The sequence below is a fragment of the Triticum aestivum genome, chromosome 4B (assembly GCF_018294505.1).
Source record: "Triticum aestivum cultivar Chinese Spring chromosome 4B, IWGSC CS RefSeq v2.1, whole genome shotgun sequence".
In the NCBI taxonomy this organism is placed as follows: Eukaryota; Viridiplantae; Streptophyta; class Magnoliopsida; order Poales; family Poaceae; genus Triticum; species Triticum aestivum.
In genome coordinates, this window is record NC_057804.1 from 455,506,736 (window position 1) to 455,577,246 (window position 70,511).

At 43.7% G+C, this 70,511-nt stretch overlaps 4 protein-coding genes, 1 long non-coding RNA gene, 3 other non-coding genes and 1 pseudogene across 11 annotated transcripts; 3 read left to right on the forward strand and 6 right to left on the reverse strand.

Moving 5' to 3' along the window:
• The first annotated feature begins 9,720 nt into the window (after positions 1-9,720).
• LOC123092683 (eukaryotic translation initiation factor NCBP-like) lies at positions 9,721-15,044 on the forward strand. The gene is made up of 6 exons (XM_044514504.1): positions 9,721-10,027; positions 10,143-10,235; positions 10,337-10,441; positions 10,527-10,604; positions 14,489-14,608; positions 14,748-15,044. The coding sequence occupies exons 1-6, from the start codon at positions 9,857-9,859 to the stop codon at positions 14,877-14,879; spliced, it is 699 nt and encodes a 232-aa protein (XP_044370439.1). The 5' UTR covers positions 9,721-9,856; the 3' UTR covers positions 14,880-15,044.
• A 1,481-nt stretch (positions 15,045-16,525) lies between these two features.
• LOC123092684 (uncharacterized) lies at positions 16,526-20,142 on the reverse strand. Of its 3 annotated transcripts, XR_006444802.1 has the most exons (4): positions 19,533-20,142; positions 19,363-19,450; positions 17,632-18,794; positions 16,526-17,175 (listed from the first exon to the last, which is right to left on the reverse strand). It is a non-coding gene; the product is annotated as an uncharacterized lncRNA (long non-coding RNA). The 3 variants fall into 3 exon arrangements; XR_006444801.1 differs by lacking the exons at positions 19,363-19,450; positions 19,533-20,142 and having other exon boundaries at positions 16,526-16,928; positions 17,632-19,356; XR_006444800.1 differs by lacking the exons at positions 19,363-19,450; positions 19,533-20,142 and having other exon boundaries at positions 17,632-19,356.
• A 3,845-nt stretch (positions 20,143-23,987) lies between these two features.
• On the forward strand, positions 23,988-26,200 carry LOC123092685 (uncharacterized). The gene is made up of 2 exons (XM_044514505.1): positions 23,988-24,223; positions 25,470-26,200. Exon 2 carries the CDS (start codon positions 25,511-25,513, stop codon positions 26,084-26,086), a length of 576 nt encoding a protein of 191 aa, XP_044370440.1. The 5' UTR covers positions 23,988-24,223; positions 25,470-25,510; the 3' UTR covers positions 26,087-26,200.
• A 632-nt stretch (positions 26,201-26,832) lies between these two features.
• On the reverse strand, positions 26,833-26,903 carry LOC123095284 (uncharacterized; annotated as a pseudogene).
• A 40-nt stretch (positions 26,904-26,943) lies between these two features.
• LOC123095278 (small nucleolar RNA Z103) lies at positions 26,944-27,038 on the reverse strand. The gene has a single exon (XR_006446174.1). It is a non-coding gene; the product is annotated as a small nucleolar RNA Z103 (small nucleolar RNA).
• Positions 27,039-27,102: 64 nt separating this feature from the next.
• LOC123095276 (small nucleolar RNA Z103) lies at positions 27,103-27,197 on the reverse strand. Its single transcript, XR_006446172.1, has one exon. It is a non-coding gene; the product is annotated as a small nucleolar RNA Z103 (small nucleolar RNA).
• An 84-nt stretch (positions 27,198-27,281) lies between these two features.
• LOC123095277 (small nucleolar RNA Z103) lies at positions 27,282-27,380 on the reverse strand. The gene has a single exon (XR_006446173.1). It is a non-coding gene; the product is annotated as a small nucleolar RNA Z103 (small nucleolar RNA).
• Positions 27,381-42,835: 15,455 nt separating this feature from the next.
• LOC123092687 (uncharacterized) lies at positions 42,836-45,087 on the reverse strand. Its single transcript, XM_044514508.1, has 2 exons — positions 44,816-45,087; positions 42,836-43,569 (listed from the first exon to the last, which is right to left on the reverse strand). Exon 2 carries the CDS (start codon positions 43,523-43,525, stop codon positions 42,965-42,967), a length of 561 nt encoding a protein of 186 aa, XP_044370443.1. The 5' UTR covers positions 43,526-43,569; positions 44,816-45,087; the 3' UTR covers positions 42,836-42,964.
• Positions 45,088-45,229: 142 nt separating this feature from the next.
• Positions 45,230-59,485, forward strand: LOC123092686 (uncharacterized). Of its 2 annotated transcripts, none has more exons than XM_044514506.1 (18): positions 45,230-45,694; positions 47,270-47,333; positions 47,466-47,564; positions 48,085-48,281; positions 49,155-49,322; positions 49,462-49,719; positions 49,869-49,966; positions 52,059-52,119; positions 52,289-52,486; positions 53,099-53,158; positions 53,235-53,317; positions 54,602-54,915; positions 55,024-55,115; positions 55,193-55,322; positions 55,956-57,130; positions 57,222-57,508; positions 58,382-58,546; positions 59,104-59,485. In XM_044514506.1, exons 1-18 carry the CDS (start codon positions 45,425-45,427, stop codon positions 59,231-59,233), a joined length of 3,849 nt encoding a protein of 1,282 aa, XP_044370441.1. In that variant the 5' UTR covers positions 45,230-45,424; the 3' UTR covers positions 59,234-59,485. The 2 variants fall into 2 exon arrangements, with proteins under 2 accessions (XP_044370441.1, XP_044370442.1); XM_044514507.1 differs by having other exon boundaries at positions 52,062-52,119.
• Positions 59,486-70,511: the final 11,026 nt, after the last annotated feature.

Genomic DNA, 70,511 nt, shown 5'->3' on the forward strand with positions numbered 1-70,511 from the left:
AGCAGAAGATGGACACCGGAGGCCCACCAGGGGGCCCAGGAGATAGGGGCGCGCCCTATAGGGGGGGCTCCTCTCTCCTGGATAGGGTGTGGGCCCCCTGGTGTATTTCTTTCGCTAAAAAATTCTTATTAAATCCAAAAGGATGTTTCATGGAGTTTCAGGACTTTTGGAGTTGTGCAGAATAGGTTTCCAACGTTTGCTCCTTTTCCAGCCAGAATTCCAGCTACCGACATTCCCCCTCTTCATGGTAAACCTTGTAAAATAAGAGAGAATAGCCATAAGTATTGAGATATAATGTGTAATAACAGCCCATAATGTAATAAATATTGATATAAAAGCATGATACAAAATGGACGTATCAGTCACTCTCTAGTTGGTCGCTTCCCAGTCTCTTTCTAGCCCTCACTTGTACTAAGCGGGAATACTGCTTATGCATCCACTTCCATAAACCCAAAGTTGTTCCATATCAGTCCACCATACCTACCTATATGTGGTATTTACCTATCGTTCCAAGTAAATTTGCATTTGCCAAACTCTAAACCTTCAAGTGATAATCTGCTTGTATGCCCGAATCGCTCATGTAGCGACTGGGGGCTGTTAGTAAATTCCATGCTAGGTGGGTTATTCTCATGATGAGTCGACTCCCCTCATCATTCACGAGAAAATGGCTGGTAATTGGGATGCCCAGTCCCATGCCCAGGATTGTTGTTAGTTGGACGGTACTCGTGGTTTCGGACCAGTCGTGGAGTGTGCTTGTTGGTGTTGGGGGAGTATAAACTTTACCGTTCTGTTTGGGAACCGCCTATAATGTATGTAGCGTGGAAGATACTGAGATCTCTTGGTTGTTATGTTGATAATGAAAGCATACCGCTCAAAATATTATTTATCTCTGTTTCAGAAACTCGAGCTCTGGCACCTCTGCAAATCCTTGCTTCCCTCTGCGAAGGGTCTATCTATTTACTTTTATGTTGAGTCATCATCCTCTTATAAAAAGCACCCGTTAGAGAGCACCGCTGTCATTTGTATGCATTGTTATTAATTGATATTGAGTATGACTGTGATTGGATCTCTTTTGCCATGAATTACAATGTTGTGATGCCCAATATGCGATACTATCCTAAAGAGACTCGAAGGTCCCACCAAGGATAGAACCGCATATTGAAATGCTTTTGCAAGGTGGATAACATTACATCAACATTACATAATAGATGGGGATACATACAAAAGGCATACATGCCACAAGAATACAACATCATCTTACAAGAGCAACATCCGACTACGGTTGAAACACAAACAGAAACTCAAATGACATCCACCCTGCTAGCCCAAGCTGCCGAGCTGGAACCTATCCCCTGATCGAAGAAGCAGAAGAAGAACTCAACGCAAGCAAGCATCGCTCCCGCGTCATGATCATCGCATAACCTGTACCTGCAACTGTTGTTGTAGTAATCTGTGAGCCACGAGGACTCAGCAATCCCATTACCATGGGTATCAAGACTAGCAAAGCTTAATGGGAACAGGAAGGGGTAAAGTGGTGAGGTTGCAGCAGCGACTAAGCATATATGGTGGCTAACTTACACAAATAAGAGCGAGAAGAGAAGCAACGGAACAGTCGTAAGCTAGCAATGATCAAGAGGTGATCCTGAACTCCTACTTACGTCAAACATAACCCAAAGACCGTGTTCACTTCCTGGACTCCGCCGAGAAGAGACCATCACGGCTACACACGCGGTTGATGCGTTTTAATTCGGATCTGGTGTCAAGTTATCTACAACCGGACATTAACAAATTTCCATCTGCCACATAACCGCGGGCATGGCTTTCGAAAGTTTATACCCTGCAGGGGTGTCCCAACTTAGCCCATGATAAGCTCTCGCGATCAACGAAGGATGTACCTTCTCCCAGGAAGACCCGATCAGTCTCGGAATCCCGGTTTACAAGACATTTCGACAATGGTAAAACAAGACCAGCAAGACCGTCCGATGCGCCGACAATCCCGATAGGAGCTGCACATATCTCGTTCTCAGGGCAACACCGAATGAGATAGGCTACGAGTAAAACCAGACCTCGAGTTTCCTCGAGGGGGCCCCGCAGGCGGCTCGGTTCGTACCAACACTTAGACAAGCACTGGCCCGGGGGGGCTAAAATAAAGATGACCCTCGAGAGAGCGACTCCCAAGGGAAAAGTAGGTGGTGGTGAGGCAAATGGTAAAACCAAGGTTGGGCCTTGCTGGAGGAGTTTTATTCAAAGCGAACTGTCAAGGGGGTCCCATAAATCACCCAACCGCATAAGAAACGCAAAATCCGGGAACATAACACCGGTATGACGGAAACTAGGGCGGCAAGAGTGGAACAAAACACCAGGCATAAGGCCGAGTCTTCCACCCTTTACCAAGTATATAGATGCATTAATTAAATAAGAGATATTGTGATATCCCAACATAATCCTGTCCATCATGGAGCAATCTTCAACTTCACCTGCAACTAGCAACGCTATAAGAGGGGCTGAGCAAAAGCGGTAACATAGCCAAACAACGATTTGCTAGGAAGGGTGAAAAAGGTTAAATGCTGACATGGCAAATTGGGAAGGCTTGAGGACAAGTGATAGGAAGCACAGCATAGCGATAGAACAAAGCAACTAGCATAGCAATGATAGTAATGAGATCCAGGGTAGCGGTCATCTTGCCTGAAATCCCGCAAGGAAGAAGAACGAGTCCATGAAGAAGACGAACGGGAGAGTCGAACGAATCCTCACAATCACAACATTACCGGAACTAAGAAGCAACGCCGGAAAGAAACAAACAACATGGTAAATGCACAGGCATAAACATGGCATGATGCACAACCAAGTATGATGCATGTCCGGTTTAAATGAGGCATGGCATGGCAAAGTGCAACAAACAATACTACAAGTTAAGTAGAGCTCAATATGCAACGAGTTGCATATTGACAAAACACCACATGGACATATTTAGTTTAATCTCGTTTAAGCTACCAAACAACATTAAATGTTGTTAAACATGGCAAGAGGTGAAGCATAATTAAGCTACCTATCTAGGCAAGTTTAAATGAGGCCGGAACAACAAGCAACAATTCCGAAAAATCCCCATGTGCATATCTTGAATTTGGTACTGTTCTGCCCTAAACCATATTTTAGAGTTGTTAAACATGCAAGATGAGTGCACCATTTTAAACTAGGCATTTTTCCACCCCATTTACATATAAAGTTTATTTAAAACCAAGCTACGGTTATTTAGTTATGAAATAAATCATTTTAACATGTCATTTAAGAAAATTTAAACAAACAACATTTTAAACATTTTAAACATGGATGAAAATGGCATATTATTAATCTACACAAAATTCTAAGCATTTTACATGTTTAAATCATTTTAATCCGATGCACGGTTCATGAGTTATTAAATGCATGAAGATGAGGGTCTTTTCTGTAAAACTGTAAATCCTCGGATAATGGCTAAAATCGCAGATTAGGGAAAAAATACTATCAGGCCGAATCTAGAGGGGCTGGAGTTCTCACCATGGGCCATGGCCCAGATCGGTGGAGGTGAGGCCGGAAGGGGGCGTTGGGCCTGGCGCGACCCACGTGTTGGCGCTGGCTGCGGGCCACGCAGGGACATCGAGGCGAGGCAGGGCGCGGTCAACGCTCGGGACGAGCGAGCCGCTACTGCTCTCGTCTCTGAAGAACAGAAACAACAGCAGGGGAGGCCGGCGATGAGGGCTCGGGGACGAGCTCACTCCGGCGAGGGACTCGGCGCAGGGAGGCGGAGCTTGACGGTTCCGGCCGTGGGGCATCGGTTCCCGGCGACCGCGAGGCAAACTGGAGCTCGAGGAGGCATCCATGGCGTGCGTCCCTGCTCATGTGTACCTGAGAGAGAGAGGGAGGTACATGAGAGAGAGAGAAATCGAGAGAGGGAGGCGTAAAAAAGAGAGAGGAGGACAGGGAGGAGGAGCAGAGGTCCTGGAGGCCGTTGTTGCTCGTCGGCAACAACCGGATCGGTGAGGAGGAGGGAGAAGGCAGCTCAGTCTGCTCGCGGACGAGCTCCGGCTCGGGAAGCTCCTGCGAGGCAGCAACGTCGGGGAAGAGGAGGCGTTGAGCACGGGAGCAGAGACGGGGGCTCGGTCTCGCTGCTGGGCTGGTGGGTTCCGGCAGAGCTGCAGGAGAGTCGGCGGTGCGATGGATGGCGGAGTCGAGCAGGAGCACGGGCTTGAGGATGCGCGCCTCCATGGGTGCTTGCGTGGCTACGGAAACTAGGAGGCGTCGGGGTGCGCTACTCGGGAAGGAGCACGGGCGACGGGAGAGAGCCTCGATCCCGACGAGATCGAGCAGGGATGTGGCTGGAATCGAGGAGAGGTGGGGATCGATGGATTTGGAAGTTTCGGTGATGGCTGGTTGGAGCGAAGGGGGTCTGGGAGGATCCCGAGGGGGGATTTAGTGGGGAGTGCGGCGGCGGGTGAAGGGACAAAGTCCCTAGATTTTAGGCTTAGGACTATTTATATAGTAGGTGGTAGGTACGAGTGGCATTTGGACCATCGGATCGCGATCGGATGATCGAGAATAAAAAGTTAGGGGAGTCCAATGGAGAAACGCAGATATTTTACGAATGCTTGGGGGTGATCTGAATCCAACGGTCATGACCTTGCGGTTCGGGTTCGGGACAATTTTCGGACACGCACGAGAGGGGTCTATGCACTGTGGAGAAAGATTAAGTGGCCAGACAAGAGGGACTCGAAAAACCCGGTTGGTCTCGGAACGGTCAACGAAGGCAAGGGGTTTGATGAGCTCAGAAAAGAGAGAGAAGAGAGCGGTCTGGTTGATCTGAGAGAAGGTCAACCGAGACACGGAAGAAGCGGCAACTATGAGCGGATGCAAGTTTTAAGAAAACGGTGCCGATGCAATGCGCAAGATGCCATGAGATGAAATGCATGACATGAACAAAATGCAAAACAAAAGACAAAAACCCAACCACGAAGGAAATAATATATCGCATCTCTGGAGAAGGCAAGAGTTGGAGTTAGGAAGATGGAAAGTTGTATCTAGGGCGTTACAAATGTCTAGTAAGTCCTTGATCTTCAAGGATGCTCTGCATTTATGTTTTGCGGTCTCAGAAAGGGCTAGCAATATACCATCTTGTTATATCATATCATGATTATTTTGAGAAAGTGTTATCATCCGAGATTTATTATTATTGCTCGCTACCTGATTATTCCATTGATATGAGTAAACATGAGACCTAAATGTTATTGTGAATATGGTTAGTTCATAATCTTTGCTGAAAACTTGAATGTTGGCTTTGCATATTTGCAACAACAAGATCAAACAGAGTTTGTAAAAGTTTTTCTTTATCACTTTCAGTTTATCAACTGAATTGCTTGAGGACAAGCAATGGGTTAAGCTTGGGGGAGTTGATACGTCTCCAACGTATCTACTTTTCCAAACTCTTTTGCCTTTGTTTTGGACTCTAATCTGCATGATTTGAATGGAAATAACCCGAACTGACGTTGTTTTCAGCAGAATTGCCATGGTGTTATTTTTGTGCAAAAATAAAAGTTCTCGGAATGACCTGAAACTTCATGGAGATTTTTTGGGAATAAATAAAAAATATTGGCGAAAGAATCAACCAGAGGGGACCCACACCCTGTCCACAAGGGTAGAGGGCGCGCCCACCCCCCTGGGGCACGCCCTCTGGTCTTGTGGGTCCCACGAAGCTCCACTGACCTCAACTCCAACTCCATATATTCACGTTCGGGGAGAAAAAAATCAAAGAGAAGGATTCATCGCATTTTACGATACGAAGCCGCCGCCACCTCCTGTTCTTCCTCGGGAGGGCAGATCCGGAGTCCGTTCGAGGCTCTGGAGAGGGGGAATCACCGTCGTCGTCATCATTAACCATCCTCCATCACCAATTTCATGATGCTCACCGCCGTGCGTGAGTAATCCCATCGTAGGCTTGCTGGACAGTGATGGGTTGGATGAGATTTACCATGTAATCAAGTTAGTTTTGTTAGGGTTTGATTCCTAGTATTATGTTCTAAGATTGATGTTGCTATGTCTTTGTTATGCTTAATGCTTGTCACTAGGGCCCGAGTGCCATGATTTCAGATCTGAACCTATTATGTTTTCATGAATATATTTGTGTTCTTGATCCTATCTTGCAAGTTATAGTCACCTACTACGTGTTATGATCCAGCAACCCTGGAGTGACAATAGTCGAGACACTTCTTGGTGATGACCGTAGTTTGAGGAGTTCATGTATTCACTAAGTGCTAATGCTTTGGTCCGGTACTCTATTAAAAGGAGGCCTTAATATCCCTTAGTTTCCATTAGGACCCCGCTGCCATGGGAGGGTAGGACAAAAGATGTCATGCAAGTTCTTTTCTATAAGCACGTATGACTATATTTGGAATACATGCCTACATTATATTGATGAATTAGAGCTAGTTCTATGTCACCCTAGGTTATAACTGTTGCATGATGAATGCCATCCGACATAAGTATCCATCATTGATCCATTGCCTACGAGCTCGTTTCATATTGATCTTTGCTAAGCTACTTTTCCATTGCCACTGTTATGATTGGTACGAAACTGGTACTATTACTTTGCCACCGTTACCGTTACTTCCATACTACTTTGCTACTAAATACTTTGCTGCGGATATTAAGTATTTCGGGTGTGGTTGAATTGACAACTCAACTGCTAATACTTGAGAATATTCTTTGGCTCCCCTTGTGTCGAATCAATAAAATTGGGTTGAATACTCTACCCTTGAAAACTATTGCGATCCCTATACTTGTGGGTTATCATGTGGCTATGTGGAGGATGGAGTTGGGGGCCTGATGGTGGAACCGGAGCCCATAGAAAAACAATAGGCCCCAAAGAAAAGGGTGAAGGGGAAAAACCCAAACCTCGGATGAGGTGGGAAACGAACACGACCCGCTCACCCTCCTAAGGTGTTGGAATCTGGGAAGCCAAGCAGATCTCGACATTCTACCACCCCTGGGGTGGGAGGTAGTCGCTCGCGTGTAGCTCCATGATGTTGCTGGTGGTGGCGACGGAGGGCACCCATAGCCCTCTCTTCCTCGCGGCCCTCTCCTCGTCCGCCTGAGCGGTGGATCCCTTCCCCTTGCCGGCCTCTTGAGGGCGGAGGGGGTGAGGTTTGGAGATGGGAAGCAGGGTGAATCGCAGGTCTCCAGGCGTAGGGTGAATTAGATTCATTTCATCCCCTTTTATAGGCTAGTAAAAATGCCAAGAGGCGCCACACCACGTAGTAAAATCACAGGTTTCCAACGCAATGTGCGGTATATGCGTGCACGGATTAAGGGATTCTGTTGATGATGTCGTTGAAAATCAGGGCATGATCCCTTTATCGATGGGACGTGCCAATAGTAGTGGCCTCGAGTCGTGGTAAAACTCGGCGCAATGGCTATTGATGGGACTTCTCGATTCCATGATGAGTGGCGGTGGTTCAGTTTTCGGGTGAAAGTTGTCAGGACACAACTCGATCATCGCACTACTCCCACGTGGCAAGCCTTTGTTGTTAAGTTATGATGTGTCTTCGGATCTAGAAAAGGTGTTTCAAGGAGGGCCTTGTTAAAAGAATTCCCTGGTTACCTAGAAAATGTCTATCCTCGGGTCTACACATGGCAACAGTAAAAGAAGATGAACCTGAATGATTTACAAAGACCTCGGAGTCCGAGGAATCCTCGAGCATAGAACCAATTCATAAGAACTAGCCTGCAAAGCCAAGGACGTGAAGTTGAAGCTGTTCCGAGGAGTATATCAATGTCCTCTGCTGACCAGTTCAAGGGCTTTTGACGGTGTCCTGGATTAGGGGGGTACTCACCTAGGCGCCCTACCACTCTGGGTCGGGCCGAGGGCCCACCGACAACCGAAGAATGGGTCATATTTGCCATAACCCTCGACGTACTCAAGATGGAATCTTTCGAAGTCTTTGCGTACACTTCAAGGCATATTCAAATATTTAACATGATTATCTCTAGGTGCAACCGACCATTTTTAACCCTAGGTACCCCCTGACCCCTATATTAGCTGAAGGGTTTAGGCCGTAGAGGCAAGACTTTTAGACTCATTCATACAATCTCGAGGCAGATCACATGAACTTTGTACTCCATCCACAAAATATAAACAAGAATAGGAGTAGGGTATTATCTCTTCGAGAGGGCTTGAACCTGGGTAAACACCGTGTCCGTATTCTTCATGTTACTATCTAGCCGAGACCACCAGCTCGGGGCCCTTTACCTGAGATCTGCCGGACTTAGCTCCGACAGCGGGCGTGCTCAGGATACCCTGAGCGTCCATAATTGCGCCATCCTGGATCTTCTAGGCTTGCCCAGAGCCTTGGCGGCTTTCTCATGTGCAGCCTCGTCTTCCTTTTGAGCGCGCTCGGCATGGTCGTGGAAGGCTTTCCATGCCTCATCTTGGCCCCGACGGCTCTCGACCAGGGTAGTTCTCTCGGCCGACAAATCAGCTCCCAGTTGATCGATTTCCCGATGCGCCACCTGGAAGAAATCCCTAGCGAATAGATGGGTACCGTTGCTCCCGGTTGCAACATTATAGTTTTTTTGCATTATGTCGTAGTAGCGTGGACGCGGCGGAGCGGGAAGGACAAGTGGGCAATGGTTCCGCTGGCCATGATAGAGAGAACGTTGGACGCGAGCCTCGACAGTGAAGGAGCTATCCCGTCTAAGATGGAAAAAGATGCATGACGCGAGAGGTGAGAGACGAAGGCGAACGATGGGAGAGAGAAAGGAAAGGGATAAGATTGTACCGCCAGAGCACATGTCGTCTTTGGATTGGCTCATTTCCATCGCGTGACGAGGCGCCCGGCAAAAAAAGCTCGGTCAGCCGTAGTGAATCATTTACCATGGTATCATAAAAAAGGGAAAGATTTCAGACCCACACCCACGGAATAGAAGCAGCGCACTTGCTTCCTGGCTGCTAGGGAGGTTTGCGGAGGCCACGGTTGAGGAGCGAGAAGCGATGGTGCAGGCCACGTATGGGCTTTGGCTAGCGAGAAATGAAGCGAAGGATGGGAGGAAGATAGCTGAGGCACACACGATGGCTGATTCAGTTGTGTCGTACATGGCGGAATGGGCTGCACTTCACGAGCGAAAGGCTCCCATGACAAACACGAGGGAGACTCAGTGATGGATAGCTCTGGAGTCAGGCTGGGTCAAAGCGAACGCCGACGGTGCCGTCTGAAGGCATGGCGGCAAAAGTGGCGGCGGTGTCGTCCTGAGAGGCCACCATGGGGACTTCAGAGCGGCGGCTTGCACGTTCAGGGCCGGAGAGGTGGACGCCGAGACGGCGGGCTGATGGCTTGCAGGAGGGCGATCCAACTAGCAGGAGAGATCAATGTACATAAGCTACACCTCGAGACGGATAGCAAAACGGTGGCGAGCATGCTTGCAGACCCGGACAAGAACCTCTCGGCGTCGGGACCGTGTGTTGAGGAGATCAAACAGATGGTGCGTGGCTTCAGCGAGGTGAAAGTGTCGTGGGTACGACGTTCAGCAAACTTCGCTGCTCATAAATTAGCTAAGGTAGGTGTAGGAGAGGAACGCTGTAAGCTTTGGCTTATGGTACCTCTAGACTTTGTACTCGATGTGATCTCAGATGAGATCCCAGACTATTACTAGATAAATAAAGCGGCGGAAGTTACCCTAAAAAAAAAAGCACGGTTCATCCCGATCGAAGAGGACCAAAAAGGCCCAAACCCACTCCCGTCCCCTCGTCACGCGTCTCCCGGACCCTTCCTCGTCTCTCTCTCTCTGAACACCCCACCCAGCCGACCAAATCGCCGCACGAGGGCGCGCCATGGAGCCGGCGGTGGAGAGGAAGGTGCCCGAGCAGGAGGAGCAGCTGCAGCCGTCGCACGCCCGGGCCGAGGACGCGCCGCCCGCCGCCGTCGAGGAGGAGGACGAGGCGGAGGCGGAGGAGAGCGAGCGCCGCAACCGCGAGCTCAAGGCCGGCCTCCATCCCCTCAGGGTAAGACCCGCCCGCCGCCGCTAGATCTAAACCTTTTCCCCGTTTCCCGTTCCAGAAATGCCGGAACCTTTGAATCTCAGAGGAAGCCGGATGTAATAGCCTTTGTTGTCCGCAGCGCAAGCTCGTGCTCTGGTACACCCGCCGGACGCCCGGGACGAGGTCGCAGTCGTACGAGGACAACATCAAAAAGATCGTCGATTTCAGCACTGTACGTGTCTCCGGCACAGCAGATTGTTTCCAGGGTTTTTTCTTACTTCTGTCAGTGGAGCTTACTGATTGATGTTGCTATTTGGAATTGGATGGCTTTAGGTCGAGTCGTTCTGGGTTTGCTACTGCCACCTCGCACGCCCGTCCTCCCTCCCGAGCCCCACGGACCTGCATCTTTTCAAAGAGGGTGTCCGTCCACTCTGGGAGGTATTACTCGCAACAAGCTGTTGTTTTTTCACTCGTGTCTTTGTTTAGTATTGGGAGTAGTGGTTAATGCATTTTGACTGGGCAGGATCCTGCAAATCGGAATGGTGGCAAGTGGATTATACGGTTCAAGAAGGCTGTTTCTGGGCGTTTCTGGGAGGATTTGGTAAATAATCTATTTGTGCTTTCGTTAGGCTGTAAGATTTGGTCATCATACAAACTTCGGTTGTTGTTCTTTAAACCCTCAACTAGGACTTCCCTTGCCTGTGCCACCATGAAATACCACACAGTAGCCTACTTGATTTGTGGAAAATTCTAATTTTTATCATGGGATTCTTAAGTAACCTTTTTATTTTGTTCATGACTGGTCTTTAATTGCATTATAACCATATGGATGTCGTCAGGAGTTAGTGATGGATCAAATATTTCACTGCTCAAGCGAAACAAGAAAATTAGGTCTAGATTTGAAACAGGATAGTCCTTGTTCCGTTTATAGAGTGGAGTTGTTTTTTCCTTCAGAACGGCATTATTCCTCACGAGTCATGACCATAGTCTCTACTATCTTATAAATTGGAGTTAGTAGTGGTGGTGGTGAGTTCACTCCCTGTTAGAGTACGTAATGGGCCTGGGCTGACGGTATAGCCCGTTAGTCTTAGGGTTAATTAGAGATAAGGGTCGCTTGCTTAGGGGTCAAGTAAGCCTTGCTTGGGAGTCAAGTAAACCTCTCAGATGTATCAATCTAATCAAGCAAGAATTAAAAAGGAAATCCCTTCCCTCTTGCCTGGCCGTGGGCAAAAGGCCCCCGGCCGGCCCTCTTGTGCCCTCCTTCTAGCAGCGTCATAACAATTTGGTATCAGCTAGCTTCGGTTCGATCATGTCTTCACCGCCGCCAAGCCCGTCTCTTCCGCTGCCGGTCACCTCGTCGCCTCCGGCGACCACCACGACCGTCGCCCCGCTCCTGCCCGCGCCGGGATCCTCCGTCGTGCCCGCCCCCGCCGTCCTCACCCCGGAGGAGGTGTTCGGGGTGCTGCGGGGCCTAACCCAGGCGGTCCAGGAGATCCACATGTTCTTGGCCGGGTCCTACGGGCTGCCCCCGGCTGCGCCGCCCATCGCCGCCCCCGCGCTGCCGTGGCAGCCGCCGCACCAGGCGGCCTTCGCCGGGCCACTGCAGCTGCCATCCATCGCCACCACCGCCCAGCCCTGGCTGCAGTGGCAGCCGCCGCTCCTAGCGGCCTCCGCCGCGCCCGGCGCTCTGCCGCAGCAGCCGGTGCAGCTGCCCGGCGCGACACCGCAGCAGCCACTGCCGGTCAGCTCCGCCGCCCAGTATGGGATGCCCTACGACGGGACTGCGACGACCTTGTTCCCATCAGCGCCGCCGCCATCCCAGGGCGTCCACATCCATCAGATCAAGTCCCCGCCGGCGCAGTCACCGCTTCCGTCTTGGATCGCTACCCGCCACGTGTCGGCGGCGGTGAGGCTGCAGGCTGCTGCGCGCGGCCTCCTAGCGCGTCGGCGTGTGCGGGAGATGCGTGGTCTGCAGTTGCCGCTCCTCCAAGTTGCCCTTCGCTGCGACCTCGATCTCGTCCGCTGCGTCGGGGATCATGGGCATGCGGTTTCCCCCACGGGCGGCGGGCATGCTGTTTTCCCCGTGGGCAGCGACCTCAAAGTCTGCGATATCGGCGGTTGGGGGGGCGCACCCCTCCTCGACATTCTCCATCGCAAGCCCTCCACTCTTCCCTATGTAGTGCAGACCAACAGCCATACACATGCACTCCTTTTGTCCACGTGGTGTCCATGGGATCCAGGTGGCTGTACATGTGCACGTCCAAAATAAAGCGTCCCAGTCTATTTCAGTTTGAGAGTAATAACACAAGCCGAGATGTAAAAGGCTTGTTTTTAGGTGTTAGGTTTGTGTTGCGTCGAGTCATGGTTATAAGTTGGTTAGGCTGCAGCTCGAGGACAAGCTGCATGTCTAGGTGGGGTGTAGTGTTAGAGTACGTAATGGGCCTGGGCTGACGGTATAGCCCGTTAGTCTTAGGGTTAATTAGAGATAAGGGTCGCTTGCTTAGGGGTCAAGTAAGCCTTGCTTGGGAGTCAAGTAATAAACCTCTCTATATAAGGAGAGGAGATGTATCAATCTAATCAAGCAAGAATTAAGAAGGAAATCCCTTCCCTCTTGCCTGGCCGTGGGCAAAAGGCCCCCGGCCGGCCCTCTCGCGCCCTCCTTCTAGCAGCGTCATAACACTCCCCCACTCCAACCCAATCTCCCTCAGTCATCTAGAACCCATGAGACCCCTCCAATTCGAAAAGAAAAAAAAATAGCTTGCAATGGTGCTCTCGTCGCTGCCGCAGTTATGCAAGTGCAGTGTTGGCTGCTTGATTGAGTTTTGAGTTTCTTCTCTGCAGTGTTGCACGTGCATTGGTTGTTATATACTACTAATCCAATACAACTGACTCATTTTTGTGGTTCCGTAGCAATGCACCGACGTTATGCTATGCCAATAAACGATGGAGACTAGGGCCATGACATGAAAACATGGGATTACCCATGATGGGCCTAGATCTCCCTGCATAAGGCTATCCCCTAAACCAAACAGCCTTGTAGCGCATTGTGGTCTGGCTCCCTGTTACCGTACCAACATAAGCCTGAGATCTAAGGTAGTATTATTGCTATTTCATGTTTACTGTGTGCACTTATGACTTGAAGCAAATGGCTCAGCATAGAAGAAGTTGACGCTGATCCATAAATGAATTAGCAGCCTTCCAAGATGCACTGTTCTGTGGTTACAGTTGACTGCTTTCTTAAGCATGCATGCCATATGCTATAGTTTACAAATTTACACATGTCTACTGAGCCATACTTCTTGATCACCATTTCCTTTTCTTTAATTTTGTATTTTCTTTGTTTGAAGTCCCTTATCTCTAACACTTGATTTAGTGTATAAATATTTAAGTTTGGCAGTCTAGTTTCCCTATCAATATTTTTGAAATTAAGATTGCAAATAATAGCATGCATGCCTCCTATTAGTCGATTTATGCATCACTAGTACAACGGACGCAGTGGGTTTTAAAATTTGGAACAAGATTAGTACCTATGCTATTGTTCCCACAAACAAAACCTTTGGCTCTGTAACCTTGTGAATGTTTGCCTTGAGAAGTGGAGATTCTTTGTTTGTGCTGCATTAAAAACGAAGGGCTATGAGAAACATTTGGATGCATAGATGCCCTCTATGAGTTGGTTGTCACATCCCATCCCACACTCTTCATGTTAATATGCAGTGCCTGTTTAACATCATTTTTGTTTCTTCTTATTTATATGTCTGAGTAGACTTGCGGATATTGCATGAGTACAAGGATACTAATTTTAGAGAGGAAGATATGTGTTGCATTTACTCATAAATTGGTTTTACTAATGAAATGGAAATGGCATAACATGCTTCACCCTTGTGTGTTTTCCTACTGCAACTGTTTGAATTTACTCTCGTTCTGGTCTCCCGCCATGAGCCCCCACATCTAGCTGATTTTACATGCTCTGTTGTACTTGCAACAAGTAGGTTTTCTTAATCATTATTTTCTGCCACTATCTTTTTTTCTCTATCATGCCTGCTTTTCGTTGATGCCACATTCACAGCAAGCTCTTTGATTTTCTTTGCTCATTCACATTTCATTTCCTGCCTTTGTTCTGCTTTTCTCTGCTCTCCTTTCCATTGCTGTGCGGCCAAGGACATGTTTATGCCATGTGTGTTCTTGTTTAGGCAGCCCATTTAGGTTTCCATTTTCTCCTTTCAGCATGGCATGCTTTGCTTTTTATACTTTTTAATGTGGCTGTTCATTCATAGGAGCTATTTCAAACCAAGGCTTGTCTTCCCCTTTTCAATCTATGGGATCACAGTAATTCAGTTACACAGTGCCTCAATAATGATACCTGATTGTCCAAAATGTGTTCTGTAGATTAACAATTTGTATAAGGATTACTTGGATTAAATAGGTCCTGCAGTTGTCCATGGCTTAGATCTTAATTTTTTTCACCCATCCTGTTTATTTGTTCAGGTGCTGGTTCTAGCGGGTGATCAACTTGATTATAGTGATGATGTTTGTGGCATTGTGCTAAGTTGTCGTTTCAATGAAGACATCCTGAGCGTCTGGAATCGGAATGCATCAGACCACCAGGTTTGTGGCATCACCTGATGCTTCTCGACTATTTTGTTTGGATTTGGCTGTGTTATCACCAGTGAGAAGTTTTCTCTCTCTCTCTCTCTCTCTCTCTCTCTCTCTGTTATTCATTCACTCATACTCTTGTGCCTTGCAGGCTGTGATGACATTAAGAGACTCGATTAAGAGGCACTTGAAGCTGCCACACACCTATCTGATGGAGTACAAACCACATGACGCCTCTCTGCGAGACAACTCGTCCTACAGGAACACATGGCTGAGAGGTTAAGCTTTATGTCGTCAAAACTAGTCATGGCCCTCGTTCCGAACTACAGTAAATCCTTGTGGATTTCCAGTTCTGACGTTTCAACCCAGCCATGATGTATGATTACTCTTTGTCATGCTACTATGTACTCTCCAAATTTCAAATGCTGAAGTATCGACTTTTATGATATTCGCCCCTATGCCTGTATTGGTCGACTCGTTTTGGCAACTACTCCGTATTTAGGTGAAGAAACCTCATTCTTGCTCTTTGGATTCTGCTGATAAATATGGCAGAAATGACAAGTACTCCAGGATGATGATTGAATCTGGGGAATGTCTTAACACACGGTTGCGTCTTTCAGACAGCACCGGTACCCTTACCAGCAAAACGAAAATTTAAGCACATATTTTTAATCAGTAGCACAGCAAGAGCAATTCTTACTAGTAAATATGCACGTGCAACGCACGTCTATAATATAGACAATAAGTAGCAAAGTTTATCTGTTAAGTCGGCATTTGTCGATTTGATGATGGGTCATCAATGATGGTATTAGGTGTTCATGTTACAAGATGAGTTTGATCTTGCGACCCCTTCTAGGATGGCTGTCCAAAATCCTTTCCAGAAGTTTAACATGCATAAACCCCAATATAATCTGCCTACATGATTATAAAATTTTGATTAGTCATTTTAATTTGATCACAAGAAAGATAAATAAACATGAATAATTAAATAGCTTTATGTTGTTTCAGCTTAAACACACACATGGTGGGCAGCCTGACCGAAACTGAGACTCACTATACCCATGCCCAATCCCATTAACGTTCCCTTCCTGCGTGCTCTCCTCCATCCCTAGCGAGCTTGGTGCCAGTCATCACGCTGCTGCCAGCAAATTGCTGAAGATATGAGATTTAGGCCATGTTCGGAATCCATCACATCCACTCCGACTCCGCGCAGTTGTGGAGCTCAGTTTAGGCCGCTCCGTAAAAATGAGCTAGAGGCTCGTCCGCTCCGGAGCGGAGTGGAGGGAGCGAAGCCGAACGTGGCCTTAATGAAAATTTAGTGATTTCTCACTGAATGATAAATCAAGTATCACTTCCACTGCTTCTATAGATCAGAACAAAGGCAGATGTTGAATACTCATGCATCTGGACATTCTATTGACTCTCAATTGGCAACAACTAATCTTTAGAAGGAAAAATATATATGGAGAAAGAAAATCATGGGGTTTTGTGCTAGGTCCATTGATATTCTCACTGGCTGGGGCTGCCACAACTTTCTCTGGCTAGCGCAGGATATGTATTGCTTCTTTAGATATTCTGCTTTCTTATGATCAGATGGTCATGGCATATCAGTATATCACCCGTGACTACTCTGTAACTTCAGGTCAGATTGCGTTTCTGTGAACTGGTGGTTGGTAATTGCGCCGTTATTAGCTCCAGATTCTAGCCTAACAATGGAGGCAATGAAGTTAGTTATGAGTATTAGATGGTTGGGACAAATAGCGGCAGTACAAGGTTAGACCCTGCGAATTGACTGACCACCTGCTGCTCCTAGGACCACGTGTTCCCTTGCAATAGAAATAGGCCAATGGCTCCATTGTTCAAATTGGCACGGTTCCTGGCGGCCTTTACGGGAGATTGAGCATGGCAAGAGGACAGTGGTACCTTTTAAATATCAAATGCCAAGTATATTGATCTAGGGGATAAGCTGAAACTATGCTTCCTAGCACAGAGAGAATACACGATCAGCAATGGCAAAAGCTTAGTTCACACATTGCCTGATGCGACCAAAATAAACAATAAACAACTCAGCCTACAAATACACGCATATTGTCTTTGCCCATAGCAGCAAGTTTTCAATGTATTACATGCACCTCACTGCCAACAGCAACCAATGAAAATTGCAAGCAATTTTTTGTTCTAGTTTAATTAGGAGTCGTCCATAAACATTTGTTACTATCCTACCATCCTTGAACTAAGTGGCTGCCGGTGCTGTATGTACGCGCTCATCAATAGAATCAGAGATGGCGCCGGCGATTATCTCATCATGGAGTCCATTGATCAGCGATGTCCCCTATGACAACATCAAAGTACTGAGTGGTACGAAAAAAAGAACAAAATGAATAAAATCCAGTATAATAAAGATGGTACAATAGTTTTTCAGACTCAGTGATATGGAGATGTTACTCAAATTTTCAGATACACTCTGTACAAGGTCAGTGTAGCTCGGATTTTTTTCAATCCATCTCCAAATAAAACAAAACTGCATCCCACGGGGTTGGTCAATATTCTGGTGCAGACTTCACTATCCTGAATGATATCTGAAGTGCGAATAATAAGTTCGTTTATTAAGATGGATAGTTTAAAACCAAAAAAATCACAAACCACTTTATTGTATAATTTATCCATTAAATTAAGATCAGTGCCAAATACATAATTAAACCAAAAATTAATTTAACTACAACCATGCATAGTAATCAGAGCAGATGTTCCCACCCAACCTATCACCCCTGTACATACTACAGACTTCGTCCAAAATTCACACTGCCGAATCACAACCATCCAATACTCTTAGTCTTATACATACTGCATGTATTATATCTTGATTTTGTGAGAGATTGCTAACCAGATAACGATGAGAAAATCAAGTAATCTCAAATTATACATATAACTTACTAAAAGTGTCCACTCCCTAGCCCGTTCAGCATTTTCAACAGAAAGTAATGGAACCACCAACATAAAAAGGGTAAGATTGTGATCAGAAGACTGTAGCTTACCAAGATTATTCTTTTTTTCCTGTCTACAGTGGGGTCCTGAACTTCTGATCATCACGGCTGCAGTACAGACAACAGAGAAGCTTACACTTGATTAGATTTAGAACTGATTACCATTAGCCCGACTGCGTTGTAGGTACCATGTTACCTTGAAGGTACTATGAATAAAATAAATGTCTTACTCTGAAGTCTCGATGAACATAATAAAGATATATGTAGGGAATATAGAGTAACCCAAAAGGAGAACTGATCCAATTGAAAGGGGTCGTGTGAGGAATGAAACAACTCCATTAACACGTCAGACCAGGATAAAACAATCTAACAACAGTCAAATAAATAGACGAGCTGGTATACTTGAATTCCACTGCAGAAACAGGGGTGATTACTTTTCATTCTTATTCCCCAATAGGTATTTTTTTAAGGTGGATCAAATGCACTCCATTGTATTAATCATTAGTCACTGCTGTGTCAGGTTAGTTTTAGCGTTTCAGGCAAAAGATGAGCTCCAAAGAGTTTATTAAATCTGTCTAGCACCCTAGCTAGCATAGGATTACACCACCCATAATTCTTCGCATGGTTTGTGGCACAGGATGGCGCTGTCGCACTCCTGCAATTGACGTGTGGTTAAAGTATGACCAGCAGCTCATTCACTTAAGAAGACAAACAATAATTGGTAGACACCTAGAGGAAATGGAGTGAGAAATGGCTCAGATTAAGCATTTGTATTTGGTTCTGCAATAATAATAACATGGTTAGAACATAAATTACCTAATACTCTGTTGTACGGAATTGTTCTAACTCCATCGACGAATTGGATCTGGGGCAAGTGTCTTATAATGCACAAAGTCTGCCACAAGACTGAGCATCAATTTTATGCCAACAATGTATGGATAAAGTAATCCTTACTTGATACAACTATGAAAAAAAGGTAGTTATACACAGAAGGCTAGAAAAGCTACATCAATTTTGTGTGTAAACAGAGAGTCCTGCAAGTGATGCTCCAATGGGTAGCCAATGGATAAATCTACACCCATGGGGGCACCTTGTGTGGCAGACTTGACAACCTGACAACCTGATGAAAAAGCTAAGGACATAATACCTGGGTGTAGGTTTGTACAATAGTTGAGGTTCAGATCACTCAACTCTGGGGATTTCACATACAAAGCCTGCCATGTGTGAAATTAGTAGTGCATACAAGACTATAGTGAAATTGAAATGCATTTTTGTCTTATTCTCTGAGACCAACAAAAAATACTCCTTTCTTACAGTGATCTAACATTAAATAGTTTTGGAATCATCAGAGCTATTACGATGATATGTGCCTATTTTCCTAAGAACTTTAACAACATAATAAGAAAATTAAATTGTGTTATTAACCAAGTCGCAATCCTGTCTATGAATTATAAAATATCCAAATGAAGAAGCATTGATCAGAATTCAAAATATAGGTACATAATTTATATTCAAATTAAGAAGCATTGATCAGATGAAGGAGCTTTAGCATTGATAGATAAAATATAATTGTCATGTATCTGGCTCACAGCATGCACTTTATATTCCCCGAGTCATGGATAAAATAAAATCAAGGAATTTGACCAGCATTCACAAGACCAAAAATAATAATTTAGTCCATGAATTCAGTTGGTCTCCTCGGGCAAACAAGATGAGAATGGAAGAATAAATCAATGGATTTGGTCCAATCCAATCGAACAGAGGGGGTTTGGAGCAGCGTACCTTGATGGGTTGAAGCCCTCCATGGCCTGCACACCATCAATCACTTGCAGGAATTCCTCAAATCAATGAAAATGGCGGCCTGCTGCTACTGCTGAAACAACAGGACCAAGCAGTTAGCCTAGTAAATAGTAAATCCAAGAGTGGGGAGAGGATAGATGAGATGCACGCACAAGGGTTGGACCTCCGTCCATGGCGTCCGTGGCTCGGTGGATGTGGCATCCGTCCATGTCGTGTTGAAGTAGAGCAGCCATGGAGGAAGCTGGACAGGAAGGGAGAGGTCGCCGGTTGGGGCCGCTTGGGGGGGGGGGGGGGGGGGGGGGAGCTCGGTGGCCCTGGACAAGTAGCTCCAGCCGGCGGCGGTCCTCTGCTTCTCGCGGAAGCCCGGCCACGGTGGCTCCTCCGAAGAGGAGACGAGCCGTGTTATCTGGGCGCCACCGTCGCTTGGGGTGTAGAAGGCGTCGGTGGCAGCGCCTGCTGTTGCGCAGTTGTCGAGATGGAGGTGGATCCGGCGCTGGGAGCAGAGGAGCTCGACGACGGCGGCAATGGCGGATCTGGGCGTGCCATGGCAGCCGCCTGACGTGCTCTCGGGAGCGGTGGATCTCCCTCTTTACTCGGGTCTTGTCATGCCTAGTGATGAGTGGAGGGGAGGAGGAGAGGAGAGGAGAGGGGAGGGTGGGGGTGGCCATGGCCGGCGGCGAGTTCGTCTGAGCGGCGGCGATGCGGAAGGGGATGGGGATGGGGAGGTTGGGTTGGCGGCGGGGGAGGGGGGCGTGAAGGGGCCGCCGGCGAGGATGAGAGGGGGGGGGGGGGGGGCGGCGACGGCGGCCGAGAAGGGCGTGGGTGAGCAGCGGGCGGCGTGGGGCGGCGGCGGCCGAGAAGGGCGTGGGTGGCGGGGCGTGGTGGAGAGGTTAGCGAGGGAGAGAGAGAGGCGTGCGAGAGAGAGGGGCGAGTGGTGGGGTACCGCGTTTGGTTAGCGATGGGGATTTTGTTAACGATGCAGATGTTTTAGGCAATGGCATGGTGGGTAATTAAAACGTAAAACGTGTTTAGTATGCTTGAGGGATGTAGACCATCAGATTGCATCTTTCGATGGATAGAATGATCTAGTTCTCCGCCATCTCTTTTTTTTATAGTGATAGTAGATAAATAAAGATTTGTGATATAAGAGGGTCCTGCAAAGAATTACATTTTGTTAGGGCAAGACCAAACCTTCAAGCATTTTTAATCTCTATTCCTAATGGAGCAGTTGGTGAATAGTCTTCACGGTTTATTTTTGCTGTTTTTTTCCGTCTCTCCTCCCACCACCCCTCCCATCCTGGTCCATCGGTTTATTTTTCTATCCACTCTTTATTACTACCAGGACTTTCCTAACGTATAACAAATCATAGATCTAACTTTCTTAAATTATTCATATCAATCGATTCCTTTTATTGGTTCAATTTATCTTAGGAAACAAATAATAAATTTTTAAGAAATAAATAATAGATTTGAATCTAACTTTCCTAACTTATCTAAATCAATCGATTTTTCTCATTAGTGAAATTTGTTTTAGGAAACAAATAACAGACACGTCACAAATTTTCCTCCCAATAAATAGTTTCTTAACATTTGCAAACTTTTCTAATCAGACACGTCACAAACGGGCAGGTACTAATATCATGTTACCAAACAATAAGACCCCATTTGCATAGAAATCAGTTCAAAATCCTAACTTTCCTAATTTTTTACCTTTCCTTGATAACATCCAATATTTCCTATGTTTTCCATCTATTGAAGGAAATCACCCCTTCATCGATATTAGCATTTTTTTGGAATGAGATCTCCGGATTATGATTTTTTTTGCGATTCTTTCCAAATGTGACCTCTCCTTCCGCTCCGGCTCCTGCTCGCATAATCACCTCCACCACAGCCAGCTGACGCCACCCTAGACCTCTTGCCTCTCCACACCTTCTCCGCCACCTCCTCCTCGTACTTCATTGACAATCCCTCCGCCACGTTTGTCCACGGCGGTGTCGAGGGCATGGCGCAACAGCATACCAGTGGTAGAGCAGCGCATAGCAGCAGGAAGAAGCACGCATCAGGCAAGGCGAGCGGCCGACGGTGGAGGGCAGAGATGCGGCCGGCGTGGCTGAGGGGGCGGTCGGCAGAAGATGGCCGCGATAGGAGGCGGCGCGAAGCAGGGGCACGACAGTGGGGCGAGCGAAGGGATAGACGGCAGCAGACGGGGTGAGCGCAGCCAGCGAGAGTGTGACGTGCGGCCAGGGTGTGCATCGCGCGGGGCAAAGTGGTGCGGTGGCTGTGGCGAGCGTGATGGCAACGGCGGGCGCGACGGACGCGGTGTGGCATGTGCGTGGGCATGGAGAGCCAGAGAGGGAGTGGCCCCACGAGCGCGGAAGAAGAACTGAAGGCTCGGGCATGGGCGCGCATAGGAGCGGGCATGTGCCACGGGGTCAATCCGAGGAGCTCAGTGGCTACCCCTGCAATGGCCATGGCGGACGACAGTTCTCGGCCACGGCGAAATACCTAACGAGAGGGGAAACTGGGGGAAAGGCAAGAGGAGATCACGGCGGTGTCAATGGCACCCTAGGGGAAGACAGGGGAGCTCGGGGCGGCGCGGATCAAACGACAATGTCGTGGTGGCCGAAGGTTGAGGAAGACGGCAACGACGTCAATCTGGGGGTGCTGGACTTGATCTCGTTGGCGCAGACGAAGTAGCGGAGGCATTCGGAGCTCCTCGACAAGCTCCTAGCCAGCAGGGAGGGCAGTGGCCGTGTGGACGGGGTCGGTCATGATGGTCGTGGCATCTGACTTCGTCCAGATCATCGGGATCGAGCGAGCGAGGAGGAGAAGTGGATCTGGGAGGGGGCGTCAAGGAGGAGTGAGGCCATGGGGGCAGGGGAGGCAGGGCGTCACCCTTATCCATTCCCCTTCGATGCCGGGGAGGTGGTCGGGCGGGAGCCCGACTCTGTAGCGACGGGCTCGGGGAACAGGAGAAGACGACCGTGCGGGGATTGGACCACTGGGCCGGTTCGGTGGCAAGGCCCTGGGGTAGGGGGAATCCCCTTTTTCATCGTCCTTTTGGTTTTTAATGTATTCTTATATGTTTCTCCTTTTTAACATTGTTTTCTATTTATTCTTAGATCAACTAAATGGATTTTGTTAATTGTGAAACTATGCACACAATTCGAGCACAATATTTTTAGGTGGCACGAAAAGTTTGGGGCCAAGAGGAAATACATAAAATTAGGTTTATATTTAATTAGTTATTTTAACTACTGTTTGACCTCTTATTAATTTGACAATATTTAATTTTTGGGTCAAATAATGTTGGGCTCAACATGTCAAAGATTAGTGGAATTTATAGAATATGGTGCATTTTAGTTTTACTATTTGATGAAATAATTTATTTGACTTTATTTTATATTTGAATTGGGCTTTGATTTTTATCAAGTGGCAGTTTGTCTTAGCAAGCCTGATGACATGACATCATTAGGGGGAGGTCACTGTAGCTAACGACTTGAGGTGTTACATAATCTTCCCATTTCTAAAATTTCATTGTTAAATGATTGGAGAATATATCACACTATCTATTAGTTCAGTCAAGCTCACCACAAGTCCACACGTTATTGCCAATTGAGTAAGTCTTATTGACGGGGAGAATAGGCTATGTGTGTGCGTTAGAGAGAGAGAGAGGGAGGAAGAGGGGGGGGGGGGAGAGAGTGTGTGTGAGGATTTGATGATAAAAAAGTCGTCAATATCGTAATATTGAACTCTTAAAGTTAATGTGCCCCCGTTGCAACACACATGCGTTCTTCTAGTAGATCTAAGGCCCCAAACCCCACCTTCAACAGATGATGTAGATGCAAAAAAAGATATCTTCACCTCGGGTAGATGTAAAATTGGCGGTTGCGCGCCAATTGCTTGACCACCTTTAGTTTCGTTTTGCTTGCTTGACGGCTGCCCGCCTCAGCCGTCACCGCCCCCCGCCCGTCCATCTTTGACCCGCTGCGACCCCGCCTGCCTATCCCCGCTGTAGTGACGGCCGACGCCGATTCGATTTGGAGATTTGTCGGACCCGCGACCATCGACGGCGTGGTCGTGGATGCGCGAGTGCTTCTGCTAGCCGTGACCCGCCGTCGGAGCTATACAGCCGCGTGACTATTGACCAATTTTACATCTCCAATTTGCATCATCTATTGGAGTTGCATTTTTACATCATCAATATACAACATCTGTTGAAGTTGCCCCTTTACTGGAGACGTAAAATAGACTTTTTAGAGATGTAAATTTAAATTTGCATCAACTATTGGAGATACTCTATGTGTTTGACAGCCAAGTATTTTTGAGTATTTCTAGAATATCGCGTTTTTTAGAAACCATAGTTTTGTTAACTACGATGTATTTGGCACAATAGCTTATAAACCACAATATTTTTGAAAGGCCTCTTGACGTCTTTTTCTAAACCAAAGTTATAAAACTGTGGTTTTAAAAAATAGAATATTCATCACCCAAACATTGGAATGTTGAGGTTTTACATTATCACGGTTAAAAATACTGTGCTGCCAAATTAGGCAATACAGGATTAGCAGTCAAAATTTAAAATAAAAAAATTCTATCACCAGGGGGCAAACCTGGCCAAATGGCCCGGCCCGGCCCGGCACCGCACGGCCTGGGTTAAACGGGCCAGGCACGGCTCTGTGCTTTTACCCCCGAACCCCTCTTGCCCTCCCTCCCGCCTCCGTCTCCCCCCCGCACTCCATCGCCTCGCCGCCGTTCCCCGCAACCCCCTGTCGACCCAATCTCACATCACCCGACGCCTCGTCCTCTCCAGATCTTACGCCCGCCCGCCCGCCCGCCCGAGGTGAGCACTTGTACATCCCGATTGGAGTTCCGATTGGTTGGTAGGCGCTGGTTCGTAGGTCTCGGATCCAGCGTGGTCTCCCTCCGGAGTTGCTCGTTCCGATTGTGGTTGGTAGGCGCGGCGCGGCGCGGGTTCATAGGTCTCGGATCCAGCGCCGTCTTGTATCCTATTCTATTCGTATGAGGAACCTCGACTAGGATAGGATTTAATTAGGGTTTGTTTGTTTGGTAACACCACCTAGGCAGGGTTTGATTATCCGTAATAAGGAATCAATCTGACGTTTTAGTTAGGGTTTGCTTGGTTTCTCAAATGGTGTATGAATGAATTCTTCAACTGTGCCTGTCGCGATTTTGGGCGGGGCAAAATTGGAGGCATTTTGTGGATGAAAGATTGGGGGAAATGCTAGATCCACTCGAAACCGAGCAAATCCATGGATCAAAATCAACAAAACTTCATCATACCAACAAATCACAAAAAAAATTGGTTGGTGGGGAAATTTCGAATTAGGACGAAAAACAACAAAATCAAGCTAGAAAACGAATATTAATTTGGATGGAATTCATGCTATGTTGTTCGATTTCAGTGTATTAATTTTTTTATCAACTATTTGGAATTCATGTTCTAGCTCTGTTTGGATAAGTAACAATATTTTTTGGGATCCTAAAATATTTATGCACAGCACTTAACCTGCAGCTGCTGATTAATGTTGTAGTCATATGTGCTGCTTTCCAGGTATTTGGTTATCGTTTTTGTTTATTTATTATATGTGATACTAATATTTGCCAATGATGATGTATCTTTTGCCAACCAATCTCTAGTCTTCTTCTTGAGGACTGTAAATGCTGGTTTGGTTTTCTGTGCTCACTATGCCCTTGCACATGGGATGCAATTTTTTATTAGCAATTATTTCCCAGCTGTTTAGTTTATTGTTTCCTTTGATGGCGAGGCATTAATTCTGGAGATGCAATTTTCTTGCTCACAGTAATACAATGAATGATGGGATCTCTATGTATTTTGAACCAAATTGTATTCCCTCTGTTAATTATTTTTCTGTTTTGGGTGATCGAGTGTATTCATTTATTTTGTTTAGTTGCCTATCAGTATACATGGTTGAATTGCTTTCACTTCATATTAATAACTATTATGTCGCACAATGCAAATATGATGCTGTCCTAACTAATTAAGTAGAAGCTTGGTGCTGTATGGTCTCTTCCTGACTTTAAATCCTCTGTTTGTGCTGTACCAGCTGGTAGCAGCAACTGTTCTGCTGCAGTCCGCCAAAAGGAAATGGTGCTCTACACAATCAACTCCCATGCCCAAATCCAAGACCTGCAGGCCCACTCCGATGAGCTGGGCCACTCCAATAATCCCATGCTTGTGAAGCTTGTCTCTCTGGAGTCGGTGCGCATAGCGCGCGAGTCGTATGCACTCCTCCGCCCGCTGATCATGGACGTGATGTTCTGGCCATGCCCGGAGATGGAAATCCTCTTGGTCGTGGCAGGCTTGTCGCTGGAAATCCAAATGCTCGAGCGTGATGTGTTACCCAAGCTCATGGTTCAGGAGGCCAAGCTGGAACGGGGCGCCCTGCAAGCCCTCCTACTCATGAAGAACTCAGCAATTGCGCTCTCACATCTGAGGAAGTGCTTTAAGTTAGCCTTGGGCGTATTGGCCGAGGAGGATCTGGTCTCACCCCGAGTCGAAAAGCTGAGCATAATGCTAGAGGATACTGCTGTTCATGTACTTGAAGGTAATTGCAACATGCTTCAGGAGTCTGTCCCGTTGCTGGTCCAGCAGGTCACCCATGTGTTGGAGACCCCGGTTTGTTTCTCTGATCCTGATGAGTGGAAGAGTGATGATGAGTAGACTTATCAGCCAGCTCGAGGCTGTTGTGATGAGTATTTCTTAGGGGGTGGCAAACAGTTTAGAACCAACCCTTTATGTTTGGATGTGTTATTAATGGATTTTAAGTGATATGTATCTTGGGTAGTGTTTTCTCATTCATATGAATCATCATCACATCACAAAAGAAAAGAATGAAAGAAAATGCTTCAGTGCATGTAACGACATGAACCAATATCCGGTGGACGAATTGATATCACCAGAATACTCTAAGATAATCCTTCTGTTGCAAAATAATTATTCATGGAAATATAATTACATGTCACATGTATTTGATATTGTAGAGTTTAAAACTACTGTGCATAAAATTTGAGTGCAGAATCACTGTGCGTACAATTCCTGTATCCAAACCAGAATGGATGCAAACCCAAATAAACTAATTTAGCACACCCACTTTAAGTAAAATAGACCTGAATGGATGCAAACCCAAATAAACTGATTTAGCACACCCACTTAAGGAAAATAGATTCCATCAATCCATCATTTCGTACAGATTTGAGGTTCACCCCTGAGATTTTTCGATCGAGAAGAAAGCAACCCATACCAAGTATGGAAACCAAAGGAGCCTCACAACACGTTGCAGTTTCTGAATTTAGTCAATTTTAAGTAAATTTTTATTGTTGATGACTCATTATGTAGATCAAAGCATGAGATCGAGAACTCTCATCAACTGTAGCGAAGACACAAAATCAAGTGAATAGGATTACAGTTTGGAGGCTCCTTTGTTTTCCATTAAGTATAATCATAGTCGATCATTTGGGGAAAGGATCCTCAATTCCATTAAGAGAAAATTTAGTTTGGGGAAAATAATAATAAAGTGGATGGATCAGATTTCTGGCTTGGAATCCTGATGGGATTACATTTGCGCATAGTATAATCATAGTCGATCATTTGGGGAAAGGATCCTCATACCCATCTAAATCTTGAACAATAATAACAATAAACAAAATCAAAGAACAAGAATACAATATAGAAGAACCATGGATCAGATTTCTGGCTTGGAATCCTGATGGGATTACAGTTGCGCACAGTATAATCATAGTCGATCATATGGGGAAAGGATCCTCACTTCCATTCTATTAATTTTCACGATGAAACAAATCAGAAAAAAAAAATACAAGAACAGGAGACAAAAGAAGCGCGTAGATGGTACGACGAGATGGATCAGAATTCTGGCTTGGAATCCTCTGATAAAGGATTGCATTTGCGCACAGTGTAATCATGGTCGATCAGCTGGGGAAAGGATCCTCACTTACATCTACATCCAGAACGCAAACTCAACACAGAAGCAAGATCAAATCTGACGGGGGATGCATCACACAAACGAAACGAATCGAATTGCCAAGAAGATAGCACCAGTAGAGACATAGATAAAAAAGCTAAAGGATCTACGAAGAGCAGGAACGGAGGGCGAGAACCGAGCGGCCGTGGAAGACGACAGAGGACCATGGGAGGTTGGAGGACTGCGCTATATATTGGGGGCTGTGGGCACAGAATCGTAAACCCTAGCTCGCATCGCATCGAACGGGGGAGGATTCGCCGCGTCTGCGGGTTGGATTAGGTTGCGTTCCCTCCTGCGACTACCCGACGACTACTCTCGCCCCTCCCATGCCATGGAGGCCAAGGACCAGAGGGGAAACCCTTCTCCCACCTAGGGAGAAGGGCAAGGAAGAAGAAGAAGGAGGGGGGCTCTCCCCCCCTCGCTTCCGATGGCGCCGGAACGCCGCCGGGGGCCATCATCATCACCGCAATCGTCACCAACACCTATGCCATCTTCACCAACATCTCCATCACTTTCCCCCCTTTATCTACAGCGGTCCACTCTCCCGCAACCCGCTGTACCCTCTACTTGAACATGGTGCTTTATGCTTCATATTATTATCCAATGATGTATTGCCATCCTATGATGTCTGAGTAGATTTTCGTTGTCCTATCAGTGGTTGATGAATTGCTATGATTGATTTAATTTGCTTGTGGTTATGTTGTTGTCCTTTGGTGCCCATCATATGAGCGCGCGCGTGGATCACACCATAGGGTTAGTTGTATGTTGATAGGACTATGTATTGGAGGGCAAGAGTGACAGAAGCTTCAATCTAGCATAAAAATTGATGCATACGAGATTGAAGGGGGACCAATATAACTTAATGCTATGATTGGGTTTTACCTTAATGAACGTTAGTAGTTGCGGATGCTTGCTAATAGTTACAATCATAAGTGCATAGAATTCCAATTCAGGGATGACATGCTAGCAGTGGCCTCTCCCACATAAAACTTGCTATCGGTCTAGTAAAGTAGTCAATTGCTTAGGGACAATTTTGCAACTCCTACCACCACTTTTCCACACTCGCTATATTTACTTTATTGTGTCTTTATCTAAACAACCCCTAGTTTTTATTTACGCGCTCTTTATATTCTTGCAAACCTATCCAAAAACACCTACAAAGTATTTCTAGTTTCATACTTGTTCTAGGTAAAGCGAACGTTAAGCGTGCGTAGAGTTATATTGGTGGTCGATAGAACTTGAGGGAATATTTTTTCTACCTTTAGCTCTTCGTTGGGTTCGACACTCTTACTTATCGAAAGAGGCTACAATTTGATCCCCTATACTTGTGGGTTATCAAGACCTTTTTCTGGCGTCGTTGCCGGGAAGTCATAGTGTGGGGTGAATATTCTCGTGTGTGCTTGTTTGCTTTATCACTAAGTAATTTTTATTTGTTGTTCTTAGTTGTTTTCTATCTTTACTTATGGGTAGGAAACGCAAAATACCAAAAAAATTAGTTGTACCTACTGAACCAATGGTTGAAGAACCACTCAAAATCTATCACACTCCCTGAAGCTTATTACTTGGATCATCTCCGATATCTATGTGCTCGTGCTAAAACCCCAACTAGCTTAGTTGAGGGTAAATCTTTAGATGAGCATGCTTGTTATGTGCGACACCGCATATCTGAAAAAGTGAAACAGTTACTGGATCAAATTCATCGTTTGCAATGTTATGCTTGGAATTTATGCGAAATATATGATATTACTTGTTGTTCTGAAGACCCTAAGAAACATCTTCCCTACCAATGTTTGTTTAGTGATAACGGAATCGTATCTTCTTATGCTAAGGGTGTTTTATAATTACTATGATGTTCAACAAATTGAAGAATTTGTTGCTTTTAAGGGTGCTTATGAAATTGCTTCTTTGATTGAAAAGTATGATGCTACTCTTTACAAGTCTGAAAATTTTGCCATACTTGAATATTGTTATGATAATTATGCTTCTAATGCCTATGTTAAACCATATATTGAGGACTTCTCCGTTGTCCAGGAAGAGACTAATATTTTGCAGGAGTCTATGGAAGAAGAAATTGATGAAACTGTGAGCTCATTGGATGAAAAAGATGAGGAGGAGAGCGAAGAACAAAAGGAGGAAGAGCGGATTAGCTACCCGTGCCCACCTTCTAATGAGAGTAACTCTTTAACTCATACATTGTTTAATTTCCCTTCATGCTTACCGAAGGATGATTGCTATGATGACTGTTATGACCCCGTTGATTCTCCTGAAATATCCCTTTCTGATGATGCTTGCTATGCTTGTGGCCAAGATGCCAATATGAACTATGCTTATGGAGATGAACTTGCTATAGTTCTTTATATTAAACATGAAATTGTTGCTATTGCACCCATGCATGATAGTCCTATTATCTTTTTGAATTCTCCCGACTACACTATATCGGAGAAGTTTGCTTTTATTAAGGATTATATTAATGGGTTGCCTTTTACCGTTGCACATGATGATTTTGATGAATATAATATGCATGTGCTTGCTGCTCCTACTTACAATTATTATGAGAGAGGAACTATATCTCCAACTCTCTATGTTTCCAACACGATAAAATTGCAAGAAACTATTTATACTATACATTGGCCTTTACTTTGTGTGCATTGATTGTTCTTTTATGCCATCCCGATGCATAGGAAGAGAGTTAGACTTTGTTATTACATGATATATGTTACTTTGTGCTCACTACTAAATCACAAACCATTGTTAATTAAAATTGGCTTTGATATACCTTGGGATCCGGGTGGATTCACTACTTAAGCACTATATGCCTAGCTTAATGGCTTTAAAGAAAGCGCTGCCAGGGAGACAACCCGAAAGTTTTAGAGAGTCATTTATTTCTGTTGAGTGCTTTTATATAGTTTAAAAACAAAAAAAAATAAAGAGGGGAACCCAAAACTTTTCAAAAAGTAAAGTGAAAGTGAGATAGACGAGCATTGTGAAAGTGGGGGACGTCCTTAAACTTGTTCAAGCCCATGAAAACTTTGTGAATCTTAATTACAGAAACTTTTCAATAAAAATAATTATCCCCTTGTAAAATTCCATTGTATTACAAAAATAATGTGCCAAGGTTTGTCTTTAGGATGTTTACAATGCTTGTTGGTTTATGCGGTGCAGGACAGAAACTTTGGCTGTAGTGCACGATTTTACATTTTTTACTGGAACGTCAAATGGTCCTGATTCTTTTTGCACTGTCTTTCTATACAAATTGTTTATTTTTCCTAATTTTGGCAAAAAAAATTAAAGTATCAAAAGTATGGTGAATGCCCCCAGTACCATCATCTCACTAGCTCATTTGTGAGGAGGTTTGAATTTTCATCTTCACGTAATTCTCCAACTGTCATGTTTGATCTTTATGAAAAATCTTATACCATGAACTTAGAGGATTTTACTTCTGCTTGCAAACTTCCACAATGGGGTAGTGTTAGTGATCCCCGTAAATCTGAATATAGAGATTTTCTTGCTGGTATAACCGTAAGGGAATCTAGAGATATAGCACAAGCTACCATAGGGAGCATTCACTTTCCTGCTATACATTATTTTGCTCTCTTCATAGGTAGGTGCATAAATGGTAAAGATGAAGCATGTCATATGTGTGTGCCTGGCCTTAGCATTCTTAGGAGTGCCGTGTTAGGAGACCAATCTTATAATTTGGGAGCCATTGTTGCACGTAGGTTGCATCATAATAGATTTAATGGAGATTTCTTTGGAGGAATTTACGCAACCCGCTTAGCTGATTTTCTTGATGTGGATGTTCGTGAGGATGATATGGAGTTGCCTCCTACTTATTTAGACTATAATTCTATGGTCTACCACCAGTTTGTCGAGAGGAATGAATCACCTCTCTAGTATCGACTAATCTTTGACAAACGGCGTGCTGTCTGTATTACTCCCTGCTCCTGCCTTATTTGATTATCAGGCAAAAGGAAGATATGTTATTACCAGAGAGGAGGCGGATGAGTACGAGAGGAGGGCGGAGGCAGCTCGACACCACGCTGTAGCTCAGGAGGTGATAGCCTCTGCATCTCAGTACGACCCCAGCTACACCTACGGGTATCTGCCAGGTCATCCCTGGCAATGAACCAACTTAGGCCAAAAGCCTAAGCTTGGGGGAGTATGTATTTCCCATCGACATTACATTTATGTTCACACACTCATTGCTAGATGTCGGTGCTCATACTCGTTCACTGTAATATCCATGCTAGTTTGTTTTCTTTTTTGCTTTCTTCTTGTGTGTTTGATAAACTTTAAGAAAAACCAAAAAAATTATTAGTAGTTAGTTTACTTTTCTTGCCGTAGTAGTAATAATTAAAAAGAAAACCCAAAAATATTTCATGTTCTTCTTTTGCTTGTTGGGAGCTTTCCCGTGTAAATAGTTTTTATTTCTTTTCTTTTTTTGGGGGGTCGATAGGAGAAGACCATGATTAAATTATTGAAGTGGCTCTTATATGCATTATTGTTGATTTAACCAAGAGCCCATATTGCCTTGTCTTCTCCTATTTATTGAATGCTCATAGATTCCATCTTAGTCCAATGCACGTGCACTCCTATTATTATTCACTTCGTTCGGTCGTGCAAGTGAAAGGCAATTATGATGATATATGATGGACTGACTGAGATGAGAAAAGCTGGTATGAACTCGACCTCTTTTATTTTTGCAAATATGATGAGTCATCGTTCTTGATTCAGCTTATTATGAATAAACATGTTTGCAATGACAATTAGAGATCATAGTTGCTCGTGCCATGCTTGATTAACTATGAGTTATAATGGTTTACCTTGCGTGCTAACATGCTATTAAAATGGTTATGATGTGGTATGATGGGGTGGTATCCTTCTTTGAATGATTTAAGTGACTCGACTTGGCACATGTTCACACATGTAGTTGAAACAAATCAACATAGCCTTCACGATATTTATGTTCATGGTGGATTATATCCTACTCATGCTTGCATCCAATGTTTATTAATTTTAATGCATGTTCATGACTGTTGTCGCTCTCTAGTTGGTCGCTTCCCAGTCTTTTGCTAGCCTTTACTTGTACTAAGCGGGAATACTGCTTGTGCATCCAATCCCTTAAACCCCAAAGTTATTTCATATGAGTCCACTATACCTTCCTATATGCGGTATCTACCTGCCGTTCCAAGTAAATTTGTATGTGCCAAACTCTAAACCTTCAAATAAATATTCTGTTTTGTATGCTCGAATGGCTAATGTATCAACTAGGGTTGTCCGTATCCTCCATGCTAGGTGGGGTATTCTCAAGAGGAGTGGACTCCGCTCCTCACTCACGAGAAAATGACTGGTCACCGGGATGCCTAGTCCCATGCTTTATGCAAACTAAATCAAAATAATTGCAAACAAAACTCCCCCTATGACTGTTGCTAGTTGGAGACACTCGTTATTTCGAGCAAGTCATGGATTGATGCTTGTTGGTGGAGAGGGAGTATAAACTTTACCATTCTGTTTGGGAACCGCCTATAAAGCATGTAGTATGGAAGATACAGCCATCTCATAGTTGTTGCGTTGACAGTGAAAGTATGTCGCTCAAAATGTTATTCAATCTCTATTTTAAAATCGAGCTATGTCACCTCTACAAATCCCTGCTTCCCTCTGCGAAGGTCCTATCTATTTACTTTTATGTTGAGTCATCACCCTCTTATTAAAAAGCACTAGCTGGAGAGCGCAGCTGTCATTTGCATCCATTACTATTAATTTATATTGGGTATGACTATGATTGGATCTTTTTTACCATGAATTACAATGTCTAGTCAGTCCTTGATCTTTAAATGTGTTCTACATTTATGTTTTGCGGTCTCAGAAAGGGCTAGCGAGATACCATCTTGTTATATCATATTATGATTGTTCTGAGAAAGTGTTGTCATCCGAGATTTATTATTATGGCTCGCTAGTTGGTTATGCCATTGATACGAGTAAACATGAGACCTGAGAGTTATTGCAAATGTGATTAGTCATAATCTTTGCTGAAAACTTGAATGCTGGTTTTACATATTTACAACAACAAGAGCAAACAGAGTTTGTAAAAGTTTTTCTTTATCACTTTCAGTTTATCAACTGAATTGCTTGATGACAAGCAAAGGTTTAAGCTTGGGGGAGTTGATATATCTCCGTCGTATCTACTTTTCCAAACACTTTTTGCTCTTATTTTGGACTCTAACTTGCATGATTTGAATGGAACTAACCCGCACTGACGCTGTTTTCAGCAGACTTTCCATGGTGTTATTTATGTGCAGAAATAAAAGTTCTCGGAATGACCTGAAACTCCACGGAACGTCTATTTGGAAATAATAAAAAATGTTGCAAAATATGAAGACCAGGGGGTCCACATCCTGGCCACGAGGGTGGAGGGCTCGCCCTCCCCCTAGGGTGCGCCCCCCTGCCTCGTGGGCCCCCTGGAGCTGCTCTGACGCCAACTCCAACTCTATATATTTGCTTTCGGAGAGAAAAAAATCAAGGAGAATAAATCATCGTGTTTTATGATACGGAGCCGCCGCCAAGCCCTAAAACCTCTCGGGAGGGCTGATCTGGAGTCCGTTCGGGGCTCTGGAGAGGGGGATTCGTCGCCGTCGTCATCATCAACCATCCTCCATCACCAATTTCATGATGCTCACCGCCGTGCGTGAGTAATTCCATCGTAGGCTTGCTGGACGGTGATGGGTTGGATGAGATCTATCATGTAATCGAGTTAGTTTTGTTAGGGTTTGATCCCTAGTATCCACTATGTTCTAAGATTGTTCTGAAATTGATGTTGCTATGACTTTGCTATGCTTAATGCTTGTCACTAGGGCCCGAGTGCCATGATTTCAGATCTGAACCTATTATGTTTTCATGAATATATGTGAGTTCTTGATCCTATCTTGCAAGTCTATAGTCACCTACTATGTGTTATGATCCAGCAACCCCGAAGTGACAATAATCGGGACCACTCCCGGTGATGACCATAGTTTGAGGAGTTCATGTATTCACTATGTGCTAATGCTTTGTTCCAGTACTTTATTAAAAGGAGGCCTTAATATCCCTTAGTTTCCATTAGGACCCCGCTGCCACAGGAGGGTAGGACAAAAGATGTCATGCAAGCTCTTTTCCATAAGCACGTATGACTATATTCGGAATACATGCCTATATTACATTGAGCTAGTTCTGTGTCACCCTATGTTATGATTGTTACATGATGGACCGCATCCGGCATAATTCTCCATCACCGATCCAATGCCTACGAGCTTTCCATATACTGTTCTTCGCTTATTTGCTTTTCTGTTGCTACTGTTAGAATCACTACAAAACACCAAAAATATTACTTTTGCTACTGTTATCTTTGTTAACGTTACCACTACTATCATATTACTTTGCTACTAAACACTTTGCTGCAGATACTAAGTTATCCAGGTGTGGTTGAATTGAAAACTCAATTGCTAATACTTGAGAATATTCTTTGGCTCCCCTTGTGTCGAATCAATAAATTTGGGTTGAATACTCTACCCTCGAAACCTGTTGCGATCCCCTATACTTGTGGGTTATCAGTTATTCAGTGATATGGGGTAGGGCATCTAAATGAACGAATTCGTGTTGAAAATAACTTAGGCATCATGTCCGCCAGGTTTGAGATGCTCACAGAAGCATGTCAGTTTCAGGCAACTATTTTCAGTTGACAGTATACTAAAAAATTTGACAGTGAATAGTTTGAGCCATTCAGAAACATTCCCATGATGTTAATATGTTGACTAGGGGCCTTTTTAGTTGATGGCACTGTTGGTATTGTTACCACTGAAGTGTGGCATCTCTTTTGATGGTTTAGTAGAATTAAGTGTCTGTTGTCATTTGATATTCAGAATTGCCCTGTCATTCATGCAATAATTAAAAAAGTGATTTGGCCTGGTTTTCATGTCTCTATTGTGTATGCGCGTGCAGGTGCCAAAGGCATCCAATCCAATTCAGGTGGAGGCCAAGGAGGTTCAGCTCTTGGACATTGCACCAATAATGCTGGATGATACCGATGTGAAGACTGTAAGTTTCATATATTCAGACTGGGGCCTTTGTTCCTGTTATTTTGCCGTCAAAACTGAAAAAGAGTGATGCTAATTCACCAAATGTCGATGTGTTCGTCAGCCTGTATGCTTCAATCTCCTAGTAGATGGATATCATGGTTCTCTGACCTTCGATCACTTTATTCTGCATTTACATGATACATTGCTTCTAGCCGATGAAATTTGGTCCACATCTGTGTGCGTATAATAAACTTGTGATCACAGGACTGCTAGCTTAAAGTTTTTTAGATAATGTAAATGGGTTATTTAGTTATCTGCTCTTATAAGCTGGAGCTCTTGCTTTCTAAAACACATATAAACTGCCATCTACACTAAACAATGGGGCTTCATGTATAAACGGGAGCAATAATATTAGGCTAATGGAACTGACATTAGTAGCAAAAAATAATATAAAATAATATAAATGGGCTATTTTGTGTGTCTTGCTCTTTCCTGTTTTCTTTGGTTTTGCAGCCTAGAATTTTTAAACATTTACATATATAATATAACTACTACTTAGTCAACTGAGTTCCTTTATGCTGTGAGCAAGACCACATTTACTGATATTACTTACTTTCTCATTCTACATAATGGCATGTGTACCAATGAAAGGCATATATATTGTACTGCAAGCATCTAGCTTTCTCATCTTATCAGTAACTCACTTTCGAAACATATGTATCGGTAGTTTTTACCTCTATATGCTTTTGCCTTCTACATAATGGATTGCAATGTTTTTGTTTCCTTTAAACAATGGTACTGCCACATGATGTATATCATGGTTCTCTGAGCTTGGATCAATCCAGTTTATGCAATAACATCCCAACTGTAAACTCACTATGATGTACTAACGGTTGGAGGTTTACATTTTTTTTTGTGACTGCAGAAATTAGATGACATCCCTGAACTGAACATTGTAGAGGATTTTGATAACCGACCTTCCAAAAAGGCAAAAATAATACATGCCCGACAGAGTCTGACGACAGCGGTGAGGGCAGAACCAGCTGCTTCCTCCAATTCAATAGGCAGTCAAATCAAGATATTTATACATCATATTGAGGTATGTAGTCTGATGTGCATGATAATACTTAATAAATCATGTTAGTTACTTGATCTCAACCATTTTGCAATTCACTTTTAATCTGAAAAACTATACCTGATACTGATCATGACTTCTTTAGGTTCTGAGGGCTTAGATTGAAAACAACAAGACGATTTTTTGTATTGCAGTGGGGTTGGCTGCCGTATTATGGACGATTTGGAGATTTATGAATGAGGCATGTTTTGAGAATAAAAGCGGTGTCTGATACTTTTGTTCTGATTCATGTGGTTTGTTATTTGGTTAAACTCATGGTCAATTTGCAGATTACTGCTGATTTGGGGAGCAAAGCTCTTCGAGAAAGTGACAAATCAAGTCTTTCGAGCATCTCAAAGACGGCGACCTGGAGTCGTTTGACTGGTAGCTTAAAAGCAATTAAAGTGAAGAGAGGAATCAAACTTTTAAAGCCACTCTTGCCATTTGTGGACTCTTCCTGCTTGTTGGTGACTGCTTTTGCGATGTCCACTCTCATCTAGCGATGAAATATTTTGTTTCTGTTGCGCAACCGCTGAAAGGGCAAACCCCAGATCCTAGATACCTGTGTGTTTTGGGTGCCCTCTGGGGTTACCTGAATGTTCCTTTTTCTGTTTCCTTCTTCCCTTTTTAGTTTTCTTCATGCTGTAGATGAACAATTGGTTTCTGTTAATAGAATTCAGAGAGGAGGCTCTCTTTTAAAAAATCTAATGAGGGGGAGACTGAATGACCGAGTGTAGATGACACTGACCAAGTTAATTAGTATGTGATCCTACATGTCGCTCCATTAATTCTTCTAGATAATTCCTGCATGCTTAACTGTTTCCTCACTCAGTCCAATAACGATGACAGATCCGAGGTGGTATCCTTCGTGGCTGAAGGAAAAGAGGTATGCAAGGGTGCCATATACTGTTCTATCTTTGTGTCATTATAGCATATATATTCCCTCAGTGCTTAAAATGTTCTCATTGCCGGTATGTTCACGACGAAGATGGGTACTCTCACTGTATTGCATAAGCATAATTGATATTCAGCTTTACTAAGTGCTATCCGGTGCTTATCACACACGTACATGAGTAGTCAAGTGTACCTTTACGTGGTAGCAAGCATTTTTGGTAATCACTACTGGTTTAGGTTTCGTGAATCAAATATCGGACTAGGATTGAGCAGACAATATCAAGTTTGATGAGACAACAATCCACATGAAGCAACAACCGAAGATGACAAGGGGACTTTACTGAGGAGGCATACGTGCCGACAGCAACGCGGCATGGAGGAGCGACACTGGAGGCTAGAAGAAAAGCTTGGGGTAGAGCTCGCATGGCAAACATGTTAACGCACAACATGGCTACTCAGGCGATGTCGAGCCGGAGGTTGATCAAATAGAGGGGGGATTTGCGCTCATCCAAGCCAACGTCGTATGGGTTGTGGTGTCGTTATTGGGTTAAATACGTGTGATATTTTCTTTCCCCGTTACAATGCACGGGTATGTTTACTAGCAATATTTTTTAAGAAAAAAGATAAACTCTTCCCAAGAAAACAACCAACTATCTGTAGAAAATTCAGCATAGTAAAATAATTTTAAAATGTTCATAGTTTTACATATGTTTACACTAAAAAAATTGTTCACACTTTTAAAAAGGTTCAAAATTCTTGATAAAGTTCCAATTTTTCTAAAAGTATATTTTCGTTTTAAAATGTACACAAACTTAAAATAGACAAAATTTCTTTTTCAAAAAAAGACATCTGTTAAAAAAAGTTCCTCAAAAAATGCTCCAATTTCCGTAAAAACATTAGCTTTCCTTAAAAGTGTCCCAATTTTTGTGAATTTTATTAAAAATAAGGAAATCTTCACATTTTCTCGAAAAGTAAAAAATAAATTTGATGGACAACTACACCATCCAAAACTACTCTTTCATCAGACAAAGAATGCTAAGTTGCTTCTTCATGTCCAAACTTCATCCTACAAAAAGCAATAATCAGTGTAACCTTATTATTGATGTTTATTTATTAAAATTGGATATAAAAAATGGTGCATAAAGCAGGTTGTGCGCGGACATGGAGTAACTAGTCCCGAGCGCAGATGCGCTCGATATCTGCAGCGTCGGTCAGTGCTTGTGGATCTGGGCCATTTCTTTATTCGCGTGGTCGTGAGCGGTTGGAAATACGTACGCCACAGGGTAGGTGGTGGGCCACGGAGATGGAATAGAATGGCTAGTTTTAACGCGAAGGTGAACGGCGGCGAGGTGAGCCGTGGATCAGAATCACCGCTCCCCGTCTGATCTGTTCGCTTTCCGTCAGAGACGAATTGAATGCAGGGGCGAGAGTCTTCTTCCCCGAGGGTCATTTGGTAGCTGATGAGGAGTGCGGGATAGAGGTCTGGACCGCCGGCGGCGAGGCACCACGGAGTTTCTGATGCAACCGATCGGCTGGTACGTTGCTCTTTTGGTTTTGGACGGGCGCTTCTCCATTTGTAGAGGGCCGGCTTGGTTGACTGAGAGGATCCCTTTCTCCCATGAATCAGATCCGCTCTCCTTGAGGAGGTGGGGGAGAGTTTGGTCCCCGCCCCTGTGCGTGCGAAAGGCCAAGTTGTGGCAGGGCCAACAGCGCCGCGGCAGACAGCGGTGAAGTGCAGATCTTCGTGGCGGAGGACGTGGCGGCGGAGGGAAGGGAAAGGTCACCGCCGACATCGGAGCTGTCAACAGAGAGGATGGATCCTCAGGCGCCCGGATGGAACCAGAGGTTAGTGAACAAACAACTTTACGCCATCGAACGTGCATCGATTTCTGAATAAAATAGTTGGCATGACTGAAGAATTAGTACAGTTAGAGCCGGTAGGATTCATTTGCAGTCTGATTGCTCAATTTAGAGAGGCCATGCTAGGAGTGCCTTACTGCAGTAACTAGCAGCAACGCCAGCCACTGAGTAAACTGGAAAGCTGTACTGACTTTCAGCAAGATCATGCGATTATCTTAGTATGCTTCTGCTACTGTACTGACTGGGGTAAGAAATACAGTCTGTCAAAGTATGAATGTGGGCTAAAATGGAACCCGGTGGACAGATTGTTCCTTAGAAAATCCGTTGAATATGTGAATCTAGAAGTACTGCTGATTGTAGAGATTGAATCTTCGAATATGTGAATCTAGAAGTACCCTGATTGTAAAGATTGAATCTTCGAATCTATGAACCTAGGAACATATGAACTGAAAGACTGAAACTATGAATTTGCGAAACAGAATGCAGCAGACGCAATGTAAATGTAAGTACACACGACACACCTGGAAAGCCAGCGATAGCTGTTCTGGCAAGAACGATCGCCACTCCATGGAGTGAGGTGTTCGGCACAGTCCAGCGGTTCCCTACTCCGTGGATCTAGAGCGTGCTGCGTATTCAGTAGTATTTTCCTTGCTTATTTCCAATGTGCACAATGCTCATCCTCTCAAACTATGTGTAAATCCGACTAAGTTTGCTTATTTCCTTCTTGCTTACCGTGTTAAATGGCAAAAGCACATTGGCTAGAGTACGACTTTTTTCAGTTAAATTGGAACTTACGGTATAAGATAAGATACAAGATAAGCTTTGTGATTTCAGGAATGAGTGTGTGTATAAAGCTTGTACCTTCTATAGATTCACGAACAAATGCTTGCATCAGATGGAATCATTGGAAAGAACTGAATCAATAGAAAAAACACAATGGTGCCTTTGGGTGAGTATGGATTGATGACCAGTGCTTAAACATTAGCTCTTCTCTGCAGGGCGAGGATTGGTGCTGCCGCTCCTGGCAGGACGCCATGTCCAGATTGCACGAGCGCTCTCGAGAGGGAAATCCGCAGCTTCACAGAGAACCCAGGAGACATTGTGATTGTGCATGCGTTGGGTACAAGCTTTGATACGTTGGGCGAGGCTTACGACTTGTACAAGTTGTACTCGTGGGAGAAGGTATCCGGTATCAGATACGGGATGAGCAAATGTGGAGAGGACAAAGTGCATGCAAGAAATCTTTTGTGGCTGTGCGGTATGTATTCTTGTATTTCCTGAACCACATATGTCCGTAATTGAAGCATGGACAAACAATTGAGGCTCATATGTTCTTGTGGACCGTTGATTTTGCAGACGGTGATGTCGTGTTTCCAGGCACATGTTTATGTGTGCACTCTGATGAGTATTTCCTAGAAATAAAAGAACAAAATGATCCATTTCATGACTATGAATTTACATGAAGTTTGTGTGGGATATGTAGAGCTACCTGAATTTATAGTTTGTTTTAACAGGCGACGGGATATAAAATAGTTTTGGAAGTGTGCTTGCATTCTGAAGACTATTGCCATCATGATGGTTGCACGCTGAATTTTGAAATTGATATAAGCTGGTTAACTTTGCTTGTTGATTGGGCCATGGAATTGAATGTTGAACAGATAGCAGGGTGGGCGTGTGACAAGTGTGTGCCTTACTGCGCGCCAAGAACTGTGACGAACCAGTATGAATTTTGAGTGGCAAGAGCGGGAGAAAGTGAGGCTGTTTAACAGAACCAGCAGCAGCAGAGCCACTTCTGAACTGTGTGTCCCCCCTTTGATACACTGCTTCCTGAAGGTAGAAGAAGGCTGAAGACTGGAGCGCAGCAACTGGCAATGGCTCCTTCCGTGCTATTCGTCTCTGAATCTGCCATTACTAAAGAGGCAATAACTCAGATGCAGCTTCCAAGCTGCAAATAGTATCTGAAGAGGTAAATCTGTTCATGTAGAAATGTTGATCTAAGTTGGATTTGTAGCAACATTCAATTAACCGGGTAGCTGGCGTGCAGGGTTCTTATGGATCTGAAAGCACGGTTAACCAGGTCGTGCGGTTAGTCGCGAAGAGCGAAGGTCCAACAGCGAGGCGCAATAAATGGGTTATCTGCCGCCGTGAGTCCAGAATCTCTAATTTCACGGCGCGCTACGTCGGGACACGTCTGAGCCGGAGAACATGTGGCTAACGACGTAATGCTATCCGTTGTTCAGAAGTGGGCCAGTGGGACTGTTCAAAAAGTGATATACCAGAGTAATACCTGAGCCTGTACTTGTCAGGGTGTGAATCTCGATGAGAATAGACGAGGCAGATATAGAGTGCATCTGAGCTCGAGCTCAGAATAGCACTTCCCGTTGTGCGCCTTTTTTCGTCCGGTGCAACGCACGGGCATTTGTACTAGTACGTATAAATCTGACAAGGCAAAACTAGTAACAATCTAACATCATATACATTCAAGATGTGAAGCTGCAGTTTGAGGAGAATCTCAACCATACTTGTGTACTCCAATGGACCAAGCGAGATGAGACAAGTAGATGCGAAGCTAAGTACTCTCTCCGTTCCGAATTACTTGTCGCATGTATGGATGTATCTAGATGTATTTAGTTCTAGATACATCTATTTTTGCGACGAGTAATTTGGAACGGAGGGAGTAGATACTAGAGAAATCACTTGCCTGTGTGCCAGCTTCACCAACAAATCACTAGGCCAACAAAATCACTGCTGCAATAAGAAACGAGTCAGAGGAGACATTGAGAAATCACTGCTGCAAAAAGAAAAACGAGTCAGAGGAGAGGAAACGTTGGTGTTGCACACCAGATGGGGGAGAGCAGTGGAAGGGTGTGGGGACGCCTACAGCAGCAGCAGCATCGCACGGAGAAGGCGAGGTTTGCCGCCGCCTCTCGCTGGGCGCGGACTGCGGCGTCGGATTGCGTTCTGGGCCGGAGGGAGGCGCTGTACGTCTGCGCATAGGGCTGTGGCCGGAGGGTGCGCTGCTGCGGCGTGGCTCCCGGACCGCACGGTGGTGGAGCTCGTTGTTGCGCGGCGACCGGCGCAACTAGATCTGCCACAGTTCTCAACTAGAGTGTGTGTCAGGAAAAGGGGGAGGTGGGCACGACAAGAGGAAATGGAGATAGGGAGGATGGAACGGTGGGCTCCTTCCTCCTTGGCTGGCTAGTGGAAGGCTAATCACATTTCAATTCAATTCAGCTTCAAGTACAAGGTGATGTTTTGTTTATGGTATTTGCAAAGCTTTAATCATGGACACTCACAGATAAGCACTACTCCCTCCGTTCCTTCCTAAATATAAGTCTTTTAAGAAGAGATTTCACTAGAAAACTTTCCTACATACGGAGCAAAATGAGTGAATCCACGTTCTAAAGCATGTCTACATTCATCCTCCCTATATGTAGTCTTTTAGTGAAACCTCTTAAAAAGACTTATATTTAGAAACTGAAAGTAATTGCAAGTTGTACCCTAGCACAGAATGAGAAAACACTACCCAAGATACATATCATTTAAAATCCTTTACATACAAACATAAAGGGTTGGTTCTAAACTGTTTGCCACGCCCCTAAGAAATACTCATCACAACAGCCTCGAGCTGGCTGATAAGTCTACTCATCAGAATAACAGAAACGAACCGGGATCTCCAACACATGGGTGACCTGCTGGACCAGCATCGGGACACGCGGCTTTAGCCAGTCACCGCCGCAATTATTTTCAAGTACAGGAACAGCCATATCCTTTAGCAATATGCTCAGCAGATCGACATGATTTGTGACCGGATCCTCCTCGAAACGAGATATGCCCAAGGCTTCCTTAAAGCACTTATTCAGATGTAAGAGCTTAATTGCTGAGTTCTTCACGAGTAGGATGGCTTCCAGGGCGCCCCGTTCCAGCTTGGCCTCCTGAACCATGAGCTGGGGTAACAGATGATGCTCGAGCTTTTGGATTTCCAGCGACAAGCCTGCCACGACCGAGAGGATTTCCAGCTCCGGGCATTTCCAGGACGACTCCATCATCAGCGGGCAGAGGAGTTCATACGACTCGCACGCTATGCGCACCGACTCCAGAGAGACAAGCTTCACAAGCATGTGCTCATTGGAGTGGCCCAGCTCATCGGAGCGGGCCTGCAGGGCTTGGATTTGGGCATGGGAGTGGATTTTGTAGACCATCTTTTCCTTTTGGCGGACTGCAGCAGAACAGTTGCTGCTACCAGCTGGTACAGCACAGACAGAGGATTTAATGTCAGGAAGAGACCATACAGCACCAAGCTTCTACTTAATTAGTTAGGACAGCATCATATTTGCATTGTGCGACAGAATAGTTATTAATATGAAGTGAAAGCAATTCAACCATGTATACTGATAGGCAACTAAACAAAATAAATGAATACACTCAATCACCCAAAACAGAAAAATAATTAACAGAGGGAATACAATTTGGTTCAAAGTACATAGAGATCCCATCATTCATTGTATTATTGTGAGCAAGAAAATTGCATCTCCAGAATTAATGCCTCGCCATCAAAGGAAACAATAAACTAAACAGCTGGGAAATAATTGCTAATAAAAAATTGCATCCCATGTGCAAGGGCATAGTGAGCACAGAAAACCAAACCAGCATTTACAGTCCTCAAGAAGAAGACTAGAGATTGGTTGGCAAAAGATACATCATCATTGGCAAATATTAGTATCACATATAATAAATAAACAAAAACGATAACCAAATACCTGGAAAGCAGCACATATGACTACAACATTAATCAGCAGCTGCAGGTTAAGTGCTGTGCATAAATATTTTAGGATCCCAAAAAATATTGTTACTTATCCAAACAGAGCTAGAACATGAATTCCAAATAGTTGATAAAAAAATTAATACACTGAAATCGAACAACATAGCATGAATTCCATCCAAATTAATATTCGTTTTCTAGCTTGATTTTGTTGTTTTTCGTCCTAATTCGAAATTTCCCCACCAACCAATTTTTTTTGTGATTTGTTGGTATGATGAAGTTTTGTTGATTTTGATCCATGGATTTGCTCGGTTTCGAGTGGATCTAGCATTTCCCCCAATCTTTCATCCACAAAATGCCTCCAATTTTGCCCCGCCCAAAATCGCGACAGGCACAGTTGAAGAATTCATTCATACACCATTTGAGAAACCAAGCAAACCCTAACTAAAACGTCAGATTGATTCCTTATTACGGATAATCAAACCCTGCCTAGGTGGTGTTACCAAACAAACAAACCCTAATTAAATCCTATCCTAGTCGAGGTTCCTCATACGAATAGAATAGGATACAAGACGGCGCTGGATCCGAGACCTATGAACCCGCGCCGCGCCGCGCCTACCAACCACAATCGGAACGAGCAACTCCGGAGGGAGACCACGCTGGATCCGAGACCTACGAACCAGCGCCTACCAACCAATCGGAACTCCAATCGGGATGTACAAGTGCTCACCTCGGGCGGGCGGGCGGGCGGGCGTAAGATCTGGAGAGGACGAGGCGTCGGGTGATGTGAGATTGGGTCGACAGGGGGTTGCGGGGAACGGCGGCGAGGCGATGGAGTGCGGGGGGGAGACGGAGGCGGGAGGGAGGGCAAGAGGGGTTCGGGGGTAAAAGCACAGAGCCGTGCCTGGCCCGTTTAACCCAGGCCGTGCGGTGCCGGGCCGGGCCGGGCCATTTGGCCAGGTTTGCCCCGGGGGATTGGGTAAATGGGCCTTGCCGTCGGTCTTGTTCCCAGCCTACTTCCCAGGAGTATCTAAATCTGAGTTCGTTTCCCCCTGCCCGATCAAAAACACTGATACTCCTACTCCAGCTAAAAAAAAAAAACCCCCACTGATACTCACTTTACTGCTCGCAATTCTGTCCTTACCGTAGCGCCGCAGTGCGCCGCGCCAACCTCCTCCCTCCCCTCGCGCCCGCCCAACCCCGCGCGCGCGTCCGCTCCACCGCGCGGGAAAAACGTGAAGCTAATCCATCCAGCCCCATCTCCCGCCCCTCGCACACTGTCATTCCGAGCTCCCAAACCCCAAACCCTAGCCCCGGCTCCCCGCTCGATCCCGTTCCGATGGGCGGATCTGCTGATCCCGAGGAGCCGGCGCCGACGCCCACGCCGTCCCCGTCCCCGGCGAAGCCGTCGCCCTCGTCGTCCGACGCGAAGCGCCTGAGGCGGTGCGTGCAGTCGCGGCTCCCGTTTGGGTCGGGTAGGCCGGGCGGCGGCGCAGGGGTCGTCCCTCCCGCGCCCGCGGCGGAGGAGGCGGCTGGGAAGGAGGCCGCGGAGGAGCCGGAGAAGGGCAAGAAGAAGGCGAGGCCGCGGAGATCAGCGGCAGGCAGGAAGGTACTGCATTACTAGAATTTCCCCCGTTTCGGCTGTTGTCTGGTGTTTGCTCCGTAGCTGGACTGCTTTAATTCGCCCGCTGCGTTGAAATTGTGGCTTCTCTGTGCTCGCTTCCGTGTTGATAAATAAGTACCTTCTGATTCTCAATTTTAAATAGTTTGGAATGCACATAACTTCTTATACCTTGTTGGGCTGAAGAGACGTAGTATAAGTAGAGGTACAAACAGATCGAGTAGTGACTCTACCACATCAGTATCGATTTGAAAATTATTGAATACCTGTAAATGGTATCTGAACCAATTTTCTGCTCACATTAATACAACATGAGCATGGCAGGAAATTTGTGGTCGGTGTCTATAATAGCTAAATTACAGAATTGAAATTCAAGCTACATCATTTTGATCTGAAACAAATGGGCTGGCATGACGGATTTAAAGCTACGTACGTCACTGTATGTGGGTTGGGTTAGTCTGGGATAAGGTTAGCGTTAGACATACTCACATACATCAAATGTCTAGTCTGATGTAACCTGTAGAGTACCTGGGCTGCTGATCCCAGTCTCGATGTGAATATGGAAATTGGCGTCATTTCCCATTGCACATCGCACTCTACACAGCAAAAAAATCCACACAGTAGTCATGTTTCATTTGAATGCTGTTTTTTTCTTTCCATTTGCGTCTTGGGGACTATTAGTATCGACTAAAACAGAACAGCCATTTTCCACCCCTAGATATCAAGAAGCGTTTACATTGTCCTTCCTTTTATTTGATGACAGGCACTGCATATTAAGTACAGAAGATAAGTCTACCCCGCAATCAACTCTCCTCTCTTTTGCATGCTGTGCCTATGCCTTGCTAATTTTTGTGCTACAAATTTAGCAAGTATCATATCCGAAGGGTTGTAATCTTAGGCTTTTAGTAGCACTGCCTGTTCCATCAAGAACATTCTTATCAAGTATGTCTCTTCCCATCATCATGCATATGTACTTGTATGGAACTGCCAACTTTCCACATTTCCCAAATCAAACAGAGAAAAGGGGCGCCTCTAGTGCTCTACCTGCTTTGTGGAGTCAAAACAACTGTGCATAACTAAGCTAAATGAATTGAATATGTTGACTCCCTGCTTACTGTTTACTCAAGGAGTGTCCACCCTTTCATTGTGTACCCATTTAATCTTCAAGAGAATAGTTTAGAAAGGATACAGCACAGGTTAGTTCTTTTCTTTCCACCAGTAAATTTTCCCATCTATCTCTGTTGGATGGCTTTGACTAAACTGTCCATCCATCCAAATTATCTGAAGTGGATAAATTGAATATGCCAATGTGATAAGCTACCAAACAAAAACATTATAGAGAAGAAAAAAACCCGTAGATGGTCAGTTGCAACCAGTGGCATGCACATGCTCTCAGTTGCAACAATGGGTGATGACTATGTTTACTTTTTGTGTTAGTTCAGATTCTAGATCGGTCGTTTGGTTCAATTTATATGCTATATATTTGATTAATAAGCACATCTGCTGTTCTGTTATCTTTCCTGATATGCAAAATACTGATTTCTTTAATCAACCTTCATGTAGCCATCTTCAAATAAAGAGACAACTGGGTTGGATCCAGGTAGCAAGGATGAAGTTACTTTGGTTGGTATGTCAACCCCATACAATATTCTTGCCATTTCTTCAAGTGTTTCACTGGCCCATTCGTAGTCAAGTTTTCCTTATTTATTTGCTACACTGTGAATGAGAGTTGATGAATATTTGTTTTGTTGGATGTCAGATGAGAGCCCTCAGAAAAAGCAGCGGAAAGGTAGAAATCAAGATGCAGCACGAAAGGCGCCTAATAGAAAGCGCTGCAAGGTGTTGGAATCTCCTGATGGTTAGTCCTCTCTCTCTCTCTCTCTCTCTCATCCCTACGCTTACAGTTGGTTAAAAACTTAAAAATCTATGCATCAAATACTAGCACCTCTTTGTATCAAACTACGCCTGTGTATCCTAGTATGGTATGGCTTAGTTTTTCTGAAAATGTACCCTATCCTGTTGATTTTTAACTGCATACCATGGAAGAAAAAAAAGGTACCAAGTTCTCAAATGTTGACATATGAGAAAAATGATACAGCTATATTGAGTTTGAAAGAGTGAAAAACTGACTCGTTGAGTCGGATAATATTTCAGTTGTTTGCAATATAAATTCAATTTTTTCATAGGCTCTGTCACATAGTGCATACTAACAGTAGCTTAAATGTATTATTCTCTCACAGATTAAGAACACTATGTGCATTGGTTCTATATCCTCAACAAGTTAGCTAAATATTTATTTACTTGTGATTTTACGTATTTATTGGTTAACATGTACTCTACTTTGACAGAGGTGTAATAATATTTTTTTATTTATGAAGGCCACATAGGCTGTCAGCAACTGCATAGCAGTCAGACTGAAGCTACCTTACCTGAAGGATCTCCTGTCAAAATTGATATAGATCTGAATAATGTGCCTTCTGAGGCAACACAGGCTAATGCCAATGATGTATTAGACAACGAAGATAAGTCACAGGTGATAGTTGACCTAAGGTCAGAGGCAAAAATAGCTGCACAGGTACGCTCCAGTATCATTGTCTGCATTGCTGGGATATGCTGTGTGCTTCTTGTCTGGTGAGGGCACTTGCTACCATCAAATTTGGTGTGAGTTCATATTTGCAACTGCTTGAATCTCACCTTCTCATCCCAAGAAAGAGGGTAGAGTAAGATGGTACTCATGCAGAACATCTGATACTTTTACGGATTGGTGGTGGTTGTCTTACGATACATTAACGATGACTTGACCCCTACAAAATAATCTCTGTTATGGAAACAAACTGGCCAAAGATATTATTCCAGCCCCCAGTTAGTGAAACTAAGAACGCTTGAACACTAAGGGCATGTTTGGTTCATGCCATAGCATATGCCCTACCAAAATTTGCCAACCATTGGCTAGCGAAAATTGGCTAGAGATTCCTTGACTCTTTGCTGGCCATAGACTTGGTGAGATTTGTGAAGGGAATGTGAGGAGAGTTGGCAAGATTCCATAGGCAACCAAAATTTGGGTAACCAACCAAGCGAAAGCCGGAGAGAGGTAGAGACCTTAGTTGCTCTGTTTATTTCTTGTTGTAATCTGAGCTGTATGGCCATGGTCTTGCTTGTTAGGCTTAGACCTTAAAACACTAGCAATTACTTAAGAAATGGTCTTTATCATTGTTAAATATTGTTGCTGTGCGTGCAACAAACCATCTCCTCCTTTTTGGTTGAACGTCCTCATCGACTTAATTGTTGAATAAGGGTTTGTTATCTCAGTATATCTATCACCATATCAGTGATGTGGTTATGGATCCAATATTTGAGGATTTGATTTTTGCAGGTGCACTAGTTTTAGTCGACTTCATGTTTATCCTGCTGTTTTCTTAAAAAGTATATTATTTGATTTCATTGACAGGAAATCCGGATGTTATCATCTGGAAAGAAATTGCATCCATTTTTTGCTTCCCGGAAAGTAAACAAAGGTGCTGAACAAGATGCATTCAATATCGAGGATACAAATTCCCTTTGTGCTATTGAGAGGAACCCACCACTCTGGCCTGTTCATGTCATGTACCAGTTGGAGGTGTGCCCAGCACATATTTCCATACATCTAACTGTACAACATCCCATAGTTTGTGGTCTATTTTGATGAGGTTTATTCAATGCGATTGTAACTGTATTCTTATTATTATTTTGACAATGTTCCCTTTCTTGCTCTGCAGACTGCCATACCAATTCATTGGAGTAAATGGCTAATTGGGGAGGGATCTTTTCTTGATACCAGTGCCTCCGATACACTTGAAAATCCTGTCTCATTCTTTGAGGGCTTTGTGAAACCTTTGACAATAGAGTCTAATTCCAAGAGGATGTGCCTAGATCAGTTGGCTGAGCAGAATATTGCAAATCACACAGCTTTGGGAATGGATTTTCCTAGATTTCCTAAAGAACAAAGTGAAAGCAATCTATCTTCTTTGGATGTGGTATAAGCTATGTTTTCACCTCTTTTATGAAGCATTCAGATGAACCTGCTTTGTGCTTCTGCCTTCTATTACTCAACCTGTATAGCCATTAAATTTCTTGTTCCAACCATACACTAATCTAGATTTAATCTTGACCATTTGCATTCCAGATCCATCTTGATGAAGAGAGCTCTCCTCATGATTCTCTTTCCTATAACAAACACCCGGAAAGGATACTGCAAGGAAGGCTAGAAGTCGACCAGAAAGGGTAACAAACACTACCTATATTGTTTGCCTAAATGTACGTAAGACTGTTGGCTTTCTGCTAGCTACCTTGGTTTTGCCTTCATATTGAACTTGGAGATTTTGTAAATCATTTGAACTTAACATCATAGTTTCTTGAGCTAAACGTCATTTGGAGATGACTAAGTAAGCGCAAAAAGACAAACCATTTTGTTAATGTCTGCTCAAGTGGTGTCAGTCATCAGAATACTAATTGTTTTTTATCTGTTATTTCCGTGCTCTTTTTCCTTGGCATCTAGGATCTTATTATACTATTTGAGTATTTGATAGTATATGCGATATAACAAATATCAGTTGTTTATTTCTGACACCCCTTAGGCCTTGTACAATGCAAGGTGCTTAGGGAGGTGCTTCTTAACATAAATCGAGTTTTTCTTAAGCATCAATGCTTATTTCTACAGGAGGTGCCTAATTAAGCGTCTATCCTCTACAAATAAGCACCTACCATAAGCACCTTGCATTGTACAAAACCTTATACACATTGTTGTAGACACCGAGCAGGCAAGGGTAGTGGTCCACTAGTTGAACTGGCTGTTTTGTTAGTATCAATTTTATTAATTTGGCCTCTTCTTTTAAGGATTAGAGCAACATACTATGGCAAGAAGTTCCAACTAGAGAAATACATATGGTGTCAAAGCGGGGGATCTGAAGGAATCCATGGATGATGGAAATAAGAGATCAAGTGCGGTTCCAGAAAGATTGTGTTAGATATTGCCTACTTGAACCACTCAGACCCAACGCAGTTACAGCATAAAATCAATCTGCCAAGCTCTAATCTACTGCAAATAAAAAACTGAACCACATTTATGCTAACCTCAAGTAATTCTAAACTACATGCCATCTAAACATCTTGTCTCTTGCTTCTGATAGCAAGCCATTTCCAACAAACTGACCCAGCATGTCCCATTTCGTGCAACCGATACTGCGCCGATTTTGTTATGCCGGACGATTGGATCTAGTGGAGGATGACAGTGGCTCATGGGAATGTAAATTCAACGGCAGCAAACCGAAGCAAGTGGTGTGCAAGATGATGAGGATGAAAATGGAGTCTGTGGGGGAGAGAGAGCATGAGATGGATGTAGGGAGGGTCCTTGTTCAGATGTTCAAGACTGGGGTGGGCCAGCTAAGTTGCCCCTCCCATTTTTTGTCAGCTCTGTTGTCTAAGAATAGCTGACTGCCTCGACAAAAACATGTGGTTCTCTGATTTTAATACACTTTGTGCCTTTTGTTCTGGTTGTACTGCATGTAAAGTCTTGTAAGTGAGCCAGCTGCTTAAGTTGTTGGTTCTGTTTTCCCAGTTTGAACACTGCTCTGTTCTGAATTTTTAAATTGTGCTGGCTAATTACTCAATTGTTAAACCTAAAACTCTGGCTAACAGAGTCAAACTTTGTGGCTGAATTGTTTTTCTATAAGTGATATATATCATAAAAAATCTTATTTCATTGCTGATTCTAGCATTAAAATTGTCATTCAATTACCTTTTAACCAGTAGGTGTTTATCAGTTTTGTTAAGCTAATGTTGCCTGCTAACACTATGGGTGTGAGCTCTCCTGATATCCCATTAGGCATGGACTTTCCATCACTTGCGTGAATGCCAAGCAGCTAGATTTTGTCTTTGATATTATTATATCCATTTCCAATTGGCGTCTCATGTCATTGTCCATATGAAGCTGCAAGGTCATTTAGGCTTATATACTGTACGCATCATGCAACCTTTTTTGTGAATGGAATCTGAGACAAAGCATGAACACGGTTTAGGTGTGGCTAGTAAGGGTTTATAGCTTTACATATTTATGAAATATCATATTGACCCCAAAACTATCTATATGCAGAAGTTTGCCGATCCTTCTATGTTTGTGACCCTAATCCCTCACCATCCTTCTATGATAGCCCTATTAATTATTCGTTGCAAGTACCGCTCTTGGAGGTTTGGTTAGTTAGCATTTCAAAGTGTAATACCGCATGCTAACCAAGTTGGTTTCTTAAGAACTTATTTACTGACAGAAAATGAGTTGGTTTAACTAGTGTCTTATATCTTGTGATATCTACTGTTGCAGCAGCTGTCAACCGGCTTATTACCTGTGGACTGACAAGTACCGGCCTGAAACTGCTGCCCAGGTGAACATGAAATTTTATTTTTATATTGACAATTATGCATTGCATTATACCTTTTCAGTTTGTTTCTTGTACTTGATTAGCTTTTTGGGTCAACATGCCTCTTAGGAAACACAAATACTACAGTATGCTTATATTTATTCTGGGATTTCCACTCTATTTTGGTTGATAGGTATGTGGAAATATTGAGCATGTAAAGTTTCTCAGTGAATGGCTCAAAGGGTGGGATGAAAGAGGCCACAAGAACAAGCAAACTGGAGTTGCTAATGAGAGCATCAATGCCAGCTTCTGTCAAGATGAATCTGACACAGATTGTTCAGAAGATGCTTCTGATTATGAAAATGTACTTCTAATTACTGGACCAGTTGGGGTGAGTACCATGCTCAAGAGTACCTGTCGCTATCATTGTACAGTGCTTAACATGCTCTTCAGCAATCAATCAATCAATCTGCACTTTATTTTGAAGCTGTTGAGTATTTTCTATAAGTATACATTTGTGGTGTTGAAATTGCTGTCGGTAAGTAGCATCATCCTAAACGCAGCCACTCCCACCAAAAGATTGAAATAGGATTACATACCGCTGACACTAACAGTATAGAGCTTCCCATTTGTTACCACATGAAACACCTCTTTTTAAAATATTAAAGCAATGTAATGGCAACTTATATCCAGTTAGTAACTTAGTTTGAACTGGAAAGGCTTACATATGATGCTATTCATCAGAACTCTAAAAAATAAGGTTGAGCCCTGTAGGTTGTTCAGCTACTAATTTTGTCCTAGCAATTGGTATTGTCTGTATTCATTTAACTGGGCACAGAGGTGTACAAACATAAATTTGCAGTCTATTGATTCCGTTACTATGTTCTAATTTATATTTTCAATCGTCCCTTCCACAAATTGTATACTTGCATTGTTACGCCCTTATGGCTATATATAGATATACAGCCTAGATGTAGTCTGATCTCTTTGTTCTTACTCCCAGTGTGGAAAATCAGCCGCAGTTTTTGCTTGTGCGAGAGAACATGGGTTCAATGTAATTGAGGTATATTTTTCTGCAGCTTTTCTTTTTAGAAACAACTCCGCTTCCTGTACTTTTTCTTAAAAGTGTGAATTTATAGGTAAATACATCTGATATGAGAAATGGGGCGTATGTAAAGCAAAAGTTTGAGGAAGCAACTAAATCACATGGCCTTGAAAAGTGGTATGTCTAATTTCTTCTCCGTGTTCTCACTTTTTGATGAGGAACAATAGATGAGGAAAATAAAAATAAAATCATATGTCAAATCTGTTTGACTACTTCTAGATACTTCTACTCTAGTCTAGTACTACCTCCGTTTGAACTAAAACCATGTCACTTATTTTGGGACAGAGGGAGTATTTCTTTTCTTTTCTAAACCCTAGCTACTGTTTTCTAGAGTCTTGTAGCTATGAGTAGAATGGTGAATCTTAAGTAATGTTTCTAGAGTGTTCTAGCATAAGTGGAAGTGAGATGTCAAGGCTTCCCAAAGCCCTATAAATAGAGGTCCTTGCCTCTAGTCTGTAACCAGACTATGTACCCCACTACCTATATAAAACTTGGCGTCCTTATCTAAGATCTTGGACTAGATCTTGTGCTCTAAGAGTTTTGGATTGAACTCCTGCTGCCCTATCTCCGCCTCTAGAGTAATATCTAGCACAGCATGTTGAAGTTGTTCCTAAAACACTTGTGCTGTACACATCGTAGCAGCAACCTTGTGCTGCTTCTCCACTACCTTGTGCTGCTTCTCCACTACCTTGTGCTGCTTCACTTTTCCTGTTTATGATGGACAATAGTTGTCTAATTGACTTGGCATTCCTTTATTACGAGCTCTACTCTCTTCATGATGCAACTTATCATGCACCTTAGTCCACGGGGGAAATACTGGACTGTGATGACTTGAAGTGGGACCTTAGGGGTGTTATGAAGAATAGCAACTTGTATTTCCATGAGGCCATAGGCCAGTATATATACACGTACAGGTGGAGTAAATATGCAGGAAACCCCTTATACAGTGGGGTATGAGCTAATATATGTGAAGTATATACATCTCTTGAGAAGGAGATAAATGAGACTATAGGCCTGAATGACCTTTTTGTTCTTTCTTGTTCCTTAAGAGATGATCCAATTTGCGATACCTCATATATACAGATAGGCCCTAACAATATAATATAAGAGGTGATATTCCTATCTAATGCATCCAAATTGCCTACTACTACTAACTCAAAGAATTGTCGAGCAACAACGAAATCTGCTGCTATAGGAATTATGGTATTAGGGCACATGCAAAAACCAATGAGAACTTGCTTATAATCATATGAAGTTCTGCTCATTATTTTTTGGCAAGCACCAAGTTGGCATGTAGTCAAATGCAGTTTAAATGCCAACCTAAGCATTCTTGTCTAAACCTTTATAGGCCTGCCTTTTTAGAGTGTACGTACATCAATTATCTTTTTGTCTCCCATACAGGTCACAAGAGGAGGTCACCACTCCACCAAGAATCGATTCTTTAGATCCAGCTTTAGAGACACCTGATAGGACTGAATACAAGCATTCGGTATCCTGTTCTACAAGAAAAGCATCTAACGATGATGAACATATGCTACCTGTAAAATGCTACTCAAGTTCAAAGCTGAGTGATGAAGCCCCCAAACAAGTTATTAACAAGACACTTATCCTATTTGAGGATGTGGATACTGTCTTTGATGAGGATCGTGGATTTATTTCGACCATACTTAAGATTGCAGAGACTACAAGATGGCCAATTATACTGACCAGCAACAGTGAGCCTTTTTGCCTTCAGGATTTTGCATTTCTCTATTCATCTTTTACAGTCTCATTTGATGTTATATACTAAAGTGCTTGTTATTCATTACACTTGTTTTGTGAAGAGAAGGATCCAGCTTTGCCTCATCTCTTGGATCAACTAGTTTTGGATTTCAAATACCCATCATCTGGAGAGCTACTTTCACATGTTGGCATGGTAAAGAATTATTTTGTGGATGAAAACTTATGTCACTTGTCCGACTTGAAAGTTGATTATATCCTAACTCTGCGCAGATCTGTAAATCTGAGGGAGTGGACGTCACTGCTCCTCAATTGAAGTATTTTATCAATGCTTGTTTAGGGGATATTAGGAGGACAACAATGCTTTTGCAATTTTGGTATCAAGGCAAGCAGGAATACACAGGTTGAGTACTTTGGTGTGCTTGTGCTGTCCCATACTTACAAAATTTGAGCCCAAGTGATATACTATAGCTTAAAATGCTGTCTTTTTTTTATCTTATTCCCTGAAGTGTGACTGGCTAGCTGTGTGATTCGTATATTATGGCATAATATGTTTGTTTCTGTAATTGTGTGACCACTGTTAGACTTGCTGTTATGAGCATGGACTGTTAGACACTTAGACATCTCATATCATTTAGTTGGAACATTACCTGGTAGTCAATAATGTTAGTTGCATAGTTATAGGATTCCTTGTTTTGTAGTAAGTTTATTAGTGGTCAAACCTACACATGGCTTATTTCATGTTCTCTTATTGACCCCTAAGTATTAACTTAAAGGTTACCAATCTGATCTAACTCTAATCTTTATGTTTTTCCTATTTAAGTAATGTTCCATATCTGTTTGAATATTACATAATCCTGTACTCGTGCACATAACACACCCATGCTGTGAGAAATGTTGTTCCGGTTCTTTTTTTGCGTGGTGTCTTTGTTTAATTGGTAGTTTTTCGCCGAAGATTTTGCGTTTAAATGTTGTATTCAATGTAGAACTGCTCAGCATATCATTTTAGCTATTCTAATCTATTTTCTATTTTCAGAGAGGTCAAACAAATGCTTGTCTGTTCCTTTTTCACTTGACTTGGATGCAGTACATTCTACCGTGCCAAGAATGTTGCCTTGGGACTTCCCCTGTAAATTATCAGAAACAGTGTGCTTGGAGATAGAAAAAACAATCCATTTAGCTGAAGAAAAGAAAAGGCAGATGGAATTATCAGAGTTTGAAGCCTTGGAGTTACAAATAACAGCATCTCTGACCAAAGGAAGAAGTGCAGTTAAAACAAGAAAGATTAAAAAATCCAAGTTAAAGCATGGCCACACTACTGAATGTAATGATATTTCACCTTGTAAGAATGATCTTGATGATTTTGATGATGCTCCAGATACCTCTCTTCCGTCTGATCAACAAAAAGCAAGAAAGAAGCATGGTGTAGTGTTATTATCTGAGTCCGATGATGATCAAGCGGATGCATATATTGCCAAAGATGCCAGATTTACTGTGCCAGAAGGTGATTTATTCCCACAACCTCCAGAAGTGCCCCATATACATGGGCAAGGAATCTCAAATCAGTTTTGTTTTCCAAGCGAATCAAGGGAGACTTTTGAAATAACTAATTCTTTCCAAAACCAGTTCGAGAGCAACTTGGTTGGGTCCATTTCACAAATATGTGATACTTTTATGTCACAAGGCGTGTCGTGTGTTCCCGAGTCATCCCTCGCAGTTGGAGGTGTTTCTGCATCTGTTAGCAGCGATGATCTTTTATCAAGTATGGTGTTCAATGGTCTGTCTACCTTTAATAATGATGGTGTTTGCACTACGCCTATGACGGCACTAGAAGACAGTAACCATGCGAGGAATATAATGTCTGGATTGCAGAAATGCATGGAAGATGCGGTTGGTGAGACATGTGAAGCTTATGCAGAATCATTTGGCAGGAATGAACTGGAAAGTTGTTCAACTACGGGGTATCAACTGATGGATGAATGCAGTCGAGCTGATAGCATTTGGCTGCTTTCTGGCAAAAAAACTAACGACTGTTGCAAGGTTGAACGCGTACAGGATACTTGGAACAGGCTACGTCGTTGCTGTCCTGTACTTCCCTGTGAGACCAACCACAATAGAACTGCTTCTGGAGCTTTGAAGCTTGCTTCCAGTGTGTCTGATTTAATATCGGAATCAGATCTCATGCTCACCCGCTGCTACCCTCTTACCAATGTAAGTACTCTTATCGTTGGTTTCTTGGTGATTCATGTTTGTGCAATATGGTCTTGAACCCTTGATGTATCTTTTTTATAAATTTGTTCAGGACATTTTGGATCCATCTTCATCCCCGAGTGCTGAGCCTGATGACCTCTCCTGGTACGACAAGCAGCTTGAGATGGGATCTGTCTATGCGCAGCATGCTCTTTGTGTTTTCTCAAGGGACTTCCAAGATAAGGAGGATGGTTCCATTGATTTGTCACAAGAGTTGTTGTTTGCCAGTACAACCGCCACATCTCTTGGTAAACTTATTAGTTCAGGACTCAACAGTGATGATGGATATGGGAACATTTCCCACATGAAAAATCCAACAAGCTGTATTTCCAAGGGGAGGTAAGCATTGCATTTCCCATGTACATTTGTTGCATTTTAACATATCTTGGAGTTCTCATGGTATTACAGTTTAATTCTTATTCATTTATGCATTTAATTTAGAGTATATTTTAGAAAATATTGGGGGTCCTAGTGACCATAATGCTGTGCCATAGGGTCATTTGATTTCCTAAACGCAACAAAAACTAACCAATTCCCACCTGGGCTAATGTTCTAGCCCACAACTCCACATGCAACGCTGCTTCTGTACTGTTGGCCAATCGACCTTGCATGCTGAACATGAACAACACTGCTCATCTACCAGAACTGTAGGTGGGAAGAAATTGAAGGCATGTTGAGTAGATTATTTTAGGGGTCAACTGGTCATACCTCATGATAAACATTTCAGCTATATTTGCATATGTTGACACAATATAGAGTTTTCCACTGGTGCATAAACAATGCACAACTGATGGAAATGCTAGTGATGTTTTTGGTGGGTGACATATGTGCATATCTTGGAATAACTAGTCAGCATGCATTTATGGTAATAACATCACTTTTCGTTGAACCAACATGCTATATTTTGCACCAATGAGTATTATGTGCACATGGCACTTTCACGTGATAGTGATTTTGACCATAATTGAAAATTCTTGTTAGCCTTGTTCTATTGCAACTTCAACAGTGGTTACGAGCCTTTCCCATGTTCAGAACTTTCTTAAATAATGGATTTCATATAGGTTGTACTTGTTACTCAATAAATTTGACTGAGTGGAATATTATCTTGCTAAATGAATCTTTCCCAAGACTGGTATATCAATTTGCTTATAGTCTAATGTATGTACCAATGGAGCATCCATTGAGACACTGAACCTGCAATTAACTGTGCAGGGAGCAACTAGTTCATCTTTGTGACGCACTGCTTCCGGTAGTTCCTTCCAAGCTATCTCTATCACTGAGAGGACCCGCTTTTGTTGATTATTTGTCTTCGACTTGTCAGATTTCGCAGTTAGAAAACTTGCGACTTACTGAGAGTATGGCAAACAAGCAAAGAAGGTAGTCCCTGTCTTTCAGTTCTATAATTTTTTTCTTTCATGCACCAAGTATGATGCCTAATATTTCTTTTGTGTCAAGGCATATAACCAAGCCAAACATTGCAAGCATCATCTTTTATCTAAAATTGCCGTAGCACCTTAGCTGTTCATATTTTTACTCTGGAATTCTGTATTTGCACCATGTAACGTTCTTACTTTAAAAATGATTTTGGCCGCAATCTGGTTAAACGTTTGCAAGATTGGATACCTTATGTGAACCAGCATGCTTCTCTCCATTACTCTGAAATAGTGTGTTACCCATATCAGTTCAATTGAGTGTTTGAGATATGGATAGCGGCCTGCTGCTTGATTAGAGTTTAGGGAATTTCACCTGTTCTCATTTACATTAGAAAGGAATGTTTTGGCACAAATCCATGGTATGCCCTATTGTCCATGTGCTCTGTAATCCCTTAATCCAACTTTTAGCGTGAACATCATGTGCCATTTGCATTATCAGGGTTCAAAATTTCAGGAAGACAGCACCAACGAACACTGACTGCTGTTCTTTGTGTGCTGCAGGTGTCGTCAGTCAAGACATTACTTAAGTTCTGCTGCACTTTCGATGTCACCTGAAGGCATCGAATTGTTAGCACAAAGCAGCCGTTTCGGTGATAGGCGCGAGAAGGTTATAGACCAGACGATTGCCTAGAAGTATAGAGTTAAATAATATGGTTTGGATGAGAGGCGGCAGAGTATTTTTGCTATAGCTTGATTAGAGTTGGCCGAGGCGACCCATTTTTACTCACAGCTCATATCTGTAGTAGCTCAGTGGTAAGTTATGGTCCATGATTGGGCAATGCTGATGTTTCCAGACATCCACTGTGTATTCCTGTATAATGTAAATGCATGTTGTCATCTTAATTTATAGTGTGGTGTAGCTGATGATTCTAACAAGTTTATACATGTTCATCCAAATAAAACTAGTGTGCTCAGGTGCCTGTTTTTCTCTATCACTCTCACAATGGTGATGCGCGCAGTACACTCAGAGATTGGAAAGAGTTTGAACTATTCAGTTATTTTGAGATCTAGCTCTACAAATACAATCAGATGTCAAACTTGCTTGGTCTCGTTTTGCTGTAATTTATTTACCTCCGTCTTTGGTGGAATGCGTGATGTGTACATGTCAGTTCTGTTCATGGACGGGATGGTTCCAACCCGGCCAAAACAGGCAGCACGCCGCTAGTAAAAATGTCTTCCGTTGCCATGACCATTGACAAAGCACCACCCTTGTTAGGTACTTCTCCTTGCCTTTTGTTGGCGAGGACGTGGCTGGAGATGGTGGCCATGCTATCTCCGGTGAGGTCGCTGGTAGATCAAAGACTTGATTGTATTTTTAGTTCTTTTATGAGGTCTTGAATGTAAAACTAGAGGGCTTGCTTGTAAGTTCCCTTTTCACTCGGGTCCTCTATCCAATGTTGTAACACTTTCTTTTTTGAGGAACACTTGTAACTTTATTCATGCTTGTAACAGTTACAGGTACATTGATTTGAATATAAGATTCAAAAAAAATACAAAGTAACAAAGTAACTCATATGATTAAGAAATCCAATGAAATCTTTTGGAAACATCTTTGTGGTATCAATCTATGCTATACGGAATCTCTTGGAAATGATGTTGTTGCTCTTTCACCCGCACAAACATTATCAATAATATTTTTTGAAAGCGCATTGAGTCGCCCATCCAAAAAGATGAGAAGCCTTGATCTACGAACCTATTGCTAGCTTTGGAACCTTGGGTTTGCCTTCTTTTTCAAAAAGATCCGGGTCTATTGTAAAAGTTCACTCGACTACAAAGCATCCTAAATATAATAAAAATTTACATTGGTCCCGTGGTTGGTAAACATAAGGGCATCTTCAATGCTAACCCGCAAATATGCTCTGGCATCTGTCCGCGGATAGGAGGGGACCAGTCTGCAGACACTGATGCGAGAGTCGGTCATCCAACGCTGCTTGCATACATTTCAACCACTGTTTGAACTAACCGGATGAAATTCATGCAAACACGGTGTATTTCATATTTCATATAAACCGGACGATATTCATTACATTTCGGACATACTTCAACTAAAAGCGGAGCTCGTCCGACTCTGGAGGTATAATTTCGCCTCCGTGGCCTCCATCTCCACCATATCTTGCCTATGTGCGGTTGCGCCACTCATCAGAGTGGTCATGCTTCAGCCGGAGGGGAAGAGTGGCTCATCCGCTTCCGTGAAGCCGAGGCGGGGGTCGACAATGTTCTGCGTTGAACCGAGCAAGACACCGGTTGTGTATGCCGGCGACGCGGTGGCATTGGCCATCGTGGGACCCAAGCGGCGACTGCCTCCCATGATCTACTTTTCATCGGTGTCGGCGGTGACCACGAACGTGCTGGGCGCCTCCACCTGCAAGGCGCGGTTACGCGCCAACGTTTGCGGCAGCTGGTACAACCTTTGGCGCGGGAAGAGTGTGACGACACGTCCGCATCCATGGCAGCCACCGTGCCCGTGCCACTGTGTGTGCCGGCGTGGAGCAACTGGCTACTCCTCTGCGAGCTGGTTGGAGCGGTGAGTTGTTACACTAGGGGCTAGCTTGGAGTGGCGGCTTGCTCCTCCGTTTGCCCGCCTGCAGCCTCGCCCATGGTACTGACGGCCTGGGGCGGCGAGGGAGCTGGAGTAGCAAGTTGCCTAGCTAGTATCAGACGGGCTCGGCGGGTCACGTAGTCGGCTTTTATGCCGGAGAACCCCTCTTCCTCCTCGCTGGATGTCGTGTAGATTGGCAAGAATATGGTGCAAAGAGGAGATGGGGAGCGAAGATGTGGTGCGGTTCTTGCCCAACATCTGGCCTCGTTTAAATAGCGGGCGGATGCGAGGAGCCAACAGGCGTTGTGTTTAATGCTGGACGACTCGCGGACGGACGTGTGTCCGGAGTAGATTTCTCGGCACACGCACAAGTTCAATGGAGGTAGACGGGGCAGTCTGAAGCCGGTTGAATGCGGCGAAGAGGTGTGTTCAGCCGAACGTGCAGTGGACGGTGCTCTAGACCGACGCGCCGCTTCAATGTCAGCGCCAGTGAGAGGTCATGTTCATTCTGTACCAGCATCAATGCGGAGTGGCCGCTCTCCGGCGACATGAATGCAGGCAACTGGCGATGCACGCGGTCAAAAGAGGGGATTTTATGGGTTAGGATGGTCAGACGCGGGCGTGGCAAGACACCCACAAAGCCTCGTAGTATGTCTGTATCGTCTAACGGACCAACCACGTTGAATAGCATAACACGTCCGGACTGCAACTGCATGAGTCCGGACGGGCCCTAAACTAACGCCTTCGTACAAGAACAACCCCTCATGTCCCACTCCCATCTCACGTCTTGGTCCCGTGGCGCATGGGCCTGCCTACCGTGCTTCGGTGCTGCCGCGTCGCACAGGTGCACGGTAGTCAGTTCTCAAAAAAAAAAAAAAAAGCTGCACGGTAGTCGGTACCATGCTATGCTATGCTCTTCCCATCCCATCCCATGGTCCCATGATGACTCATCCAACAAATCACAAATGAGCTGGATGGCACTCCTTCCCTTCCGTCCCGTACGGACACCCACCCAAGCGGGGCGGAGCGGCAAGTGGAGCACCGTCTTGTGTTGACAGCTCCACTTTGGAAATCTCCCGGGTCGCTTTCCACGAACTACTGGCGGCCTGCTCCTCCCTTCTCTTCAGCGCGTTCCTTCCTTCGGCCTAGCGTGGAACGGACACGTACTGTCTTCCAAATCGTGATGACGACGCGCCGAGGAGCCTTTCGGTCCGATCCGGCTCGATCGGCAGAACGAAGCAGAGCATCTGTTGATGCGTCCTCCGGTCCGGTCCTCCCCCGTGGCATGGCACATTTGCATGAGCTGCTGTGGTATACAACTAGTATTTTTTTTTTTGTATGCTCAGATTCGGAGAAACACATTTGTTACTATTTTCAAGAGATTTCATTTTGTCAAGAATGCCATACAGTGAATCCTCATCCTTCTCTGTTTCCTACTCTAGTTCCTAGCCCCGCCGCTATCTTGACCTCGCCGTGCGTGCGCGTGGCATTGTGTGCTAGTTTTTTCGTCCACCTTCTGTGCTCCCGCACCTCCGCTTGACATGTCTTGCGTTTCTCCATGCGACCTTGCCGCTAACTTGTGCTTTCGTTCGTCGATTTCCAGGTGGCTTCCCTTCAGCACTTGGCAGCATTCTTCTCTGAATGGCCATCTTCTATCCTCTGTGTGCGTGCGCTTTCCGGGCGTTTGTGTTTGCTCCATGTAATGCTCCTTCTTCACCATTTTATACAGTAATATGTTCTTGGGAACCATTCGTGTGCATTTTGCATCAAGAATCTTTGTTAGGTGGTCTACGGATCTGAATGTAATTTTTATTATTTCTGGTATTCGTTGTACTGCCATGATTGAAGATGAATAAATAAAAAAAAATTAAAAAAAATTATAATCCTACAAAGAAAAAAAACTAAGGATTAAACTTCTAGAAATTTCCCGCAAAACAACAAGAGGTCCTAATTAACTGCCCTAGCAGCCGAGAGACCAGGTAATGATCACCTTCCCGTGCTGATGGGCACGAACGACCAATTCAGGCCCCGAGACCAGCGGTCAACTGGTCTGTAAGACTGTAAGATTTCCTATGCCACGGTCAGGGACTTGTTAATCGAAAGGACGTGTCTTCAGCAGGAGGCTGGAAAATATTCTCTGCGGAGACGTGCAGGTGCGTGTAACGAGCTGGCAATAGATGCGACGACAGTAACCGCGAGAGTTTTGCCGTGCCAGTACGGCCAACTTGTTTGGTCTAGTGTGGGTAAAATCGTTTGACAGCAGCAGCGAGTCAGCAAGAGTATAAAACTGCACGTCGCGTCCGGGCAGATCGATGCCTGTCCATTGGATTGGATCATCGACTGCGTGCCAGAGACTCTCCAGATCGAGTCCTGCCGGTAAACGTCACCATTCTTTTTTTTAATTATTTTCTTTGACAGAAGGAGGGTCTGGAAAGACCTAGAATCTCGTGTTACATACCTAAAGTTATTAGGGGTAATTTGCTCTCGCATCCGTCCACATACAGAACCGGGCCGCGGACGCAGATGTCGGAGCCGGCCATCCAATGCTATCCGCATACATCCGGCTTTAATTATTTTTTTAAAAGTCCGCATGCTCAAATAGCCGCATATATAGCCTAGAAATAGTTCAAATGTTCGAATACAACATTAATCCTAATTTAAATAAGTTTAAATATTACACTCCAACATTGTTGTCCCTTTTACCATCCACATATGCTCAATCGGATCTTCGTTCAGTGACCCATGTTGGAGTCATGACCATTGACAATATAGTGGAAGAAGATTTTCCTTCAGTCAGCCTAACAAACAATGATGAACGCGGGGACAAGGATTTAGGGCACTCAAGTGCGGGGGCACACGGATTCTGTGTCGTTGATTTGCGCCAAGATTCACATATTTAGGGATGTATAGACTTATTACTATTTTTGTTTTTATCTATAATGTGTTGGTATATCATGGGGATATACATGTTTGTGTGCGGTCGTATACCTGTTCCGTGGGCTGCCTTACCAGTGAAAACGGGAAATAACAAACACTTGTAGAATAGATAAGGAAAACCGATTCACCTGTCCTAGTTTGGTACTCTTGTTGCTTCCTATTTGTTCTACTCTCTTGTTCATCAAAAAAGACTATCCACCTTCAACAATCATTTGAGTACGCTAAAGGAAAGAGTTCATCTCGTGTCCTCAGAAATTGAAGCCTTGAAGATAAGAAGCCCCACCCCCGCAACAGTATATTTAGTGCAAACGGGTACAGATTTAGCCGCAAAGCTTGATTTTCTTGTGTAGTCCTTCGTAGTGATCTTGTTTGTTCAAGAGTAAGCATTTAATGTGTGGTATAGTTGGTCATTCTGATATTTGATATTTGTCTTTATTGCGTCAGTGTTTGCGTTTGTCATTTGTTATCTTCGAACATCTGTTATGTCCGAAATATTGAGTATTTTTTATTTGAATTTGTTTGAACTGAAATCGTATGATGCGTCTAAAAACAGTGGGAACACATGCATGTGTATTAAATCTATTTTCGTAGGTTATAGACAATGAAACTGAATTTTATGAACTACAAAATCTATGTTTCTTCCGATGAAACTTAAACATTACGTAAATTTAAAGTCGTAGATCATTATTGTAATTGTTGGGAAACATGGTAGAAAACAAAAAAATCACACTATGATCATAATCCCAGGAACACAGTGAAGATGCATAGAAGTTTAGATCGCATCATTACCAATTTCGAGTTGGAGCGGAAGAAGAGTTTGTGTAGATCGTTCTTGAAGTCCCTCAAACCGTTCACGAACTATCCCTTGAACTTGATGAAGATCGTCGATGAAGTCCCTCGAACCGCTCACGAACAATCCCTTGAACATGATGAAGATCATTGATGAACTCCCTTGAACCGTTCATAGACGATCCCTTGAACTTGATGAAGATCGTCGAAGAAATCCCTTGAATTGTTCACAGACGATTCCTCGAACCGAAGACCGAAAGCATGACCTCTCTACAGATTGCAAGCGTACAGTCTTCACAATGCGGCAGCGCTTCATCGTATAGAACTAATTATTGATATGTCTCCAGCGTATCTATTTTTTTTATTGTTTCATGCTATTATATTATCAATCTTGTATGCTTTATATGCAATTTATATAATTTTGAAACTAACCTATTAAACCAGTGCCTAGTGTCAGTTGTTATTTTCTGCATGTTTTTGGCTTTACAGAAAATTCCTACCAAACGGAGTCCAAACACGACGAATTTTTTTGATGATTTTTTCTGGACCAGGAGGGACCCTAGAAGCTTCGGGGGAGGACCAGAAGCTACACGAGAAGACGTCAAGGCATCAGGGCGTGCCCTAGGGGGTGGGCGAGCCCTGTTGTCTTGTGGGCCCCTCGTGGCTCCGTTTGACCTAATTCCAGCGCTGTAGATCCCCAATATTCCAAATCCCTGGAGCGAGACCCGAAACATTTAATCCACTGCCGCAAGCCTCTGTTCTTCAGTGATCCCATCTGGAGGCCTCCGTCGGTAATCTGCCGGAGGGGGGATCGATCATGGAGTGCCTCTACATCAACCTTGCTGCCACTCAGATGATGCGTGAGTAGTTCCTCACCGGACCTATGGGTCCATAGCAGTAGCTAGATGGCTCTCTCCCTCTCTCTCTCTCTCTCTCTCTCTCTCTCTCTCTCTCTCTCTCTTTCTCTGATCTTCAATACAATGTTCTCTTCGGAGATCTATATGATGTGATGTTTTGCGGTGCGTTTGTTGAGATCCAATGAATTGTGGGTTTATGATCAGATTGTTCATTGAAAGTAAATGAATTATTTCTGGACTTTATTATGTATGATTATTTATAGCTTTTGTATTTCTCTCTGATCTATCCGTTTACTTTGTCCAACTAGATTTATTTATCTTCAGTGGGGTAGGTGCTTTATGGTAGGTTCAATCTTGAAGTGACCTCGCTATGTGACTGGAAGGGTAGCGAGGCACATATTTGTATTGTTGCTACTAAGGATAAAATGGCGGAGTTTGATCATATTGCTTGGTTTTATTCTGTCTACATTATGTCATCATGCTTAAAGCATTACTATGTTTTTCATGAGCTTAATACCTGAGCGGCAAGCATAGAAGCACTCTCGAAGTGGAGTAATAGTAGTATGCGTCAATAAGTTTAACGGTCTAATTGTCACGGACGGAATGCCCATGCATCAATCATGCCATGAATAACATCATAACTATGCGATTTTCTATCAATTGCCCAACAGTAATTTGTGTATCGATCGTTTGCTATGTTCTTGAAAGAGATGCCTCCAGTGAAAGCTATGGCCACCGGGTCCATTCACGTCATATTACTAAAAAAACCTAAAATCCCGCTGCAATTTATTTACTTTTATTTACTATTACAATTTATATATCTACCAATATCAGAATTAATCCTTGCAATTAACAAGCACAAGGGGACTGACAACCCTCTTGGCGGCGTTGGGTGCAAGTATTTATTTGTGTGTGTGCAGGTACTGTTGACAGTCGTTTGCGTGAATCTCCTATTGGTTTGATAAACCTTGGTTCTGTACTGAGGGAAATACTTTCTGCTACTATACTATTTCACCCTTCCTCTTCAGGGAAATCCTAACGCCTATCACAAGTAGCACCCGTGAATCAACAACTTGTTTACTATGCTAGTTTCCTCGTTACTGGTTTTGTTCTCTTTTCTTGTTCCCGCATTCTAGTATCCTCGTGATCAAATCATGATGGATACCGTAACACCAAGAGGGACCAAAGAATATCAGTCCATCATCGGAGGAGCAAATCCCAATCTTGAGCTATCAAGTCCCTTGTCACACCTTCTCATGAACCCGAAAGCCGTTGTAATAGCCACTGATAACCCACGAGTATAGGGAATCAATCGTAATCCTTTCGATAAGTAAGAGTGTCAAATACAAGGAGCAGAAGGAAATGATAAGCAGTTCTCAGTAAGGTATTCTCTGCAAGTACTGAATAGGGGTAACAAATAGTTTGGTAGCAAGGTAATTCATAACAAGTAGCAATAGTAACATAGGTGCAGCAAGGTGGCCCAATCCCTTTTATAGGAAAGGACAAGCCGGAAAGTTCTCTTTTATAAACCAAAGTGCTCTTGAGGACACATGGGAATTGTCGTCTCGCCACGTTCATCATGTTTAATTGATCCGCGTTCGCTACTTTGATAATTTGATATGTGGGTGGACCGGTGCTAGGGTGTTGTTCTTACTTGAACAAGCAACCCTCTTATGATTATCCCCTCTCGCAAGCATCCGCAACTACGAAAGAATAAGTAAGATTAATCTGACCATAGCATGAAACATATGGATCCAAATCAGTCTCTTACGGAATAATGCATAAACTAGAATTTAAGCTTCTGTCACTCTTGCAACCCATCATCTACTTATTACTCCCCAATGTTTTCCCTAGGCCCAAGTATGATGAAGTGTCATGTAGTCGATGTTCACATGACACCACTAAAGGAAGAACAACATACATATCATCAAAATATCGAACGAATACCAACTTCACATGATTACTTATAACAAGATTTCTCCCATGTCCTCAAGAACAAAAGTAAGTACTCACAAATCATATTCATGTTCAAGACCAGAGGTGTATTTAATATGCTTGAGGATCTGAACATTTAATCTTCCACCAAATAAACCAACTAGCATCAACTAGAAGATGTAATCAACACTACTAGCAACCCATAGGTAGCAATCTGAGGTTTTAGGACAAAGATTGAATACAAGAGATGAACTAGGGTTTGAGATGAGATGGTTCCAGTCAAGATGTTGATGAATATTGGTCCCTCTAGGATGAGAGGATCATTCGTGGTGTCGATGACTTTGATTTCCCCCTCCCGGAGGGAAGTATCCCCGATGGAATCACTCCACCAGAGAGCAAAAGTGATCCTGCCCAGGTTCCACCTCGAGATGACGGTGCTTCGTCCCGAAAGTCTTCTTTTACCCTTCATATAGCAGAAGATGGGTACCGGTGGCTAGCTGTGGGCCCCACAAGGCATCAGGTCGCGCTAGGGGGTGGCCGCACCCTATTGCCTTGTGAGCAGCAGGTGCCCCCCTTTGGTATTTCTTTGTTCTAGTATTTTTTATATATTCAATAAAAAATCCTCGTAAAGTTTCATGTCATTTGGAGCCCTATAGAATAGATATCTTTGTTGTAGCTCTTTTAGGTCCAGAATTCCAGCTGCGAGTAATTTCCCTCTCCATGTAAATCTTGCAAATTAAGAGAGAAAAGGCATTAGAATTGTATCATAAAGTGAAATAATGACCAAAAAGAATATATATAACAGTAGGAAAACATGATGTAAAATGGACATATCAACTCTCCCAAGCTTAGACCTCGCTTGTCCTCAAGCAAAACCCGAACTCGATAATCATGAAAACATGTTTAGAGAGAGAGAGAGAGAGAGAGAGAGAGAGAGAGAGAGAGAGAAAGAGAGGTGTCGATAAAACAAAATACTGACATGGTAGCATCATGATAATTAACATAACAACAAATATTTATCATATAGCTTCTCATAATCAAGTCACAATTCATTCACAACTTTGAAGTACGAAGTATAAGATTTCTTAAAAAACTATGTTCTCAGTCATTAAAACAATCACAATTCATCATACTTCGAGGAAGAGTCTATGTAAGAGCTATTGTTCTAGCAAGTCCACATACTCAACTATCATGAACTTATTGCAGCACCCTATAGCGGGGATCCCTCACATTTGCGTGACACAGAGGGCACCATAGGACAACACTAAAATAAAATATACAACTCAAATCAATCATGATCATCAATCAACCCATAGGATAGAACGGATCTACTCAAACATCATAGGATAGCCACATATCATTGGATAATAATATATAGTGTTGAGCACCATGTTTAAGTAGATATTACAGCGGGGAGAAGAGGTGTTACATTGCTGCATAGAGGGAGAGAAAGTTGGTGTTGACGGTAGCAAGATTGTTGATGTAGATCACTGCCATGATCCTTGCCTAGACGACACTCCGGCGCCACCAGGAGAGAGAGGGGGAGAGAGCCCCCTCCTTCTTCTTCTTCCTTGCCCCCCTATATGGGAGGGAGTTTCCCCTCTGGTCCATGGCCTCCGTGGCGGTGGAGGGGCGGGAGCCCCTCCTAGATTGGATCTATCTCTCTATTCTCTTCTATTTCACGTTCCTATTTTCTGGTCTAAAACCATTTCTTATATTCCTAGAGATTCGTAACTCTGATTGCACTAAAAAATTTGCAGGATTTGTTTCCATAAATTATCTTTCTTGCACCCGAAGAAGAGCCCCAACTGACTTACGGTGTGCTCACAAGGCACCACCATGCACCAGGGGGGGAGGCCGTGCCCTGGTGTCTTGTGGAGGCCGTGGCCCTCCGTTTGTGTTTATTGCGACTCCCAAAAATCACACATATTCCAAAATAATTGTTCATAAATTTTTATCGCGTTTGGACTTTGTTTGATATGGATATTCTACAAAACAAAAAACATGCAACAAACAAGAACTGCCACTGGGCACTGGATCAATATGTTAGTCCAATAAATCATATAAATTGTTGCCAAAAGTATGTGAAAATTGTATAATATTGGCATGGAACAATCAAAAATTATAAATACGACGGAGACGTATTAGCATCCCCAAGCTTAATTTCTGCTCGTCCTCGAGTAGACAAATGATAAAAAAGGTAATTTTTGATGTGGAATGCTACCTAGCCTAATCTTGATCACATATCTAATCATGGCATGAATATTAATACATGAGTGATTCAAAGCAATAGTCTATAATTTGACATAAAGACATCAATACTCATGCATCCCAACAAACAATCATGTATTTCAAAATATCAATGCTAAAGAACGCTATCCCTACAAAATCATATAGTCTTGTCATGCTCCATCTTCTTAACACAAAGTATTTATCATGCACAACCCCGATGACAAGCCGAGAAATTGGTTCATACTTTTTAACGCGCTTCAACTTTTTCATCCCCCATGCAATACATGAGCTCAAGCCATGGACATAGCACTATCAGTGGAATAGAGTATGGTGATAGGGGTAAATATAGAGAAGCCAAAAAAAGTAACAAAGTCTCACATCGACGCGACTAATCAATGGGCTATGGAGATGCCCACCAATTGATATCAATATGAGGAGTAGGGAGTGCCATGCAACGGATGCACTAAGAGCTATAAGTGTATGAAAGCTCAATATGAAAACTAAGTGGGTGTGTGATACGTCTCTATCGTATCTATAATTTTTGATTATTTCATGCCATTATTATTCAACTTTTGCATACTTTTGGCAACTTTTTATATGATTTATTTGGACTAACTTAC

What these genes read in the sequence shown, in the direction of transcription:
- LOC123092683 (XM_044514504.1), top strand. Translation starts at nt 9,857, where the DNA reads ATGGAGCCGGCGGTGGAGAGGAAGGTGCCCGAGCAGGAGGAGCAGCTG. An exon ending in AGATCGTCGATTTCAGCACT is followed by an intron (nt 10,236 to 10,336) that starts GTACGTGTCTCC and finishes GGATGGCTTTAG; the next exon opens with GTCGAGTCGTTCTGGGTTTG. An exon ending in GGCGTTTCTGGGAGGATTTG is followed by an intron (nt 10,605 to 14,488) that starts GTAAATAATCTA and finishes TTATTTGTTCAG; the next exon opens with GTGCTGGTTCTAGCGGGTGA.
- LOC123092685 (XM_044514505.1), top strand. Translation starts at nt 25,511, where the DNA reads ATGGTGCTCTACACAATCAACTCCCATGCCCAAATCCAAGACCTGCAG.
- LOC123092687 (XM_044514508.1), bottom strand. Translation starts at nt 43,525, where the DNA reads ATGGTCTACAAAATCCACTCCCATGCCCAAATCCAAGCCCTGCAGGCC.
- LOC123092686 (XM_044514506.1), top strand. Translation starts at nt 45,425, where the DNA reads ATGGGCGGATCTGCTGATCCCGAGGAGCCGGCGCCGACGCCCACGCCG. An exon ending in GATCAGCGGCAGGCAGGAAG is followed by an intron (nt 45,695 to 47,269) that starts GTACTGCATTAC and finishes ACCTTCATGTAG; the next exon opens with CCATCTTCAAATAAAGAGAC. An exon ending in GCTGCTACCCTCTTACCAAT is followed by an intron (nt 57,131 to 57,221) that starts GTAAGTACTCTT and finishes AAATTTGTTCAG; the next exon opens with GACATTTTGGATCCATCTTC.